Source organism: Sarcophilus harrisii, chromosome 3 (assembly GCF_902635505.1).
Source record: "Sarcophilus harrisii chromosome 3, mSarHar1.11, whole genome shotgun sequence".
Lineage (NCBI taxonomy): Eukaryota > Metazoa > Chordata > Mammalia > Dasyuromorphia > Dasyuridae > Sarcophilus > Sarcophilus harrisii.
The window spans coordinates 597,077,680-597,145,030 of record NC_045428.1 but is presented as its reverse complement, the minus strand read 5'-3'; the positions used below and the strand labels follow the sequence as shown (position 1 = coordinate 597,145,030).

At 33.7% G+C, this 67,351-nt stretch overlaps 3 protein-coding genes across 3 annotated transcripts; all 3 read right to left on the bottom strand.

Moving 5' to 3' along the window:
- Positions 1 to 14,599: 14,599 nt before the first annotated feature.
- Positions 14,600 to 15,659, bottom strand: LOC100932879 (vomeronasal type-1 receptor 1-like). The gene has a single exon (XM_003766843.4). It carries the CDS (start codon positions 15,657 to 15,659, stop codon positions 14,628 to 14,630), a length of 1,032 nt encoding a protein of 343 aa, XP_003766891.3. The 3' UTR covers positions 14,600 to 14,627.
- Positions 15,660 to 31,873: 16,214 nt separating this feature from the next.
- On the bottom strand, positions 31,874 to 32,904 carry LOC100933144 (vomeronasal type-1 receptor 3-like; the record flags this gene model as incomplete). The annotated part of the gene is given in 2 exon segments (XM_023501351.1): positions 31,874 to 32,853; positions 32,856 to 32,904. Coding segments are annotated over 2 exon segments (1,029 nt in total), but the record flags the coding sequence as incomplete, so codon positions are not given.
- A 22,428-nt stretch (positions 32,905 to 55,332) lies between these two features.
- Positions 55,333 to 56,322, bottom strand: LOC100933404 (vomeronasal type-1 receptor 4-like). Its single transcript, XM_023501352.2, has one exon. It carries the CDS (start codon positions 56,320 to 56,322, stop codon positions 55,333 to 55,335), a length of 990 nt encoding a protein of 329 aa, XP_023357120.2.
- Positions 56,323 to 67,351: the final 11,029 nt, after the last annotated feature.

Genomic DNA, 67,351 nt, shown 5'->3' with positions numbered 1-67,351 from the left:
CTATTATTTCTACAAGCTCTGGTCTTTCCAACCATCCCTTCTCCTTTTCTTCCAGGAATGACTTCAGCTCTGACTCCCACCAACTCCTTTTGAATTACCAATGGCAACAATCTTCTATCCTTATTTTCCTTTATTCTCTGTCATGATGCCATTTGATCTGACAGATCAAAGGGTAGTCTTTCTGACTAGGGACTACTTTTCATTTTTGTCCTTGTATCCTGAGTGTTTAACTCAGTTCCTTGCAAACACGAAGAACTTAGAAATGTTTGATCACCATTCTATTTAGTACAAGAAGTGATTATGTATTATTTTTCTGTCAGCTAAGCTTGAATCATAGGGTCTCTCTTTAAATTCTCACTTACTTTTACCCCTATTTCCAATCTTCTACAAATTTCTATTCTATTTCATTTGCATCATATCTCTTACCTTCTCCCTTCTCTCATCTGATACTGTCAAAACCTGGGTATTTGCCTATTGTATTGGAATAGCTGTTGATTAATTTCCTTATCAAAAGTCTCCCTGTACTCCTATTCCTCTTCCACTCAACTTTAAATACGATTATATTAAATTATAGGTCTATGTCACTTACCCACACACAGAATTCTTTAATATCCAATGTTTCCCTATTACCTATAGAATCAAATACTTTCTTTGCTTTTTAAAGTCCTTTCATACTTGATCCCTTACTATTTTTCCAGTGTCTTTATACTTTTATTCCAGCCTTTCTACTCTGTAATCCACTGAAACTGACCTCCATTCTGTTCCATGTGAATAATATTCCATCTTTCAATGTAGAGTACTTCCCTGAAATTTCCCCATGTCTTGAATGTATAATGTGAATGTATTGTGTTCTAGATTCCCTTAGTAATGGTGAAATGTGAAATAGCTAACAAGAAGTTTAGAAATAAACTATATTAAAATACTTTAACAATCTTTAGTATTAGCCTCTCAATCAATTCTATTTTATATATTTATATTGCTTTAGTTTTTTTTTTATTTGTGAAAATAAAATTGCCTATTTAATACCTGATTTGTGTTCAGAATTTTTTTCTTAATGTTTTTTGTTTTTTAATTTTAGCTAGTTGAATGTAAAACATTTGTGGTTGTACATGTACATTCATTTTTTACATATTTCTATATAAATCATGTTGGGAGAGAAAAATTAGAACAAAAGAGAAAAACCATGAGAAAAAAAAAAGAAGGAAAAAAGTGAACATAGCATGTGCTGATTAATATTCAGTCTCTATAATTCTCTCTCTGGATGCATATGATGTTTTCCATCTAAAATATATTGGGATTGCCTTGGATCACTGAATTACTGAGAAGAACCAAGACTTTCATTGTTGCTCAACATATAATCTTGTTGTTGTTATGTATGATGTTTTCCTGATTCTGCTTGTTTCACTCAGGATCAATGCATGTAAATCTTTCCAGGGTTTTCTAAAATTAACCTGTTCATTATTTTTTTAACAGAACAATAATATTCCATTACTTTTAGATATCATAACTTATTCAACCATTTCCACAATTAATGGGCATCTACTCATTTTCCAATTCTTTGCCCCCACAAAAGAACTGCTATAAACATTTTTGTACATTTGGATTTTTCCCCCTCTTTTATAACTTCTTTGGGATACAGATACGATAGTGTCACTCCTGGATCAAAGTGTATGCGTGGTTTGAGAGCTCTTTGGAAATAGTTCCAAACATTTCTTCAGAATGTTTGGATCATTTCACAACTCCATTAATATATTAGTTTCTCAGTTCTCCCACATCTCCTCCAATATTTATCATTACCTTTTCCTGTCATCTGAGCCAATCTGATAGTTGTGAGATCTCACCTCAGAGCTGTTTAAAATGTCCATTTCTCTAACCAATAGTGATTTAGAGCATTTTTTGATATGTCTACAGATGGCTTTAATTTTTTCATCTGAAAATTGTTTGTTCGTATTCTTTGACCACTTATCAATTGGGGAATGACATGTATTATAAATTTGACTTAGTTCTTTATATGTTTTAGAAATGAGGCTTTTATCAGAAACACTGAATGTAACTTGTTCCTTCCCTCCAGCTTTTGGGTTCTCTTTGTCAAATTCATGTTTGTGAATTAATACTTTTGAATTCCTTGTTCTCTTTTCCCTATTGGATATTATTTCCTATTAAATATGATCTCCCCAAAAACCATTTTTTCTTTGAGATTTGAAATAAGAGAGGGTACAGAGCCAAGATGATAGAGAGTATACAGGTCTTTGTCTGAACTCATCCTGGCTTCCCTCAGAAGCAACACCTCTGATCAAGCCTCTGAATGAGTTCTGCCATAACAGAATCTGCAACTATTTGGAGTAAAACAAATTTCTGCTAGACTATATGTTGGAAGAACATCAAGAAAAGTCTGTCTCAGACAATTCTCAGATGATGAAATTGAAACTATTTCTAGCCATATGAAAAGATGCTCCGAGTCATTATTAATCAGAGAAATGCAAATTAAGACAACCTTGAGATACCACTACACACCTGTCAGACTGGCTAGAATGATAGGGAAAGATAATGCGGAATGTTGGAAGGGATGTGGGAAAATAGGGACATTAATACATTGTTGGTGGAACTGTGAATACATCCAACCATTCTGGAGAGCAATTTGGAACTATGCCCAAAGGACTATCAAACTGTGCATACCCTTCGATCCAGCAGTGTTACTACTTGGCTTATATCCCAAAGAGAACATAAAGAAGGGAAAGGGACCAGTATGTGCACGAATGTTTCTGGCAGCCCTCTTTGTAGTGGCTAGAAACTGGAAACTGAGTGGATGCCCATCAGTTGGAGAATAGCTGAATAAATTGTGGTATATGAATATTATGGAATATTATTGTTCTGTAAGAAATGACCCACAGGATGATTTCAGAAAGGCCTGGAGAGACTTACATGAACTGATGCTGAGTGAAACGAGCAGGGCCAAGAGATCATTATATACTTCAACAACAATACTATATGATGACCAGTTCTGATGGACCTGGCCATCCTCAGCAATGAGATTAACCAAATCAGTTCCAATGGAGCAGTAATGAATTGAACCAGCTATGCCCAGTGAAAGAACTCTGGGAGATGACTAAAAACTATTACATTGAATTCCCAATCCCTATATTTTTGCCCACCTGTATTTTGGATTTCCTTCACAGGCTAATTGTACAATATTTCAGAGTCTGATTCTTTTTGTACAGCAAAATAACGGCTTGGTCATTTATACTTATTGTGTATCTAATTTATATTTTAATATATTTAATATCTACTGATCATCCTGTCATCTGGGGGAGGGGGTGGGGAGAAGGAGGGGAAAAATTGGAACAAGAGGTTTGGCAATTATCAATGCTGTAAAGTTACCCATACATATAAACTGTAAATAAAAGACTATTAAATAAAAAATAAAAATAAAAATAAACTCAAGGCAAAAAGAAAAAAAAAAAGAAAAGTCTGTCTCAATCAGGCAGGGGGTGAGGCAGCCCAACACAGGTATAGTGCAGGGAGACACAGGGAGTAGAGGCCTCTAGCACTAGAGGAATTGTTCTCCATCTCACTAGGCTCTCTTGGAAGAATTCAAAAAGGATCTTAAAAAAGAGTTAGAAAACTTTGAAAATAAAAGCAGATCTCTAATAAAAGGAAATACAGAAATTACCCGAAGAAAATCCCTCCTTAAAGAATATTTTGTTGAAATAGAAATTGTAATCAACATCTTGAAAAATTGAATATCTGAAATGAAAAAAAGTCCAATGAAAAAAACAACTCATTTAAAAGTTCAATTGGCCAAATGCAAAAGGAGATTAAAAAAGCTAATTGAAGAAAATTATTCACTAAAATTAGAATTGAACAAATGGAGTCAAATGACCTAATAAGACTTCAAAAATCAAAAACCAAAAAAGAAAGAAAGAAATAGAAGGAAATGTAAAACATCTCATCAGAAAAACAAATGACCTGGAAAATAGATTCAGAAGAGAAAATATAAAAATTATTGGACTCCATGATGAAAAAAAAAAGAGCCTAAACATATTTCAAGAAATCATCAAGAGCAGCTAGGTGGTGCAGTGGATAGATCACCAGCCCTGAAGTCAGGAGGACCTGAGTTCAAATCTGGTCTCAGACACTTAACACTTCCCAGCTGTGTGACCCCAGGCAAGTCATTTAACCCCAATTGCTTCAAGGGATAAAAAATCATCAAGGAAAACTGCCCTGATGTCTTAGAACCAGAAGGTAAAACAACTATCCAAGAAATTCACCAAACACCTCTGAAAGAAACTCCAAAATGAAAACTCCTAGAAATATTGTAACTACATTGAAGAATTATCAGATCAAGGGGACAATACTCTAAGCAGCCAGAAAGAAACAATTCAAATATTGAGGAGCCACAATTAGGATTAACAAAGACTTAGCAACTTCCACTTTAAAGGACCAAGGGGTCTGAAATATGATACCCTACAAGGCAAATGAATTCGGACAAGAATCAACTATCCCACAACATTAAGCATTTTCTTTCAGGGGGAAAGATGCAAATTAAATGAAATAAGGGATTTTCATTTATTTTTTGATGAAAAGATCAGAGCACAAGAGAAAATTTGATCTTCAAATACAGAACTCAAGGGAAGCATAACAAGCTAAAAATAGAAGAAAAAAAATCTGTTTTCTAAAGGTTACAATTGTTTACATGCCTATAGAGAAAGATGACATATTTAATTCTTGAGAACTGTATATTTGTTAGGGGTATACTTACCCCTAATTTGAATTTTCTGTGATGATATAAAAAAGAAGCTTTGGGTGGAATAGGGATTGTACTGGAAGAAGGAGAGGTAAAATGGATAAATTACATCAGGCATGAATGATAACTTATCCTTTATGCTTTTTCTGAAAAGTTGATTTATACTATTAGAATTCCTGATGTTGAACCAACTCTGTTTTCCTGGTATAAATCTTACAAACCAATAGTGCATTATTCTGATGAGATATAATTGTATTCTCTTTACTAATATACATATATATTTATGATTTTTGCTTCAATATTCTTTGTGGAATTAAGTCCATGTTGGGTGACAAAATGTAAATTCCGGATCAGCTCACTTGAGGCCTCACGATCAGCCAGAGTCAGAATAGACAAAAGTCCTTATTCTTTAGGGGAAGAAGTGAAAGAGACAAAACTGCCAAGAGTTTTGCCAAGGATCTCTCCTAGATTGTAGAGTCCAGAATCTCCATGTTTCTCCTCCTCACCCTGCAGCCAAGTGAATTCTGGCCTCTGTCATACCACCCTCTAATCCTTGGCTATGATTATCTTTACACCAAACATTGACAATGGTTAGAAGGGCCATTTATCCAAACATATGCTAATAGAGTCATTGTCTTATTTGGAATAGGTAATTAGCCTTAAGTGCTGGGTTGTCTGATTCAAGTACACCTATTGAAAGTTTCAGCCTTTTACAGTTGATTATGATGGACTTTGCTCTTCCCACCAATACATTAATCCAAGACAATTCTAATAGACTTGTAATGAGAAATGCCATACACATCCAGAGAGAGGACTATGGAGTTTGAATGCAGATTGGAGCATACTATTTTCACCTTTTCTCTATTTGCTTTTTTTCTTTTGTTATTTTCCCTTTTGTCTTGATTTTTCTCTCACAACATGACTAATATGGAAATATGTTTTAAATGGTTGTATGTGTATAACCTATATCAGATTGCTTGCTCTCTTGGGAAAGAGGTGGTAAGGGGGAAAGGGAGAAAAAATTAGAAATCAATTATCTTGCAAAAATTGTAAGAAGTTGAAAACTTCTTACAAATAATTGGGGCACACCTTTTGATCCAGCAATATATCTACTCTGACTGTACCCCAAAGAGATAATAAAAGAGAGAAAAGGATCCACATGTGCAAAAATGTTTGTGGCAATCCTATTTATAATGGCAAGGAACTGGAAATAGAGCAAATGCCCATCAATGTTGGAATAAGTTAAAGTATATGAATGTAATGGAATATTATTGCTCTTTAAGAATTGATAAGCATGCTGATTTCAGAAAATACTGGACTTACATGAACTGATGCTGAGTGAAGTGAGTAGAATCAAGAGAACATTGAATGCAGTAGCAATAAGATTGTGCGATGATCAAGTTTGATGAATTTGGTGCTTCTCAGAAATGTAATGGTTCAAAACAATTGCAATAGACATGAGGTAGAAAATGCCATTTGTGTCCAGAGAGAATTGTGGGGACTGAATATGAATCAAAGTATAGCATTTTCATCTCTTTACTATTTGTTCTTTTGTTTTTTTCTTTCTTGTGGTTTTCCCATTTGGTCTGATTTTTCTGCCCACCATGATAAATAAGGAAAATATGTTTAAATGGAATGCACATAATTTAATCTTTATTAGGTTGGTTGCTGTCTTAGAAAGGAGAGAGGCAAAAAAGGGAGGGAGAAAAATTTGGAACACAAAATCTTACAATAATGAAAGTTGAAAACTACCTTTACATGTATTTGGGGGGAAAAATAAAACAATATTTGAGAAAAAAATAAGTATAGGTTTGAAAATGTTAAAAAGAAAAAAAATAGAATTGGGAAAGGGAAAACCAGTAAAGAGACTGAGAAAAACTAAAAACAAAATACAAAGACTGAAAAAATAAAAGATAATGTGAAATATCTCATAAGAAAAACAGCTGATCTGGAGAACAAATCACATTCTAGCACACCAGAATTTGTGATCATAGGGGAGAAGTTCCCCTTCACAGTTCCAAGCAGAAAATAGTGCTTGGGGTTAATCACACATCAGGCCATAGGCCAGGAAAATAGTAAATACACCTTTTCTTAGATTATCCCATCCTCAATGAACTGAAATCTTATAAGTCCCTAGAAGTATCTCTAAAGAGAGTTGCACAAAACTCTTCAACTTTGGGATGGTGCATACTCCATCCTGGAAGCAGATATCCTGTTTTAACAAAAAGTCATGTAAAGTAACAGAAAATGAGCAAATAACAGAAAAAATATTTTTCCTATGTTACTATGATAACAAGAAAGCTCAAAACACTCACTCAGAAGATAATTAGGTCAAAGTTTCTATAGCTAAAGCCTCCAAGAAAAATATGAAGTGGTCTTAAACCATGGAAGAGTCAAAAAGGATTTTTAAAATCATGTAAAAGAGCAAAAGAAAAATTGGGACGAGTAAGAAAATCATAACAACTTGGCAAAGAAGCTACATACACATATACGCACATTCATACAAAGAGACATACATTGAAGAAAATAACAATTTAAAAATTAGACTCAAAAATTAGACTAAGCCAAATGTAAAGGAAGCATAAAATGCTAATGAGGAGAAGAATCCTTAAAAAGCCTAATTGACCAAATGGAAAGAGAGGCACAAAAATATACTGAAGGGGAAAAAATACTGCTTAAAAAGTAGAATTGGTCAAATGGGGAAAAAAATCTACTGAAGAAAACAACTAGCTTAAAAATGGAAATGGACAAATGAAAAAAAGAGGTGTAAAAATCTCACTGAAGGAAATAATTCCTTAAAACAATAGAATTGAGTAAATGGAAGCTAATGGTTTTATGAGAAATCAAGGAAAAATAAAACCAAAAGAATGAAAAATATATATTTATAGCAGCTCAATTCTGAGGGCGAAGAATTGGAAACTGAAGGGATATCCATTAATTGGGAAATGACTAAATAAATTGTAATATGTGATTATGATGAAATATTATTGGTATATAAGGAATATTGAATAGGACGGTCTCAGAAAACCTGGGAAGACTTCATGAACTGATGCAAAGTGAAATATACTTTGAATATAGTAATAGCAATATTGTAAGATGATCAGCTGTGAATGATAATAACTGTTCTCAGCAATCAATGATCCAAAACAACTCTGAAAATTTATGATGAAAAATGCTATCTGTACCCAGAGAAAGAATTGATGGTGTCTCAATGCAGATTGAAACATACTTCTTATTTATTTTTCTTGTGTTTTTTTTAATGATCTTTGTTTTCTTTTACAACATGAGTATTATGGAAATGTTTTTGCATGACTATTGAATTGATTACATTCTCAATGAGAATAGAGGAGAGAAGGAAATTTGAGAGTCTGAAATTCAAAGTTTTGAAAATAAAAATGAAAATTGCTTTTAAATGTAAGTGAGGAAAATAAAAGGATAGGAGTGGGCAGCTTCCAGAAGCTTCAGTTTGCAGAGGATCTCTTTATTAGCACTTAGGAAGAATTGTGTTGCTTTAACATACCAGATCCTACAAGCTGCAGAGGATAGGGATAATCCTAAATTTTAGAGCAGAAAAGAGTGCATGTAGTTATGATTTCTGAAAGGAGCTCTGAAAACAGTGCACAAAACCCCTGAAGTTTGGGACAGTAAACCCTTCACCCTGGAACAATGGAGGATAGAGGAAATGAGTGAACCTTATACTCATTAAAATTGGCTCAAATAGGAAATAACATATACTCTCATATTGGTTTATAAATTGTTGTGTCACAGTTCTCTTCTAATTGTCCTGACTCAGTTTCCTTACATTGGTTCTGCCTCAGTTTCCCTAAATTGTTCTGCCTCAGTTTCTCTAATTGGTCCTGCCTCAGTTTCTTTAATTGTTCTGCCTCAATCTCCTTAGCTGTAACACCCCCCCCCCCCATGGTTCATGAAGACTGATATAACTCAGGGCTATTTGATTTAAGGTTATAAATTGTCAATGTGTAAACTCAGAAAGGGGGGCTCCAGACATTGTGTCTGTAGTCAGACACTTTCTTAACTCCTAGTTTGTTAGAATTTATGGACCCCCCGCCCCCCAAACTGTCAGAGAAAGTTGATGGTTCCTGCCTGGAGATTCCAGCTCACCAGAGTTTGGACTCCACCCCCCTGCCTTTGTTTAGCTACTGTGTATAAATATGTCATTGAGAACTCCTATTGGCTGCTGGATACTGGCTGGATGCTGGCTGGATGCTGACTGGATGATGGATTCTTGGAGACAATAGTCTCATTCATCCCTGGGACCAAACCATGGACCCATTTGGTCTCTCCCTTCCAAATAAAATATTAAAAACTCTCTAATCTCTAGCTTGCCTAGTTTCTTCAGCATTACAAAATCTTATCTTACTCTGCAGAAAAATAGGATGGGAAGGGGATTTGGGAAGAGGGGAGAGTGACAGAGGAGAGGACATAGCAAAGGAGGAAATGATCAGTAGCAAAACACTTTTGAGGAGGGACAGGGTAAAAGGAGAGAAAATAGAATAAAGGGAGGGAAATACAGTTAGCAAGAGTAAATGCAAAAAGAATTTTGAAGTAAGTTTCTCTAATAAGGCCTCCTGTCTCAACCATAAAGGGAACTGAGTTAAATTTGTAAAGAAATGAGAGCCATGCCCCAATGGAAAAGTACCAAAAGATATGATCTATGTCCAAAGGGCAATACAATCATGTATATCCTTTGACCTAATAATACCGTTACTAGGCATGAATCCCAAAAGAGATTTTAAAAAATGAGAAAAAAATCTATATGCACAAAAATATTTATAGCAGCTGTCTTCTCAGGAGAAAAAAAAATTGGAAAGTGAAGGGTTGTGCATCAATTGGGAAATGCCTGGATAAACTGTGGTATATGATATTGATGGAATACTGTTGTTTTGTGGGAAATGATTGGCAGGATGCTATTGGAAAAACCTGAAAATTCTTCCATGAAGTCAAGCAAAGTGAAATGTACTATATACAAAATAAATAGCAATGTTATGTATCTCTCTCTCTCTCACTTTCTCTCTGTGTACGTGTGTGTGTGTGTCTGTCTGTCTGTCTCTATTTTTGAAGGTTTTTTTTGAAGGGGAAGATCGATGTTTTCATTCACTGACTTTTATGGAAATGTTTTGCATAACTTCACATGTACTTTCTTAATGGGAACTAGGGGTAGGAATAAGGAAGAGAATATGAAACTCAAAGTTTTAAAAAGAAATATTAAAAATTGTTTTAATTGTAACTAATAAAAAGTAAAACTCTTAAAAAAAACAAATCTCTGTAAGAATAGGCAAAAAAAAAAGAGTAATTATCCCATTCAAATGAGGTGTGAGAGGAAGAACTTATACAGAGGAATTGGTTATAGGAAGAGAGCTGCTACTTCTGGAAAGATACTCTCATTGGGAATTGAGAATGAGTTAAGTATGTACACATATATGTATACATATACATATATATAACATATATGTATATACAGAAGATATATATCTTCTAAATTCTAAATTTATAAAGATATATACCTATCTAGATCTACCTATCTAGATCTTCTAAATTCAGAAAGAAAAAAAAGAGTCAAGGGGAGAAGGTGGAGGAGAGTATAAGGAAGGAATTTTTGGAGGAAAGGAGGTTAAGTAATAGGAGACCATTGTAGGTAGAAGTAAATTGGAGATGTCAGGAGGGATAGGAATAGGGTGAGGGTTAAAAGCAAAGCAGAGGAGGGAGATAGGCTAGGAATAGAGTGAGAAGAATAGTGAGAAAAATAGGAAAGAAAAAAATAAACAAGCAGTAATTATAGCTTAGAATTGTGAATTGGGTGAATTCACCAATAAAATGGAAATATGTTAAAAATTTGAACTCAACATTCAGGACATTCTTATATAAATGAGAGGTACACACAAGCAGAAAGCAAAGATAAAGAGAAAAATTTGTTATATAAAAAAACAAAGGTAGCATTCATGATTTCAGACAATGGTAGAGCTAAAATAGATTTAATCAAAAGAAAAAAAGGGGGAAATTACACAATATATCAGTCATATAATTAATAGTCTTTTAGACTATTTAAAATAACTAGATGATAAATGATTGGAATAATGCTGTGGCTTAGGAATTATGAGATGGTGGATTTAGGAAAATATAGAACGACTTGGATTTATGAAGGATTATTCATCTTCAGAGAAATGGGATAAGTGGAAATAAGCATTGTCTAGTCTTCCATAAATGCATATATATGCATATGTATGTATATATGTGATGATAGATATTAATATACATATGTGTTTGTATTTGTGTGTATACATGTGTGTATGTATACATGTATGTATATGCATGTGTATTCACATTTAATTGTAGCCTGGGGTGGGAGGAGTAAAGAAGAAAAGTAAATTTAAAAGTACACAGAAGAGAACAATAGGAAACCTACAAGGAAGGCAAGAAAAGATGGATACCTCTGAAAACAATGTATACTATTGATTGGATTGGGTGTTTTAAATAGAAATGTGTTGCATCATATTTTAAATCCTCTCATATTCAGTTGTGCACATGGCATTTTTTTTCCTTTTTTATTTTGCATTTAAGTTTAAAATGAACAAAGAAAAAAATTTTAAAAGCAGAAAATAATTATGGAGTACTTCTTACAGTGTCTAAGGTGCCTTTTGCTTACTCCATGCCCAAGAAAATCAATAACATTACATCTTCTTTGGCACAAGCACTAGCTGGCCTGTCTGTGATTTTAGATGGAAAGAGGCTTCTAACTACCTACTTTATATAGTACAATACAAGTTCAGCTGCCCAATCAATATGAAAAGGTCCAGAGACTCCAACCAGACAGCTATATTGGAGCAGAAATATAGAATAAGCTGAATATAGAAAGTTTCTTAGAACTAAAAAATCTGTTGGATTTTTCTTAGGGGGCATTTTAAGCGACCGTTTCCTTCATTTGATGCCTGGCTATGGAGAATTAACACCTTTTGGAAACCTTTGCATCATAAAAAAAATCTCATTCTTTTTTTTTTTTGGAAATCAGCAGTAGGAATGAGATTTCAAGAACATCATGGAACTAACATCCCTACTGCCCTACAATAAAGATCATTTTCAGCTATTTTGAAGGGAAACTTATTATCACAGAAAAGAACAATCTGAACATCCAGAGATAGCAATGCTATATATACTATAGAGCCCATAGGGAGTTATTGATGTTACTTCATTCTCTCTCTAATTCAAATTTAAAATCCCAATCTTCATCTTTCTTGAGAATGTGCACTCCTTATGTTTCCAGAGAATAAGGCTTCTTTAAAGTTCTTCACCGCCTGCCTCTCTCTCCATCATTATTCACCTGGTGCAATTTTTTGTAATCCCATGAGTCAGCATCTCATTATAGGAACCTTCAGTGGTCAAAGAACTGAATTTATGTAGGCTGTAAAAGAGACTTTGTGAAGTTGATGGATCTGGGTATCCCTCCATTTCCTCTATAGATTCCTAATGGAGTTAGAGGAGATTTTAATAGTTTGTGCACACAAAATATAGAAATACTTTTCAAGTCTAGGGAAATGACTAGGATAACAATCTTGGGAAAACTTGGATAAGACCCTTCAGACTCAGTTTCCCATTCAAGAACTCTTTTCACCCAGTTAATTCTGAGTCTGGCTTTCATACACTTGGTTTCTTATTCTATTCTTCCCTAAAAACAAAAAATCTGAAGATTTATTCCGTTTTATATGTGCTAAGAAATTTTGGCCCCTTGGCCTTAGACATGAAAGACAATTTTTTAATCTAGGATGCAGTTATAGCTAACTCCCTTTCATAGAAAATCACTCTAAACAAAGAAAGTTGAATTCTGATATTTATTTTAATTCAGTGTATGTACTACAAACAGATGTTAATCCCATATTAAATAATAAACTTAAATAAAATTGATCTTTTCTTTGAAGTTGCATAGATTATTCCATATATTCTCCCAGAAAACTGATTGAATTGAAATTCTTTTTTCCAGAAAATTTAGCTGGATTACAATAAATGTTTTATTACAAGACAACAAATTTAATGCGCACTGATAAGTTGTATACAATTTAAAATTAATTCCTTTATTCACCCCATCCTAGAATTGTTTGCTACATTAGAGTATTTTAAATACTTTTAAATAAATATTTTTTATGTATTAGAAGTCATCTTATCAAAAAAAAGATGCTATTACTTATGATTTCATATAAAGGTTAGAATCTTATCAGTCTCTACTGCTAATGAAGTAAATGAATTGAAATTAATTGGAATTCTAAAAGGAAAATTAATAATTTGGGAATTCCAAAGAATTGCAAGAAAAGTAATTGAATTTTTTTTAGAAAATAATAGGAAGAAATGATCGTTTGTAATTTTAAAAGTTTTTATAATTCTGTCTTATGTGGTATTTTAAAATACTTAACTTTTGATTCTTAATTGGTATTTTAATTGCTTCAATATATCACTGTAACAATTTTTTAAATTAAAAAGTTAATTATAATTTAGATAATGAAAATTTAGAAAGTCATTCAGCTTAAATTTACTAAATATGAAATCCTGAACCAGGAGAAGTCATTTTAGAAGTTGGATCATCATGGATTTTTTAAAAGATTCTTTCTTTAGCTTGTTGTTAGCAGTCTTTACATTGAGCACAGAATTTAATTAGAGATTGTTTCAGACAACAGGGGTATTTAAAATTTAAATTCTCTGAAGTTTCAGTAAACTGTGGATTCCTAATTTAATGATTTTCTTATACCTCTATTACTGATAATATTAGAACTGTAAGGTTTGAGCTGATTTTTACTGGTTATTAAAGAAGTAAATTTTAAGAGTATTTGTTAAATTGTATTGATTTCTGTTTGACAATAGACTGTAACAAGAATTTCTAGGAATCTAGAATGGATATGGAACCAGAAAACAACTTTATTGAATTCAGATCTACCCCAAAGATGAAAGCTATTCTACAGTTTCCAAAAGAATTATTACCCAAGGAGCAGTTGGCTACAAGTGACATCTGGAATCCCAGAATAAATGTGATGTTTAAAAGGACATGGATGTTATTGATATATAAGAAGATGATGTTAGTTAATGTTTTTAACATCGAGTTACTTTGGCCTTTTGTTTTTTTTTTTTTTTTTTTAGTTGACTTGAGTCACACAGATTACCCTTCTAAATTTAGTCTATTGTTTTAAGTAATATAGTATAACTCGTGCTATGATAAATCAATCTTATGGTTCTTTTTCAACCTAGTTATTCTGTTAAAACTTGTTTTGAACTTCCACCAGAAAAAAAAAAAAAAAAAAAACTTGTGTTGGTATGCTCTATCATTTATAATGATCATGTTAAAGAAATTGTAGTATTTTATTACTTAAATTGCTTCAATTTAAACTTTAATAAATTTTACTCACAACATAATGCATTCTTTATGTCAGAACTGAGGAGAATCAAATTTCAGAAAACTTGTTATTTCTTTTTCCTCAGATATTGCTTGAAAATCACAGGTAAAACATACATTTTCTCTATTACTTAATATATAGATGCAATTCATAAAGCCTCTTGGAACAGAATGATATTCTCAACAACTCATTCAATCCTTTGACAAACAAAATTATAATGAGAAAACAACAAATATTTCAGGAATGAGGGCTCAAAATTGTTTTAGAGTGAGAAAAGGGATTCACAATAAAGAATATCAGGATAGGCTGAATATAAAATGACTGTAAATCATTTTTTAAACTTTAAAGCTCTATACAAAAGCTAGATATGATGATTACATTTATCATTAATGTTTCTCATAGTTTCTAAGCTCTATGATTTTTTGATGCTTTTGTTTGCAGACCTGCTTTTATCAGCTTTTTAAATTTATCTGTTTATAAAAGTAACATACTCAAGCAAGAGAAAGTCTTGGGATCTTTTGCCAGAGTGACTGGAAGAAATAAAGAATTTGGGAGTCAGAGATGATAAGCACAAATGGGCTGATGGCTGAATAACATGCAGCCAAAAGAATTGAAGTAGGCATCAACCACTGATAATATTTATCAAAGCAGATGTGGTAAAATGACAAAATAGAATTGATTGAGTAGAAAGAGACATAAGTACTCACCAACACCAAGATGGTATAGGTGGCTTTACTCTCAGGGAACTTTCTTGACAAAAGGCTGGATGCATGAATATACTGGACTTGTTGATGATATCTTTGCAGAAAAAATACTAGGTAGCCACTGACCATGATCATAAATCCCACACACAGAAAATCATAAATAGAATACAGAATCATAAATAAAGAGACATTGAATGATTCTGGAGCAAAATCTGAACAGAATCCCATATTCCATATCTTTGTGTTGTTACTATTTTCCATGAAGTTCTGTATATTTGTAAGCATAAAGGTATTTATTGATATGTGTAGAATCCAGCAGAAAAGGCAGATGAGGAAAATGTACTTGGAAACACAAGTCCTGAATTCTAACCATATGGAATCCGTAAAGGAACCAATAGTGATAGTCTGAAAACCACTCAGAAGACAGGTAATGCTGACAGAAAGACTGCGGGCCACTCGATGAAAGAAAACAATAAGTCTACACCCAGTACGATCCACAGTAAGTTTCAGCCCCCAACCAAATATTGTTTGAGGAACTCCCTTGGAAATAAGCACTATGGAATTGGCCAAGGCCAAGTGGAAAAAAATGGAATTTACAGGCTTTCGTTTGCTGCCAGTTAGGAAAGTGAAGGTACAATGGCAAAGAAGGAAGAAGTTTCCCAGTACACCAAATCCTGTTTGTATGAAGAAGCTAAAACCTAGAACTAAGTCAAGAAACATGTCTGTCACTGACCGAAGTGGAATTGTTTTCAGAGTCAGAAAGAATAGGAATTTTAAAAAAAGGATGAAGGAAAGTTTTCTAACATTCCTGGAGACCATTCCTGATTTAGAAATATCATAGTTGTGATGATCAACTTGATTTGTATTTCCTGGATTTTCTTTTGGTAGTGAGCCAGGGCAGATATTTAAACACTAGAAAGTATTAGGTGAATATTAGAAAGTATTAGGTGAAGTAGCAATATTTTGTCAAGGTATTGGGAGACTTTTTTCAGTCATTGAGAGTGATCAATGAAGCTGGAAAATGCAATTCTCAATTTTAATCTAAAAGTCAAGAATGGAAAGAGAGTTAATGCAATCCAATATTGAAATGGGTAAAAATTCAACAAAAACAAATGAAAAATGACAGAGCTGATACATGATTAAAGAAACTAGATCTAATATCTATATGAAGCTTAAGGGGAAAAGAATGTATTAAGTAAACATGGAAGAAAATATAAATTGAAAAATAAAATATAAATATAAATAAAATATAAATTGCCTGGTAGCACAAATGTATGTAGATAGATTTAGAGACAGAAGAATCATATTGCAACTAATAAATCATTGTTCTAAGCAAAATAAAATTGAATCTATATTTTAATTCTGAAAATGTACTATACTAATGCCTAAGTAAAGATGATTTATAAAAGAATATCAGATTATGTCAACAACACAAAGACGATATGTAAAAATATCTCAAATACTAATTTGTAAAATTGAGTAAAAGTTAACATATTAAAATCCATGAAAATAATAAGAAATTTAATGATGAGGATGTTGTTAAATGTTAAACAAACAGAATAAAGAACCAAAAGAAAATATAAGAAAAACCAACAAGACAACAATAGAAATAACACAAGTATAAAATAATAAAACAATTCAGATGAAAGAGGCGATTAAAAAAACATGAAATAAAAAGCTAATTATTTAAAAAAAAACTTTTGTTTAAACAAAAGGAAATGCAAAATGACAACATTTAGAAAGAAGAAAGGGGAGATTAGAACAAAGTTAAAACAAAAAAATCTAAAAATTATTCCATGAAATTTCATCATTTTAATGTACCTGTTTTAGAAATTCAGAATTTCAAAATGTATATAACAAAAACTAGATGGCATAAATTGACTGATCATAGGGCTCTCCTGGATTAATGATGTTCCTGGACTAATTTATGATTAAAAGCAATTACATTCACAAAATTATTAAGCTACTTGATAGAAGAATAAAGCCATATCAAAATTCCTATAAATGTATGAGTATCAAGAAAATAGAGGGAACATGGAAATTGAAAGTCAGTATGTGCTTTACCAAGTCTAACATTGAGCAAGTCACTCATCCTCTCAATATTCCAGCAATTTCGCAGAGTTTCAGAGAAGGTATTGGGATATAAGGTAGATTTCTCCCTGGGAATTCCTTATACCAAAGAAATTGAAGATAGAGATAAATACTATTACTACTATTGCTCCTCTTCTGCTGCTCATACCATTACTACTACTATTACTGCTTTATTATTTTGTTATTTTTTTTGTTGTTGTTGTTTGTGGAGGTATGATTTTTGTTGCTGCTGTTGTTGATGATGTTGCTAATGTTAACAGGGGAAAAATAATTCCAAAAGAAAATGAAAGAGTTTTTGTGAAAGCATTAATTGATTATTTTGAGCCAAATAGGAACACAAAGAGGAAGAAGTAAGGCATATTAAATTACAAAGGCATGTGGGAAATCAGTAGAGAAAGTGTATTTCCTTGAGGAGCCTCTGTAGATAAAGTACTATATTAAGGGTAAAAACAAATTGGGTTTATATCCCTGTTTTGTGACCTACTATAACTGAAAAAAAAATCGAACCAAAAGTTCGAGGCTTAATTTTCCCATTATACTCCAAATAAAAGTCTTTTCATTATTAAAATAAATAGGTTGAAATAAATGATACTGCGACTGCTTTTGGATCCAAATATAATAATGCTATAAAATCTGTAACCAAAGGAAAACAACAGCATATAGAAAGGATTTTCACCATTATTTTCCATGTTTTAAAATTAATTACTCAAAATAAAATGTAATTTTCTTAAAAGCAGACATTATTGTGGTTTTATCTTTTTATCACTTTCAGCTAGACAAATCACTTTTCCATCTCCCATTAAAAGTGACAGATTGAATTCCTCTCTGGAATAGAAAACAAAAGATAATTTTTACAAATGACAAAATTTTTACCAAAAAAATTACAAAGGAAATATATAAATATTGATATAGTTGAACTATCAAGTTAGTAAATAGAATAAGCAAGACAGAATAAAAAGTCAGGGAAAAAGATATTTGGGTATATATTTGTGTATGGTGGTGGGGGAGGTTTCCATGGGTATGGCTGCTCATTCCATTGTCTTGCTTTTTTACATTCCTGGAAAAGAGAACTGATGATTTAAAAATAAATAAATAAGCCAAGGCTGAAGTCAAGAGGACCTGAGTTCAAATCTGCCCTCAGACACTTAACACTTCCTAGTTGTGTGACCCTGGGCAAGTTACTTAACTCCAATTGCTTCAACAAAAAAATTTAAAAAAAATAAACGAAGGTATTTCAGTTTGTGAAAAAAGTAAACACTCTAAGAATTACAAGTTGAAAATTTACCTGGAACAGTAATACATGAGTCAAAAAGAGAATTCCTACAGTCTACATTGTCATAAATTTATAAAGAAGAGGGATGAGGTTCTATTTGTTTGTTTCTCTTTTTCACTGTTTGTCTTTCTCTTTTTCTGTTTCTCTGTATTTGTCTTTCTCTCCACTATCACCCCCAAATTAAGAACACATAAATAATTATATCTTTTGAAATCTTTAAACCATTTATCAGAAGAATTCTCAATAATTCCAGCTTTGCTTTGGGACAACCATGATCTTGGCTAAAGGAAGTCTGTCAAAATTATCAATCTACAATACAAACATATTGCTGAGAAAATATACTGTATGCTAAATAAAAATGAAGAAACAAAAAAGAAATACAGACCTGATCTCTTTCACTCTCCCTAGAGGTTTATGGCAGGAAACAAAATAATTAAGGTTCTAAATTTTCATGACCGGTAGAATAGGAATTTAGAAACAAAACAAAATGAAACAAATAGCAGTGAATAGATATAGTTGTTTCAAATAAGACATCTCTCCAAGTGAAGAATCTAATTCTTTGGCTGGCTATCTTCATTGAAGAAATGTTTCTTCTTTGACAAAGAAGAATTTGTCAAATTCAAATGATTCTACATACTCTTATTGCTAACTTAAGTATGACAGACAAAAGATTAAGATTTTTAATACATAATTCTGATTTATCCATCCAGGCTGGCTATAAAGTGTTTCATCATAAATTTTAATGTATTCCCAGGGCTCGGGTTACTCTTTTATTACTCATGGTCTAGTTTTTCCTCAGAGTTTTTGTCTGAAAAGGTTACCTTACTCTTAGTCTAGTGCATCTTTACTATTGACTGAAGCCACCAGGTTAGGACATCCCTGTAAAGAGAAAAATAAAAAAAAAAATTCATAAGAAAACTTATCTCCCAGTGTCAGAAAGATGTTTTTCTAGTAAATAACCACTGTTCATACACACCCACTCACAACAGGAAGATTTCTATCATTTTGTCGATCACTTTTGATAGAATTTTGTATTAAAATGTTGGAAGTAGCTTCATGCAAATAAAAATATTTTAAAGGAAAAATGATACTTATCCTGAGGATTTTTAGGCTTGAAATGAATCAAAGAAATCTGTCAGGAATAAGAAACTTTATATCATTCACCTCCAATTGTAGCCTCAGAAGAGTTGTGATCCTTTCATTTGAAAAATGTTATATAATTTTAATTTTGATTCCATAAGCAGGGGAAATCTCAGCCATTGGCTTGGTCTCTATACTGGACGTGGATAATTTCAGAAACTAAATGAGAAGGAAACAAGTTTAGTTGAGGTTACCTTGGGTTGCCATCCAACATAAAGAGACTTTCCAATCCAAGAACTTTTTATAAAAAGAAAAACTTGGGGCCCAAATCCAACCCTTTCTGGAAAAGATATACAACCAAAATGGAGTGTTATACAGAGACTAGTCAAATACTAGTGTTTTACAAGTGATGAGAAAGCATGGAGGAGGAAAGAAGCTTAGCCTGACATTTGGCATTTAGAAAGGAAAATAAATATAACTAGGAAGTACTATAATTGTTCAAGGAAAGCAAAGGGAATGTGAACTTTTAGAAGTTCTTCTATCTGTTAACAGAGGCAGTCAGTTCAAGTGATAGCAAAGTAGATAAAGACAACTTTCACTGTTTTTTCTCCTCCTGAGGATTGGGTTTAATTTCTTCTCAGGTCATTTCCCACTTTATAGCAACCAATCAAAAAGAATTACAAATACAATGTAAGAAACATTCTTTCCAGAACCTATGATTTATGGATTTTGAAATTAAAGGGCATACACAGGATGAAAGTACTTGGGATTCAAAATATACATTCAAAATGTGTATAAAGGGCTACAAGGAGCACTGGAAGCAGAAAGATTAATGAGAAACACTGAACTAGCCCACACATGCTGCACTGGGAACTTAGGCTAGGAGGAAGGTCTTCTAAAAAGACAGTGCTAGAGCAAAATCGCCAGAGCCACCTTCAAAATGCCTTCCTTACTATCAGCAGTTACAGAATTTGGAACCCACTTTGTCTCCATTTTTGTGTCCGGGAAGAGAGGTGATGACTGCCTCAAAGTCCTTGACTCAAAAAAAACCTGATGTAGGAAGACACTCACCAGGCTGGTATCTGCTACTGAGATGTAGAACCGGATTCTTCCATTCAGAGGATGGATATGGAAGGCTCAGATAGAAGTTATTTATACACTCAATATTCTTTCTGCCTCCAGAGATGTGATTTTCTTGTCAGCAGCAAGACAAGGAATATTAACTTCTAGGGATCTCAAAGGTGTTTTGCCCCAGGTACAAATCGTTATCAGTTATTTTTGATGATAAATGATAATACACCCATCAACAATTACTCATCACTTGTGAGTATGGAATAATGTTTTAACTGCATCTGGGAGTAACTTAAGAGAAATTTTTGCAGTTGTGCAAGGAGAGTTCAACAAGATACCTGAGGGATAGATTTGAAAGGCACTCTGAAGCCTAGGTGAATGCACCTTCCGGATTTTCCTTGGACTGACCTGGAAATTTAAGCCTTTCTTGAACTTTCTCTGCAAAAAACCTTCCCTCCCATTCATTTCAGCCACTGTCCTGCCATTTTAGTTACTAGCTATGATTTCATACATAGGGCCAACATAATTAAAGATGCTGAATAATCACTGGCCCACAGAAATTATCATTCTAACTTCTATGTTTTCAAGACTTCCGCCACCCATTGACACACAAAAAAACCCACCATCAACTAAGGAAAAGCTTGGATCCTAAATAAGAAGAGGCGACAGGGAATTCACTGCAACAATAGCACTCATTTTTCGCCTTGGAGAAATCTACAATGGAAATATTCTTAAAGTAAGAAGCAAAATATACTCTGAAATCTTATATTTGAATTCCACCTTGGGAACTTAATAGCTTCATGTGTCTGACCAAACCAACTAACTTGAGTCTCATTTTTCTCCTTTATAAAACTAAATAATGACAGTTGTTTGAGGTACTTCATAATGAAAACATAGTAGAAGAGTGGAAAACACAGATTTTCAAGCGAGAGTTCCTTATTCTCTTTGCTTTGCATTGCTTTGAAGTGTTTCAAATCCTTACTTTGGGATAACAGAATGCTTACCCTCTGTAGGACTTTTAGTTCTTCAACATTAAACATAACTTTCCAGTCTTTTTTAACCTCCTTTCTAGCAGACTGGCAAAGGGGACATACTCTCCTCCCTCCTGCTTCCTGATCCCTTTTATATTTTGGCTTCCTCCATTGGAATGTAAGTTTCTTACATTGTAAGGAATATAATGGCAGAAATCATTTCAGAATATTTGTGTAAGAACCTAAGACAACATATTGGCCTGGTCACAGAGTCTTTGTAAGATACATTTCCACTTTGGGAATAAAGGAAGCTAACACCAGATCAAATAATATATTTGCAAAGCATTTAATACAGTGCTTGACACCTAGTAAATACTATATAAATTATTATTATTGTAGTTATTCATGATATTGTTAGATAAGCTCTCAGATTGGAAGGCTGAGGTCTTTCATTTTCTGTATAATAAAGTATAATTTTTAATAACTCTCCAGAGAGATAAAAAGAAGAAAAAGAAGAGGTGGAAGCCATTTCATGCTAACACAGTTAACTATGACAGCCAGTATCTGAGACATCTGCAGTTCTCATCTGTAGGATCATGAGTTAAGACCTCTTGATGGAGAAGTCAAGATGTGTATGACTCTAGAAGAAGCCTGGAGAGAAAAAAAAAAGAGAGAGAAATGAGCATTAACCCTAACCCTAAATTTGCGCTGGTTATTTTGGTTTTTTATTTCCTTTTCTCTTAATCAAGATAATATATATATTTTATAAATATTCATCTATTTCAATTAGATTTTCATATTTATTAACATAAATTTGGAGAAAAGAGCTACTAATAATATTTGTAAGATTTTTATGCCCTAATACATGGTCATTTTTCATATTTGTTGTAATGGGCTGAAACTGAGTTGATGCCCTGAGGTCTGAGTACTTAAGGCTAATTACCAATTGGTCAATACTCTATTAGCATATGCTTGGAGAAAGAATGGCCCTGCCCATTACTCTGTGCAGGTTTGATCTGTTTGGCTTATAGAGAGATTGAGGCAGGATTTAGAGGATAGGGTAGGAGGAGCAAGGTAGCTCAGAGTGGAAGAAGAAAGAGGAGATTCTTATCTCCATGAGCTCTCCTCTCCCTTTGATAAAGAATAAAAATTAAGGACTTTTGCTTATCCTGACTGGCTGATTTTAAAGTATCCAGGGTGCTAATGTGGTCATCACAGGTGATGTCATGTATCTCAGAGAAAAAGATACATTCTTTTCTATACTGCCTTAATTTTTTCCTTAATTTCTTTCTTGTTTATTTAATGGTTAGATTTATCTCCTTCTGCTGAGGTCTCTACACATAGATAGATAGGTGATAGATAGATAGATAGATAGATAGATAGATGATAGATAGATAGATAGATTAAATAGATAAGAGTTTTACTATTTTTTCCTATAAATTATTTAGCTTGTCTTTTAAAATTTAGGAGCCTGTATGATTTTCACCATATGTTGCAAATTGGTATTCTACTTCATTGTCTATATCTTTTAATTCCTTTTCTCTTTTATTAGATCTATTTTTGTTTTTCTTTGTTTGAGATCATGATTGGTACCTTGATTTCTTACTTCAGCTAAAGTATAACAAATTTTGTTTAGCCATTCTCTTATACATTACACAAATATGCTTATGGTAGGATATTAAAGGGAAGCTATAAGGAATAAAGTCAGTTCAAGATAGAAGCTCGAACTTGCCTGGCCCTATTCATATTTATTTTACTCATCATTCTGTCCAGAACTCGCACCAATTACTTGCAATTGGTGCACAAACAGTGACAGAGATAAAAGCACTTTGTGAACAAGGAGATGGAAGAAGGGAAGCAATATTTGACCAAAGACTCTGGAACGTAAAAAAGAGTAAGAGAATTATCACCAGGATTATGGGGGAAAGAATTTTTTAAAGTAGGAAGCTTCTGTGTTGCTGGTAAAAGTTTTTTTTTAAATGGGTCAAATTCAATTTAAAGACAAAAGCCAATACATACAAGTCCTGGAAAAGGTAGTTAGAGAAATAGGATGCTAAATAACTGAAAGACATATTGAGGATTTTTTAAAATATGTGGAACATCATTGTCCTGGGTTCTTAGGAGAAAAAAAACCTAGATTCAGAAAGATGGGAAATAACAAGAAAACAGATGGGGATTCACCTGGGATTTTTCATTACTTTCTTGGGGATTCCCTGACCCAAACCCCAACATAGGTACCACACCAGAACTTCTAGTCCCTCTCATGTTTGGTTCTGGATTTGGGACTTTACTTTAAAAGAGAAAAAATCCCCCAAAGAGACCCCAGTGTAATAAAACAGAACCTTTCTTTCTTTTTTCTTTTTTGTGAAGTACCAAAATATAAAGGGAATACTCCCAGGACTAATCTGTTATGTCATGCTTAAATCTGTATGTAAAGCTGGAAATAGGAGATTTCTGTGTGTGTGTGTGTGTGTGTGTGTGTGTGTGCTTGTCTGCTTTGACTCTATGTTCTGTGTTAAAAATTAAAAAAAAAAAAAACTTTTGAGAGCTAAGAATTCAGCCTCTGTTGCTGGGTTGAAAAAAAATATATACTGAACTGGTAGAATTCATTCAAAATAGTAATTTTTTCAGAGTGGCTCAAGGAAAAAGCATTAGAACTTTTAGGAAAAAGGAAAAGAAGTACATTACCATTTTAAATATTCCTGCAAGTAAGGAACCTCTAAGTTTGTTATCAGAACTCAGGCTTGTAGAAACATTCCAGGAAGAATTTCACGGTAAAAACCTATATGAAGCAAAAATGGGCACTGAATTTCTTTCCTGGCTTACAAATAGAAGAGGTTTGGGTGAATCAGGAAAACAATTAAAAAGTAATTTTGCTTGAATGCTTGAATTAGGGAATCTCACAAACTAAAATATTGGTTCATTTTAAAATAATTTAAATTGGTATGGATGTTAAAATTGGAAACAATTAGTTTTGATAGATTCTGTTCTACCTGAGGTAATAAGTAATGAGTTCTTCCTGATATGATAGAACCTAGATTTATTTTGTCATCTACTACCCTGAATGTTAATAAAATATAAACTGAAAAACAAGAGTGGAAAATTGTTATGAGCCAGAACTTGAAACAAGGTGATAACTCAAGGGGAATGTTAGAATCCTAGTGTTAACTCAATGGAATTGATACAATGCTTATTGTTTAAAAATCTGTTGTTATTATCAATCTTGCTTAAATGTAATTTAGTAGACTGAACATTTCCACCTTTGCTTATGAGAATAATTGGTAATTACTGTGTATATGGAACAAGAGGCATAGGCATGGTAGCATTACCAAAACAAAGTTCTAAAATACTGAGATGGGAAGATCCTGAAGGGAACAATGACTATTTTCAATCTTAAGTTTTAGAAAAAATCATTCTTATAAATATATGGAGCAGAGACTTTCTTGAACAGATGAAATTATGTACATTTAGCCCTTCCAGTCATGTATTACATACTTTTTAAAGGTCATTATGAACAGTTTTTGTCATTTTCATGTTTCAATTAGAGGCCACCATAGCTTCTCCTTGCCATACAGTGGATTCTATCCAGTGACTGTCAGACACTCTGGATTGGGGAAAACAGGGACCTCTATCAAAGGAGAAGCTAAATGCTCTATAGCAACTAGTCTCTGAGAAGTTCAAATTAGGACATGATCTTCATGCAATAAATGATACTATGGTCACTATCAGTCCCCTTCATTTGAATTTCCTTCCCTTATCATGGTGCCCCTGATAATTATTGATCTGAAAGACTGTTAATTTACTATTCATCTTCAAAAAAATAAGCCTAGATTTGTCTTCATCATCTCTAGTATAAATCTACAGGCACCTGCTCAAAGATTTCAGTGGAAACAGTTACCTCTAGGTATGAAAAACAGTGCTACAATGTGCTAAAATTTTGTTAGTCATATGATTTCATCAGTTAGACTGAAATATCCAGAGTCTAAAATAATTCACTATATGGATGATATTTTATATAGTAGCAAAGACATAAACAATTTCTATTTCTTACTATGTGACTTAGAACAAACCCTACATTCAATTACGTTTGGTAATTGTTCCTGATAAAATTTAGAGACAACATCCTTTTTCATATCTTGGCTATCTTGTGGACTCTCAAATAATTTGACCCAGGAAACTTGAGATAAGATTCATTATAAACTCTTAATGATTTTCAAAGATTGTGAGATGATATTAATTGATTTCAATCCATGCTATAGATGTCTACACATCAACTTTCCCATTTATTCTTCACTTTACAAGGAGATACTTTATTGACCTCTACTGGAACTCCATTTTCAGAGGCAAAACATGAACTACATCTTGTAGAGAAAAATTTATCTGAGGCCCAATTAATAAGAATATTTCCTAATGAAAAGGTATAAGGGGCAATATTTGGTATCCCTATGTCCCCTACTGTAGCCCTATATCAATCACAGGGAATACTTGAATAGATTCATCTCCCTCACCAATTTCCTGTCACTTTTATGCTATATACTATAATGGTAGCATATTTAATGAATAAATTAAACAAACAATATCTCCAAATTATCACTTTTTTTTGTTAATCATACATCAACCATACACAAAAACTCAAGTAACATCATTAATATTTCAGAATGAAGAGTGGCGAGTTTTCATTTCTACTTAAAGTGGTAAAATAGATAATCATAAACCCCCTATAAAATTACTCACCTTTTGTGAAAGATATCTATGAATATTGCTAAAGATGATATGGAATTATCCTATTGATTCTACACTTACTGTATTTACTGATGACTCTAATTCAGGGAAAGTGAGATATTATATAGATAAGAAATATAATAAGGTCATACAAAATTATTTCATTTCAGCACAAAAGGCTAAAAGTTTAGCCATCATTCTCTTCCTTAAAGATGTTACAGAACCCCTCAACATTCTTTCAGATAAGCATATATATCCCAGAGAGATCTTAAAGGAGGGAAAAGGATCCATATGTGCAAAAATGTTTATGGCAGCCTTTTTTGTAGTGACAAAAAAAAAAAAAAAAACTGGAAACTAAGTGTATGCCCATAAGTTGGAGAATGGCTGAATAAGTTATGGTATAGGAATGCTATAGAATAATAGTGTTCTATAAGAAACTATCAGCAGGAGGATTTCAGAAAGGCCTGGAGAGACTTACATGAACTGACACTAAGTGACATGAGCAGATCCAAGAGATCATTGTACATGGCAACAAGATTATACAATGATCAATTCTGGTGGATGTGGCTCTTTCCAACAATGACATGATTCAAGTCAGTTGCAATAGTCTTGCTATGAAGAGAGACATCTGCACCCAGAGAGAGGACTGTGGTAGCTGAGTGTGGAACACAATAGAGCATTTTCACTCTTTCTGTTGTTGTTTGTTTGTATTTGTTTAACATGTTTATCATGGATTACCTGCCATTTAGGAGAGGAGGTGGGGAAAGGAGAAGGGAAAATTTGGTACCCAAGGTTTTGCAAGAGTCAATGATGAAAAATTACCCATGTTTCATAAATAAAAAGCTTTAGTGAAAAAAAAAAAACAGATAATAAACATACAATATATGTCTGTTCCCATTATTTAAAGAGATTTTTGGAATACTAGTTTATGCCTTTATCTTTTTAAATATGGTTAATAACAGAACATGTTTTTGCTGTAGAAAATATATAATTTGAAGTTTTTTATATTTCTAAAACTTGAGTCGTTAATTATTGGTGTTGAGTATCTTAAAGCAAAATTATTTGTGCAATGTTGAACTTAAAACCATCTGCTCAGATATCAAGATAAGCTATGAACTTTCTGGCATGAATCTCTTACTGTTATCAATGTAAGATAATAGCTAGTACTCATTAGAATATGTGATCCTTGAGAGCTAAACCCACTTTAATCTTTAATTAATGAAACTTGCCATTCAAGATGAACTTTTGTGGCATTGTAACTGATATGGTTTGGAATTATGAATCCAACCATGATTGTCTGATGGATCATCAACTCAGTAATCCACCAGAGAAATATGCCACAAGTTACCCAGAGGAATGTGATTTTGATATTACAGGTGGAGACAAGACAAGAGTTGAGAGAATAGCCTTGACCTCTGCTTAAGATGGGATGCTTCTGACTCAGTTTCCTCATTTGTTCCTTTAAATAGAAACCCACTTTATTATTTCTGAGTCTAGCTATGAAGTGGAATTGTTGCTACATGATTAGTTGTATGTGCTCTCAGACTGAGGCCTGAAAGACCAGTTTTGATGTTATTATAATAATAACCTTACTTTTATTCTCTTATGGAAAATTTTAATAATTGGAGCAAGTGGTCAATAGAAAGCATGAATAAAATTCAAGTATGTCAGAACTTGTAGTTTTCATCCTGAAAGTATGTGTTTATTATATTCTAAATAAGTAGGTAAATGAATATTTGGCTCAATCATCTATTTATTGCTGGATGCATATGTGTGTATGAATTGTTTCTTAAAGTTTTCAAAGTAATACAAAAATAATTTATAAAACTGTCTTGTTCATGTCACAATAGACATTTATTCTTCCTTTGCTTTTGCCTCATTACAAACAGGTGAGGCTGTCAAACATATTATTAATTATATTATTAATAATTAAATAATAATTAATAATAAGGCATATTTGGGCATTTGCCCATATTGATGTTACTAAACAGATCAAAACAAACAATGCCCCTGCTTATACTAGAAAAGCTTTTAATGAATTCTGTTCTACTAATCATATACAGATTTTCAAAATTTATTTATCAGAATTTTATATGACTCTACTGCTCAAGCTTTTGTAGAACATTGCAATAAAGACATAAAAATCATGCTTGATAAACATAAAGGGGGAATATACACAAGTATGCCCACAAAGAAAACTTTCAAAAACATTATATACCTTATACTTTTTGACAATGGATAAAGATGGGTGTAACCCCGCAAAAAAAACCATAAACAACAACAACAAAAAAAAACACTTTTCAGAAGAAAAAAGGCTGGCAGACCAGGTAATGTGGAAAGATCCATTAACAGGGAAAAAAAATTCCAAAACCAGAAAGGTCCCAATCCATTATTAACGTAGGGAAGAGGATTTACTTATGTCTTTCCAGAATTATACACAGGACCAATGTGGATATCTGAGAAAAATGTCACAGCATATACCATGACTGACCACCCAACTTCAGAAAATGAAATTTCAAGGAAAGTGAAGAAGACTGAATGGGGCAATGTCGAAGAAGGAGATTTCTGCATGGGAACAGTTAAAGGCTCTGTCATATCAAGAAAGTGATTTTGTCATGGCTCAAAGCCATTCCAACAGATCTGAACTCGTGTTCCTTGTAATGGTGGCTATTTTATCCATCCAGATGTGTGGGGAGATTAGAGAAAGATATTGAATATAATTCCCTTTTCTTCCTTGGTAGGACATATATGTGACATGCATGGATAACATGAATGGTGTGTAGCACCAGTACATGCTTTCTTTGTAATTAATTACACTGGTGATTGAGAAAATGTAAAAAAATGCCTCAACCTTATGTGAGGAGATCTGAATATCAATGGAATGTTACTTGTGTAAATTGTATACTCATTCAAGGATCGGGGTAACAGCTAGATAGGTCTTAATTATAGAGCAAGCTTCCTTTCCAATATTCTCCACAAATGTTTTGCATTTTTAGTTTCAATCAGAAAAAGAACATTCATCATACATAAATGCTGAAACAGTAGATAAATCAAAAAGATTTATAGGCTTGTCGATAATCAAAATTACTGCCCTTGCATTTTTAATAGTTTCAGCCACTGTTTCTGCTATAGCATTGCAGTCTCAAATTCAGATAGCTATGTTTGCTGACTGGGCTAGCCAGAAATGTTGCTCTGCCATTGCAGTTGTAAGAAAATATTGATAAAGATTTGAATAACAAATTACTTTTGTTAGAACCATCAGTATTCTTCTTAGGAGATGAGCTAGAAGTATTGAAAACAAGATATCATTGAGATGTGATTTTCAAAATTCATTGATTTGTTACACCTTTATTATACAATACCAATGACACTGGTACATCATGGGAAAAGATACATACACAACTCTTAGAAACTTGACACAATTCTAATTTTACTTTAGATATCAATATTTTACATGTAATCACTTCTGTCCATGCCTGGAATTGATCTACCAGTGACACAGTCTATAATTGATGCTTTTCACAGACCTAATCCTTTTTAAAATGGATTTCTTACACTCTTTCATGTTATACCTATTTATTGTTTTTATTTTGCTTTTGTTTTCCTTGTTTTCTTAGAATAATAACTATCCTATTAAAACCAATCATGATTGACCTGGATGAATTGTGATTACAAAAAAGGGGGAGGAGTATAAGGAGCCAGCTTTGAAAGATCATAGCAAGGAGAGACCACTTGAAAGACTTAAAGGAACTTGGCAAGGTCAGTTTCCCAGCTGATAATTGATACCTGAACTCATTCAGATTATTTACTGACAGTTAACATGACCAAATATACTTTATTTTGAGACAGGATGCTTTCAAAAATGAAAACAAATAACAGGATAGACCTTGACTAATAGAATAAGGAAATGTCACATCCTTGGTTATACTTTGTGGTTTTCTGGCATTTGTGTAAGGTGTAACGAAGAAAAATATGCCTATGGTGAGGTATAAAGGGGAAGCTGTATGCTTCATTCTGCACTCATGCCAATTGCTGGCATCTTATGGTCTTCTTGCTATTAATTTGAGCACCTCTGCATTGGTTTAGAATATAGGCATAGAAGTTCCAAGCTGTCATCAATTTCTGAGATTATAGTCATAATTGTACCCTGCACAATTACAAAAATTAGTATTGTCTTTGTCATCTGCCATTCATATTTATGTGGTTATGCAGAAGATTATCATCCTTGGAAATATCTCAAAATGTTATAAGAATAATGAAGCAATGAGGCAAAAGTTTGTGGGAACAAAATATAAATCTATTAATTAGTTCAAGTTCAAAACTTTGTTGTCTTTTGAAAAGAGTTTCAGTGTCATAAGTTTTCCTATAGGAGAGTTAGTTAGGGAATATCTTACATTATCTCAAATAAAGAATCGTTTTTGCTTAGGTTTATTATTTAATATGGGGCAAACACATTTCTAGAGCCTGTCCTATTAATAATAGGAGAATTAATTCATTAATTCATTAATAATAAGACAATTCTTTGAATGAAATTTGACATTAATTACTCAAATTGTTTGCTCATTCCATCCCAGGGTTTTTTTTTTTTTTTATGCTACTGGAATACAATTTATACTTTTTAAATAAATTCATTTCTATATTAGAGTCATAAGAAGTGTTATTACCTATGTTTTCATAAGTTTAACACCTTTTAAGGGAAAAATTGAATTAGATTAATTGTAGTTCTAAAAGAAAAAAATAGAATTAATTGAAAAACTTAGAGTTCTAAATCATTGGAAGAAAAATTGAGTAAGTAGTTGTAGAAATAAGAGTAAATGACTATATATACAAACTAAACTGTTTCAGAGTTCAGCCACTTCTAGTATTTAAAAATATTTGGCTTTTGATTTTTCAGTTCATAATTAAATTATTACTTCAATATATCACTGTAAAATTTGCTAACTTGCATCACGGAAAGTTAATTATAATTGAGTCAATAAAAATTTAGACGTTCTTAGCTGTATTTTGGTAAACATTAAATCTTGAAGTAAAATGATTTTTTTACAAGGAGATTCTAAAATTCTTCCTTTAACTTGTTTTTAGCAGTTTTCATCACATCCACAGAAGTAGCAAAGGATATTTAAAAACAAGTTCTCTGAAGTTTCAAGTGAATTATGAGTTTCTAGATTAATGATCTTCTTATAGCTCTTATTGATAATATCAGAATCAGACAGATAATAAGAGAATCAGATTTTTTCATAATGTTTCGACTGAGTTTACTTGGTATTGAAATTTAAGAGGCTGTACTAAATTAAAATCTGTTTTATAATAAACTATATAGCAAGAGTCTAAGAATATAAAAACATGTGGAATCAGAGGGGAAAAAAACTCTAGTTATAACATATTGTACCTTTTATGCCAGTCCTAGAGAGATAAGATTCACAAAACTTTCTCTCTTTTCTCCAAATATCATTGCTTAACTGTCTTTGTAACCATAGGTAAAACACAATTTGTCCCTTACTTAATATATAGAAGAAATTGGTAGACATTTTCCAACTTTCCCTCCACTGTCAGTACAAACTGTTTTTCTCAATATCCATTAAATTCTGTGACAAAAATAATTTCAAAAGGAGAAGAATGTTAAATAAACATTTCCAGGAGTAGAGTTCAAAATAGGAGTGAAATAGGGCATGAAATATGGAAGTTCATGATTAAAGGACACCAAAAAAATAAAATGTAGACATGATGATCATGATGATGATTACTGTTATAATTAATGTTCCTTCTAATTTCTAAGCCATATGATTCTTTGATTTTATTCTATACTGATCTACTTTTATGATTTCTTAACTGCATTCACTCTTAAAAGTAGAAATAGAATGTTGGGTAAGGAACCATCTAGGAAAAGGAGAATCTTGGGATCTTTTATTTCCCCAAATGGAGTAAAAAAGATGGAGAATGTGGGAATCTGAACTGATAAGCACAAATGGGCTAATGGCTGAGAAACATGCGGACAAGAAGGCTGATATAGGAATCAACCACTCATAATATTTATCCCCAAAAAAGAGAAAAAATGACAAAATAGCATTGGCTAAGTAGAAGGAGACATAGGTGCTCACCAACACCAAAATAGTGTAGGTGGCTTTAGTCTCAATAGATCTTCTTGACAAATGGCTGGAACTGTGAATATGCTGGACTTGTTGATGGTGTTTTTGCAGGAGTAGCACCAGATAGCCACTTGCTATGGCCATAAATCCCACACAAAGGAAATCAGAAACAGAGAACAAAATTACAAATACAGAGACTTTAAATGATGTTGGAGAAAAGTGTGAACAAAATCCTATATTCCATATCCTCGTGTTATTACTTTGTTCTGTATACTTCTGCATATTTCCAAATGTATAGACATTTATTAGAATGTGTAGGATCCAGCATAAAAGGCAGGAAGGGACAATATAATTTGAGACTTGAGCTTTGAGCTTTGACCAAATGGAAAAGGTGAAGGGACTGATGGTGATAATCTGAAAACCACTCAGAAAGCAAGTGATAGTGAGAGAAACGTTACGGACAATTCGATGGAGGAAATGAATCAGCTTACACTCAACATGATCCAGGAAATCTTTCAGCCCCAAACCAGCCATTGTCTGAGGAACTCCCTTGGAAATAAGCACGATGGAGTTGGCCAAGGCCAAGTGGAAAAAAATGGAGTCTATAGATCGCAGCCTGTTGCCATTAAGCAAAGTGATGGTATAATGGCAAAGGAGAAAGAAATTACCCAGTATACCTGCTCCTGTCTGGATGAAGAAGACAATACCTAGAACTAAATCAAGAAAATAATTTTCCCATTGACTGAAGTAGAACTGTTCTCAGAGACAAAGAGAGATGAAGAAAGCAAAAAAGGAAGGAAAGAAGGATGGAAGGAAGGAAGGAAGGAAGGAAGGAAGGAAGGAAGGAAGGAAGGAAGGAAGGAAGGGATAGAAAGAAAAAAACAGAGGGAGAGGGAAGAAGGGATTTTTTTCTAATATTATTCTAGGAAACAATTTTCTATTGAGAAATTAAAACAAGTCTTGATCAATTTGATTGCATTTTCTAAATTTTCTTTTGGTGGTGAGCAGAATCAGATATTTAAATACTAAAATGTAATAAAGGCAAAGCACCACTATTTACCCATACAAAGAGAAAGTGAGGAAAAGATGGAAATATCAAAGAAAGAGAAGGAGGAGAGAGAAAGACAAGAGAAAGAGAGACAGACAGAAAGACACAGGGACAGAGACAGAGAGATAGAGAAAAAGACAGAAATACACAGAGATAGACAGATCTGGGGGTATAGTTGTCTGTTAATTTCATTGTCTTAGTTGTTTACACTTCTAGGAAGGAAAATTGCTATATAAAAATACACTAATATTTCTATAGAAAACATAGTAAAAACACAGAATTATAATTTGAAAATTCACATTAAACAGATATTACTTGAGTCAATATATCTGATAGTTTTTACTGTCATAAATTTCTAAAGAAGGTGAAAGAATGCCCATCTCTGCCTTCTCTCTATTAGTTTCTGCCTCTCTCTTTTCTGTTTCTGTCTCTATGTCTCTGTGGATGAATCTATCTGTCTCTGTCTCTCAAGTTTCTTTGTCTCTCTGTCTCTCCACTAAGTGGTGTGTCTCTGTATCTCTCTCTCTGTCTACACACACACACACACACACACACACACACACACACACAGCTCAGAATTGGGAATAAAGATACAATCATAGGAAATAATTGAATCATTCATCTAAAGAGTTTTCATTCTTTTCAGCCTTTGCATTTGGAAGATCAGAATAAAAGTAAAAGTGATGAGGGGAGCCCCAAAACTCTCACTCTTTCAGACTTTGGAGGGAAAGCTTGGGAAACTTCCTCAGAGAAGCTCTCCCCTGAGAGACCTGCCCCAGGGAATCAAGATAAAGTGGTTTCATTTCATTATCTGGGTGGGACTAGTTGAGTCTAGAACTTAGCTACTTAGCCCAAGCAGGAGATCAAGATTTCTATCCAACTCTATTGAGTTGGAGATTGATCCAGAGTCACTCAATCAATTCCAAGATTCTCTATTCTGATTCCATCCCAAACTGCTCCCATTCCCCACCAAGAGCTGCCCATAAAAAAAGTTTCCTTCAGTCCAATCCCTTGCAGAGAACCTAACATGCCATGCCAAGGAACCTCTCTCTACTTGGCATAGCTGTTATCCTCTACCTGCTGAAAGACATTCTCTTTTTCAGCGTTAACCTCTCTTTGTCTCTCTCATACTTCCCAAAAGGACTATACCCCTCTTTACCTGTCTATTGGGATTTCTCTGCTAAAGGATTTCTCTGCTAGAAACTTTCTCTCTCTCTCTCTCTGCCAGGACTCCTCTGCTAGATATTTACTTCTCTGTCTGGACCTACCACTAAGGAAGTCAGCCAGCAAAAGCTAACTTCTTAGTTCTAATAATAAGCTTCTTTTGCCAGTGTAACTTTTGGGGTTTGTAAATTTATTTACAAAGGACCCGTGCCAACCAGAAAGGGGTTCCCACAACTCCCTGCCCTGTGCTGAACCTTATCAAAAGAATTCTGTCAAAATTATCAATCCATAATACAAACAGAAGTTGCTGATAGTTTATAATCTAGGTAAGAAGAAATATCCTTGATACCTTTTATGCTCACTAGAAACTCAAGGGAGAAAACCTTTTAATTTTAAATTCTCATGTCCCAGGATAAAATAAATTTACACAAAAACAAAACAAATGATAAACAAACAAAAACAAACAAACAACAAAAAAAGAAATAACTATGAACAGAGAGACAGTTGCTTCAAATAAAAGATCTCTCCAAATGAACAATCCATGTCTTTGGCTGGCCATCTTCATTTACAAAATCCTGTTTAGCTATCTCAATTTATCTAATTCAAAAGGCTCTATGTATTTGTATTGCTAAATGAAATCATTGTTTGCCTCATTTCTTACCTACCCTTAATCACTGAATGGTCCTTATTTCAACAGGGTCTTCAGCAGTGACTGAGCTATGTTTTGCCCTGGGCCCTGTTAGCTCTAGAGGAGAAAGAGAGGCTGGTGACTTTGTAGAACTCTCTCACTTAGGTCAAATTCACTTGAAAGTCACAGCACCACCTCCATGACGTCATGATTCATTTAGAGAATGAAGGGCAAGGAGGAAGAACAAAGTCATGTAATAACAGGAGAAAAAAAAAAGATTAAAAATTTTATAAGTAATTCTAATTAATCTATCCAGGCAGGTTATAAAATGTTTCACCATAAATTTCAATGTACTCCATGTATTCTTTGATTGTTCATGATGTAGAATCTCCTTCAAAAAAGATTACGCTAATCTTTGTCTAATCTATCCTGGATTCAGACTGGAACTGCAGAAGGTGAGTAAGACCTTAGCAAAAGACGCAATGTCTAGATGGGCCTTAGGGAGAACTGTTGGATAAAGAGAGGAGGAATTATTGTTAAAAAAAAAAAAAAAAAAAAAAAAATTGCATGTAAAGCTCTTCCCTGGGGCAAGCAGCAAGTAGCATCGATTATATCTACTTATTGATTTTCATCAGGTTCATTGTTCATCAAATGAACAAAAAATTCAATCCAGGCCTACCACAATAAAGGCCTACTTAGGATAACAAAAAGCCTGGTCTTTTGTTGTCCTAAGTAGGCCTTTATTGTGGTAGGCCTGGATTGAATTTTTTGTTCATTTTCATTCATTAGCAAATCCTAGAGTCTATATGCAATCAGAATTATGATGTCAACCCCAAGGCAATTTCCCTCCTATAAAAGAATATACCTGTACCTCAAGCCCCTGCTAACTTTTTAGGTGATTAGCCTACATTATTGAGTTGAGGATTCATTCATTAGGAACCTATGACTTATGACAGTAAATTCATTAGAACTTATTATACCTAATGGTGTCTTCCCCTTTATTGATGGGGAGTTCTAGTGGAGAATTTAGCCAGTCAATACCTAAAACTCTCCTTTAGAATTTAGGTCCTCTAGTCAATGGCACAATAATATAATCTTTGCCTTTTGATTTAGGGAACATCTAGAGTTACATATTCTTCTTAGAAACCTCATGACATCATCTCCAAATCTCAATTTATTTGGGGGGTCAAAACCCAGCTCTCCAATATTTGATGTATTGTAAAATTGGAGTTTCTGAAAATCCAGTATATATTTGAAACTATCTGATCAGACCTACCAGTACAGATGTATTTGAAAGGAGAAAAAATAATAAGTTCCAAAGAAGAATTCATGTGCAGGCTTTCTCCCAGAAACATGGAAGACATTCTTCCAATTAAAAAAACAAATCATTGTTCTCACCTCATTTAGGAAGATTTCTATAACTTTGTCTTATTCATTTTGAGGACATTTTAGTCTAAAAAATTTGAAATAGAATCATTCAAGCAAAGAGATTTTAAAGGGAAATTAAAACTACTGCAAAGGACAAAAGGGCTTGAATTGAAGTGAGAAAGTCTGGTTGGGATAAGAAAAGTTACCTAGGTGGTCCATCTCTGATGGGCTGGTTGCATTTTCACTCTTATGTGGTCTCAGAGAAATTGCGGTCATCTTATTTCCCAACTGTTGGGGAAATTTTAATCTTGGTTCCAGGAAAAAGTTGGGGCAATCTTATCACCAGCTGGATCTGCCAACTGCAAGTGAAAAAGTTCTGAAAAAGGGAAGAATAAACTTATTTGAAAATACCTTAGGTACCACTCACTGGAAAAGGAATGTCCAATTCAAGCATTAGTTTGTTTTTTTTTTTTCTTTAGGTACAATGTTTCTCCAATATCCAGCTGATGGAATACAACTAGGGGAAATGTGGCAGTAGCCCTTAGGTCACCTGGCCTTGGAGTGCTGTATTTCCACAAACAATGCTGGTTGTCAGATAACAATCTCTTGGTCAGTAATAACAAAATTTCAGAGATAATGAGGTGAACACCAAATCACTTTTCAAGTCTACCTCTAAGCCATAAAATTAGCCTGTCAATGACATGAAGCACCTGATCCCTGTAGCTTTTTCTTTTATATTTATCTTCTTGCTCCTGGTTCTTTGTTAAATTCTTTTGGAACTTAGCCTGGTTCAATTGGCATTCTAATTACAATAAATTTTGCCCCTTGACTTGGAGATGAGTTCAAGTCTGCAAATTCTATTGAAATATCTTGCAAAACTGGTTTATGACTCCTCAACATTTAATGGGATGTATAGGGAAAGTCTGGCCTCCCCTGGCTTCATCCACTCCTTGTAAAGTTAAGTACCCATTCTTTTCTTCCTTAAATCCTATAGTTGAGACACCCCAAGCAAATTGTAGAAGGCTTGTATGGGTGGTCTTGAGTGGAACTCAACACACTCAGCAAATTTTCCTTGACTGGGACACCCAGACTCAGAAATTTTGCAATTGTTGGCAAAGTTCTGAGGGGAACCTTTGTCACCTTTCCACCTTCTCTGGGGTTTCAGAGGAGACGAGTGCTGTAAAATGGCTTTTGGCAAAGACATTTCATGGCTTTAGGCAAAGATGGGTCAGTCCTCTTCCATGTCATTTTTGTCTGTCTGTCTCTGTGCAGAATGCCAGTGTCATGGTTGTTCTGTGAGCTAGATTTTGTTACCTAGAAAGATTTAAAATGCAAGCAGCAAGAAAAAACTTCTATTCTGTAATTAGAAAGCTAGCAAAGATTTCTTTAAAAAGGGGGGAAAAGCCTAACTTTTTTCTGGTCAAACTGGGGGCTACAGATTTAAAGTAAGTAAATTAAAATTATAGAACTGCTAATCTAACATTTTAGCAGATTCTCAAGGTTTTCAGAGCAATGATTAAGGAGTTTGGCAATTAGTCATTTGAAGATTGAAAGAAAAATTCCCAAAACAATAGATATAATTCCAGGAATTTACCCCATTCTGAAAGAAAAGAAAAAACAAACTAGGTAAATAGGAACTTTTTGCTAACCCTTCCTCTACTCCTATTTTGTCTGGATTTTCCTTCTGCACTATTGGGAAAGTACTCCAGACAGCATTAAGGGACCCTCTCCACAACCCCGATCACTCAACATGGTCCACTCCCCAGAGTTTTGAGTGCATCTCAATTGTGGGGATTGCTAACAAGATTGATTTTGCCCATGATCCTCTTTTAACCCTTGTCATTTAAGAAAAGAGGATTCTAAAGAACTGTAGGGAAATTCAAATTCTGCTTCATCTGTAGACACTAGGGAAGCAGCAATAGTCATGGGATCCCACACAACCTTGCCCAAACACTTCCCCAATGCAGCTTGGATGGAGAATGGGGATGGAGTGGGGGTCAGGCCTCATGGTCAGCATCCTCTAAAACCTGAAACTACCATCAAAGTGAGATCCTGGCACCAGTTACCCCAGCCTTCAGCAAGTTCTGTTCAGCAACTGCCGGGGAAGGATCTGGGTGCCCCTGGCAGCACCCAGCATGGCACTGTGAGGTGAGAAAGCCAGTTAGCCTGTGCATTTGGTAAGTCCACCATTTTGTGTTTCAGTCATAGAAATGTATTAACTTCGTAATTCATGGTCAATTATTTTATCTCTGCCCAGTTTTATGATTTCTAAAGAGAAATAATAATGATTCATTCTGTAAAGATCACATGATTACAAAAGTGCTTAGTATAAAACAAATGCTATATGAATGTTAACTGCTTTATTAGATATAATTGCTTCATATTTGATAACTTTATGGAGTTTTAAATGTGACCAACATACAATGCCAAAGTTGAGATAAATAATTTGTGTGTGTATGTAAAGTAAATTAAGAAAATTCAACCCCAGGACTAGGAGCATAGTGCATAGAGGAAAGACAGTCTCTTTCTACTTCTTCCCTTTTTTCTCCTTCTCTGACTGTAGCAGAGAACTACATAGAAGAAGGGGTGAGAGAGAAAAAAAAGAAAATATATTCAGCTGAATGAAATTTGCTAATCATGATAGTAAAAGCAGTTTTAAAGGAACTCTAATCAAAGCTAGAAGAAATAATTAGACAGGTCTGTCCAGCCTGCCCAGTTTGTGCCCAAATAGATCCCTAAAGGGCTTTTAAACTCCTCCACCCCCTGATTCTGAAGCCCATCTAGAGGAGGGGTATATATTTAGGGGAGGATTGGCAGATGGATTTTACACATATGCTACCTTGCAGAGCTTCAAACTGCTTTGGGTTTTTGTTGACCCCTTTACTAATTGGGTAAAAGCCTTCTCTATAAGACTGAGAAGGCTCAGAATTTTTGCCACAGGAGATCATACCTCATTTTGGCTGCTCAGCACTTTACTGAGTGAAGCTCTAAACCTGAGGCACTTTAAGATTAAGCATCATCTCCACTCTGTCATCCATTCTACCCAATGCTTAATGCCTTTGAAACATTATGGAGCTTGCATTGTAGGCCATCTGAGCAGTCCTTTTATTGTGTATAAGGCCACTGTTTTATTGACTGGCCCTACTCCTTTGAGGAGACAAAATCAGGGATTTTGAGAAAAATGTTCTCTGGTGTTTATTCTAGGAAAAGCTGTCTGTTTGTGAGGCATTCATGAGAGTCTCATCACCCTTCCACTCCCCACTCCCCCCCCCCAAGTTTTCCTCTGGATAGGGTTCCTTCTTACTAACTCCATACTAATTCCACTTTTAATTAATCTTTTTTCCTCTCATTTTTGATCACTACACTTTTAATCTACTTGTGAAATTTGTCCTCCAGACTCCAAGCCACAAACGTCCAACTACTTGTCCATTCTGAATATCATCTGATACCTGATTCTGACACTCAGCATTGCCCTGGATGCTGCTGCTGCCACCTACAAGACACATGTCTCCCCTCCTCAGTCTGGACCCTACTGGTCATGATCTCTATGCTCCTTATCAGCCTGAAGCAGCTTCAAAAGATGAGATCTCCATCCCTTTGTCCCAAATGCATTTGGGTCTTAAGGTGGGAATGATGGGATACAGCATCTAGGGGAAATACAGCAATAGCCCTGAGACCAATGGGCCTTGGCAGTCCCTAGTTCCACAAACAGAGATGACTGCCAGACATCAATCTGTTGGTAAGTAATAAAATGTTCTGAGATAATAATGAGATGAAAACCAAACCACTCTTCACGTTCATCTCTAAGACCACTCTACAATTAGCATATCAGTGACATGAAACACCTGAGTTCTCTTTTTCCTATAAAATTTATCTTGGTCCTAGTTCTTTGCTAAATTATTTTGGAACTTAACCTGCTTCAATTGGTGTTACAATTGCAATAAACTTTACTCCTTGACTTGGAAATGGTTTTAAGCAAATTCTTTTGAGTCACTTTGACATACTGGTCTGTGACCCTCTAAATTTTTGGGGTCTCCTCCTGAACCTCAACACAGCCCTTTCTTAAAAGGTTTCATGTCCAAAAAGCAACATTCCATATATATTGCAATCCAGTGGCAACAGCAGTTGTAAAAGACATACAAAAATGGGACTCCCTAATACTTATGCTAGCACAAAGAATAGGGAGGACTTCTGGTGGGATATACACCATTTAAGAAGTCAGAATTCTGTCTCAGCCTTTATATCTGGTGGTGGTTCCTGAAGACTCTCTGAGAGGAAGAAAGGGGACATTAGGAAGAGTCAAGAAGTGGGTGATCAAGACTTCAACACCACACTATTGGCAAGATGGAAATTGTAATTATGAAAGTTTGTCAGCCTTGCATGTATTGATGAATGGATTTTTGTGAAATTGTGATTAGGGAGGAATTTTATTCATTGTTTAAAGGAGCTTTGGTACATAGAGAATTCCCAGTGCACCAGAAGGCCAAGGAATGAACAAATGAGAAGTAACTTCAATTTGCTAGGACCCTAGTCAAAGGCCAGTCCTAATGTCTGATGTCCCTCTCTTTGTGACATGAGAGTGGAAAAAAATCCTGGATTGGAGATAGGGAAAAAATGATCTTTCTTAGCATAGGACAAAGAGTTCATCCACACTCCTCATTTGTAGAGAATTTTATTTTTATTTTTAAACATGAAGCATGCAAAGCTTATTCCATAAGTATACTTTCAGAAAAAGGATTGCTCTAAAGCAAAGCAATTTTTAAAAATCTAAATTATACAAATCGCCAATGAGAAGTTTCTTATACGCTAAAATAATTTTTAAAAGAAAATCACTAGAAATGCAAGATGGCAATATGAGTATATGATAGGTTTGAACCTAAATTCCAAGGAAAAAAGAAAGATAAAATTCAGCCCCTCTTTTAAAGAAGTTCAAGTTTATTGAGGGAGAAAATATGAAAAGACACATTTAGTAAAAGAATAATTAGATACAGAAATAAGAAAAAAAATAGATATATCAAAGAGAGAGAAAGCTTAGGTATTGAGTCAATCAGCAAAGGCTTCTTAACAAAAGATGGGAATTTAACTATATCTTGGGTGTAAGAAATGATTATTAATAGCCAATTTGTGAAAACATTCAGAGCTCTCCCTTTTGTGAGCAATGAATTGGGGTTTTGTTTCCATAGAGTTATGAAAATTAATTAGGGTAATACCAAGAAGGAAACAAATTAGAAAATTGAAACCTAAGAAATGGATGTAGAAAGCTAGGATATAGAACAAGGAAACAAAAATAAAAAGATTCAGATTTACAAATGATTATAATTAGAGGTAAAGAACCACTTACCTATAGTGAGAAGATAGAAGTAATGATTTGATTTGAGGAGAGGACTTAGATTTCACTTTTCTCTAATCTAATGGGATTATTTCTCATACTTCTTTCTAAAGTCCTTTAAAAGTTCACTACTTCTTCAGAAAGAGGTTATTGATAATGAGATTAACTCTCTTCACTCCCAGTCAATCTACACCCAATTTTACAATGAATTTCATCTAAAATAGGGAAGCCCAACCTGTTCTGCTCAGGCTCAGAGGAATTTTTGGAATTGATAGCCTAAATCTATGGGTAATATGGTATAGAAATACTTTTCCTAAACAAGAGATACTCAACCTTTCATTTTAATATTAGCTACCTCCAATCACATTAACTAGTTGGATTTGAGTGCTAATTTGATAGTCTACCTACTTTTTTGAAGAGCATGTAAACATATATACCTTTCAAATAACCAACCTTTTATTAGTAACCAACTAACCTTATTAACAAATGATATAATAAATATCCAGAAACTATGACTCTTGAACCTTTTTAAGATTAAGAGCTAGGATAAATAATAGAAGAAAAAGGAGAATATCAAATACAGGAGAAAGACAAAGGTTTTAAAGATTCTTCAAAGCAGGAAAATCAGAGGCAATAGATATCAATCAGAGCAGCTCAGGAGAAGAGACAAACTTAAAAGAAAAAAGGAGAGGGAAAGGAAGAAGGAGGAAGAGGAGACAAAGAGCAAGGACTTGAGGGTGAAGTAAAACAAAAGTTTCATTCTGATGAGAAAGATATAATTCTCAGAATCTAGAGAAGACATAAATAGCAACTGTAAAAGCCCAAAATGTTAGAAAAGTAAAATCAGGAGAATGGGATTTAAAAAAAAGTGCTCCTCACAATATGTTAATTAAAAATCCAAGTTCCTCTCAAGCCAGGGACAACTGGTATAGGCTGTTGAAAAATCACTTGTGAGAGTCATGAGGAAGTCATGGAGGAGGGGAGCGAATATCAAAAAAGACAGGAACACAATAAGATTCCAAAGGAAAATTCCAAGGCCTGTTCCACAGCCTTTTCAAGGTGTCTTTCTTGTCCCCAAAAAGACAGGGCCTGAACAACACTCTAAACTCTCTAATTTTCTTCTGGAAAAAAAGTTTCTGCTTCTAAGGCCCTAGATGTAGAACTGAGATAGAAGAAGACACTCACCTGATTGTTCTGGGCTTCTAGGATGGAGGAAAGGACTGAAACAAACAGATTATGTCACTTTGTACTTGTGTGTGCATATGTGATGGCTCAGGCAGATCCCATTTATAAGGACTGAATTATTCATCTTCAGAGGTGTGATTATCATGTCATGGGCAGCACCACTGACATTAGTCTGCCAAGGGAAAAAGGCACGTGTCTAAAAAAGTAAACTGTTGTCCCAGCTGAAAATGTCTTCAAGAATTCCCACTGACTGACAATTCCCCACACTTAACTACTAATGCATAATGACAAAGATCAAGTCATTAGTGAAACTCCAAGAGGAGAGGAACCTTCTTGAGTTCCAGGAGAGCAGAGATGTAGCTGTTAAAGAAGCTGTTAGAGGCTAAGGAAGGAGAACTGACACTTTATTCTGGGCACTTCTCTTAATAATGAATATGTCACAACAATATAAATAGTTTAAAAAAAATGAAAAAGTAAAAATCTACATGTGGATACTTAACATTTCTTAAGTAAGAACTGAACCATAGAATCAATAATAACATATATAAATGAACAAATAAATCAGATAGAAGACACAGAAAAATGGCAAAGATAAAAACATGAGTGTAGCCGCATGTTTGAAAGGTTATAGAAAGGCAGTACTATTAATACATTTTATAAAGTTATAAATTAGTAATAATTACAATAATGTAAGATTAGCTATAATATAACAGCTAGCATCTATATAGAGAATATAATATCTCAGATTGCATGCTAAACAATTTATAATATTATCTCCTTTGATTCTAAAAAACATACTGGAATGTAAAAAAAAAAAAATTCTCATTCCCATTTTAGAGTTGAGGAAACCAAACTCAGGGTAAATAATTTGTCAAGGATATAGACTTGGTGAGGATTCAGATCCAGCAAGATTTTGCTTTTGAAAGATTCTCAAACAAACTTGTGCAGCCTGGAAACATGGTCTTTATATCACTAGAAGACAGAGGGCGAAAACTTGATGCAGAAGTGGCTGTGGGTGAAAGCCCAGGACATGTCCATTGATCTGCCATTGAAGTGCAGCCTTGATCACAGTAGCACTAGAGGTGAAAAAGACATGCTGAGAGATTTCAGGGACAGCAACACATCAGTTTCTGGGGTTTTTAAACTTTCTTTTAGATTCTTTGTGTTTTAGACCTTGGAACAATTAAAGTTACTTTATCTTTGGAGAATAATCTCTGTTTTGTAGTGATATGAGAGCTCATAGGAATCAGATAAAATATGTAGTCAGCCATTTTGTTAGAATGGAGAACTTTTAAGCATTTCTCCTGCAAAGACTATAACTGTGTAGAAATTTTGGGGGGAAAAATACAAGACCAGAATGAAACCTATGAATATAAAATTCTGCCATTAACCTGATATATATAATCCTAATAAAGAGAGAGGGGGAAAAGAATTCTCAGCTTCAAAATCTTCAAAAAGGATTTAGGTATAAAGACACATCACAAAACAAGAAAATTGATCAGTTGGTTGCATTCTAAGGCTTTTTAAAAGGAAAAAAAGAAAAGTAGGCTAGATGGTGGAGTACAGTAGTGGAAAAAGAAGAGAATTTGGAACTTGTTATTCCACATAATTGGGATTCGGTCAAAGAAAGAATATATAAAGATAGAGAAAAGGGGATGGGGGTGGAATATGAATGGAGAAACCTCACTTTTATCTGAATTGAACAAACATATCAAGAATTTGGTACAGAATTATTTCATTCTCCAGGGGCAAAAAAGCAAGGATATTGTGCATTTATATATTCACAACAGAACAAAAGAAGAGAATGGCCTATGATATCATGAATCTCCATTTTATACTACCTGCTTATATATAGTTATAAATTAAAAAATACAAAACTTCCTAATAAAGGAAGGGAGGACAAAATAGGGAAAAGAGAGAAAAGCAAGATGAGACAAGAGAAATGCAAAAAAAGGGGGGAAATGAAAGGCAAGGCAAAGCAAGTTTAGAATCTAAGACTAAACCATTTGTGGAATAAGAACAGAATGGAATATTCTTGCACCTGAAAAAGTGACAAAAGTAATTATGTCAGAAAGTCCTAGAAAAAAAATGAACTGAAGTAAAGTGAGAATAAGAAGATTTTATTCAATGACAAATATTTTATATAAAAAAACCTTTGAAAAATATAGCAGTGTTGATGAGTTTAATGATCAATCTTATTTCCAGAGGTCCTCTAATGAAGAAATTATCCCCCATTTGACGAAGAAATGATAGAAATCTGGTACAGAAAGATTTGTGCAATTTTTCACATAGTCATTGTGTGAATTAATTTTGTTTGGCTGCACTTATTTAATATAAATTATTTTTCATCTTAGTTTTAATGAGCATGAGCAGGTTACCAATAATGATAACAAAAATCTGGCTTCTAGAAACACTTTTAATGCACAGAGGAAAGTAGAAGGAAGGTCAGACAGAAACACAAACCGTACAATTAAAGGCAATATTGGAAATGTATATGTATATATACATGTTCATACATATATATACTCCTAATTAGGCACATGGTATGTATATGTGCAAATATTATACATGTATGTATAAATCTGTATCATGTATTTTTCTAATTTTATATAAACAAATTATGTCACTTTGTACTTGTGTGCATATGTAATGGCACAGACAGATCCCAGTTACAAGGACTTAATTGTACAAGCAATTCCTTCAATTTATATTGCATATATTTGTATAGATAGAGTCAATATCCATATCCAATAGGGGAATGGGTGTATATACATTGCATTTTAGGGAGCAAAGGAGCTCATTGGTAAATCGTTTTACTGCAGAAGCAAATGGTTATAGGAATCTGTAGGGTCCTATGATGTTTGGTCCTTTTTGGAATTGTATGTAACCTAACACTTAGCGTTGGATAAGTGTTAGCAATGCTACTGCTAGGAGAATGGGGATAATATAGAATAGAAGGTTTTGTGTGGTGTGTGTGTGTGTGTGTGTGTGTGTATACACACACATACATACACATATGTTCACATATATACTAAATATATTATATATATTCATATGTGTGCATAAATATATAAAGTAAGTAGTATGAAAGGAGATTCATGATGCCATATGCCATTGTCTTCTTGTGTTCTGTTGTGAATATATAGATACTCATTGTTTTTCTTTTGGGGTTAATAGTAGAGATGACCATTGTTACTATACTTGATAATGTAACGAGTAAAAGAAATGGTAATAGAATTATTACCAAGGACACACACACACACACATCAGTAAGTTTATACACATGTCTACACATGTATTAAAGACAGGTGATGGCATAGATAGAATTCAGGCACAAGCCTGAAGTAAGGAAAATTTCAATTCAAATTCAACCTCAATACTTACTAGTAGTGTGACTCTGGACTAGACATATAACTTCTTTTTAGTTCGGTTTCCTCAAACAACAGTAACCATAGTACCTTCTTCCTGGGGCTGAGGTTATGTGTAGAATGCTTAAGTGATGAGGATTATATAAATATTAGGTATCATCATTATCATAAATGCACATGCATACAAATATATGCAAGTATATATGTATATGTATATGTGTGTATATATATTTATTAATGTATACATACAACTACATGGATTTCTATGTCTAGATGTGTATAAGAATATACCTAAGAAATATAACAAAGCATTGAGTCCACTCTAAGCTTCTTTTGAATGTATGAGAAAGTCACAATCATGACCTTCTATCCATAAAACTGACATTTATATTATGCTAGATGTGCATAGAGTATATACTAAAGAGCAGCAAATACAGCTAAATTTTTCACCATTTTCTACTGTCTGAAAATATTATCTTAAGGTATAGATGATTTAGAACCTTGGACATCTGGATTGCCTGACTCTTTCACCCCAGGAGGAGAGCTCAAATTTTAAAAGTAATGTGCCAAAAAAAAATAAAATAAAAAAATATATAAGTAATGTGCCCCATGTTGGGTGCCAAAATGTAATATTCTCTCTAAAAATGTAATGTTCTCTGTTGAGTTTTCTTGGGGTCTCTGGAGGCAGCCTTTGTTTCAGTTCAGTAATCATCACAAGTACAGCCAGGTGTTAAAGTCCAAATCCTTTATTGTCTCTTTCAAACTCTTGTCTCCTTTCCTGGGGCCCAGTTAGCTTTCTTAGAGGCTTATCTCTCTCTTTGGTTCCAAGAGCTTAAGCTCCTGCCACCAGTCCTTTGCCTTCTCTTAATGTATCTAAATCTCCCTAGCTAAGGCTTCTAGCTTATATACTCTACATTGAGTACAAACCAATCATTATGTCATTAGGAAACCATTATTAATTATAGGATTAAATCAATGCTAAACTACATTTAACCATTGTCTCCTCAATTCCACTTAGTATCTTGTTTCAAGTTCTGGCCCATAACATCTTCTTTAATATTAAATCAATCATACTGAACCAGGCGAAATTAGATAACTATTATCTCTATCAATTCCACTGACTTAGTACCTTGTAAGAATCCTTTGTTTCAGGTTCAGAATTCTGGCCCATAATATCAAACTGACTATCGAAAATTATTATGTTGACAAATGTCTTAACAGAAATACAGAAGAGGAAAACAAGGTTAAAATGTCTACATTCAAAGCTTCAAAGTAAAATGTGGATTGGTTTTAAGCCCCAAAAGAAATCCTGGAAGAGCTCATTTCCCCCCAACAAAAAATCAAATTAAAAAGATAGAAGAAAAAAAATGAAAAAAAAATTACAGTGAGGCAAGAAAATTATGGGAAAAAAAGGAAGAGCTTGATAAAAAGTACAAAACAAGTTGAGGGAGACGTATAAAACTTAACCCTAAAAAAATCATGCTTTAAAAAGTAGAATTGACCAAATGAAAGGAACTAAGAAAGCTGAAGAGGAGAATTCTTGGAAGATGGAGGAGTTGGTCAGAAAATTTCAAGCTCTATAGATTTCCCCCACAGGCAAAATAAAATTACACCTCAGGGTGACCATAGATCAGTGAAGAAGAGTTCTCCTGTGACAAGCCACAACCATCTGAAGAAAGACCCCAGGACCAAGTTTTAATTGGTATAAAGTATAAAATCTTTATCTCCCCAGAAATAGGAATCTCTGGGTCTAGTTGGGTGCAGAGGTAGCCTCAGCATGAACCACAGGAACTTTTCCTCTTGTGGGGAATCAGGAGTCTGAGTTTGGGAAGACTGAGGGACCCTCTCCTGATAAAGAGAACCAGGCACAGCTGTGCAGCAGAGATGCATCCCTGATTGAGAAGAAACCAAAATATTCAGTGAGGGCAGAAGCAGTGAGTCAGTGACGCTGCTAGTTGCAGGTACTTATAGGAGGGTGGAGTACTTGGCTTGGGGTTCTACATCAGAGAGGAGAGCAGAAGTGAACACAGAGGCATCATTCACCAACTCCATGATTAGAGGTGCTTTTATTAAGTTCTCATAAACAAGTTCTCATAAAAAAAAGAAAGAAAGAAAGATCAGGCAAAGGAGAAAGAACCAAACTATAGAAACTTACTATGGGAATAAGTAAAACTGGGGTTCATCTCTAGAGGAGGACAGAGAAGTAAAAAATGTTCCTACTTCAAAGAGTAATGTTAAATAGCTACCTGCTCAGAAAGAATTTATAGAATTCAAAAAAATTAAAAAGAAAAAAACTGTGCAAGAAAAACAAGACTATGAAGAGAAAATTAACTAATTAGAAAGGGAGATCCAGAATCTCAAAAAAAAAAAATTATTGTTTGAAAACTCGAATTGAGCAAGGGGAAGCCAGTGAAGCTATAAGACCAAGAAATAACAAAACAAAATATAACTAATGGAAAATTTGTCCAGAATTTGAAACATAAGAAAAACAACAGATGGAGGGGAGGTAATGGGAGGCAGAGTCAAGATTTCAGAGAGTGAGAGCCAGCTGTAAGTCTGTTGGAAGGTTGAAGCAAAGTAAAACTCCTTGGAGGACTTCAGGAGGCTTAGCAAGGCCAGTTTCCCAGCTGGTAACTTCTATCTCAGCTCCTTCATATTATTTACTGACAGTTAACATGATCTAAGTGTATTCTTGAAACTGGATGTTTTTAAAAATGAAAATAAATAACAGGATTGATCTTGGCTCATAGAACAAGGAAATATCATAGCCTTAGTCATATTTTCTGTAGTTTTCTGATATTTCTGTAATGTATAAAAAAGAAAAAAATATATGCTTATGGTGGGGTATAAAAGGGAAGCTGAAAGAAATAAAGTCAGTTCAAGCTTTAAGCTTGAACTTACCTGGCTCCACTCACTTATTTCACTCACTACTTCATCCAGCACTTATACCAGTTGCTGGTAGGAGAATAGACAAGAATTTGCCTGAGCTTTTCCTGGTTTCCCTTGGAATCAGCACTAAATTAAACCTCTAAATGCGTTTTAGAGTAACAGAACCCACAAATATTTGGAGTATAACACATTACCAGTAAAAGATATCTTGGAAAGACTTTAGAAGATGGGCAGGAGGGGATGCAGTCCAGTACAGATGCAGTACAGGAAGGACCAGGGTAGAAGCTCTTAAGCACAATACAACAATGTTGGCTACTCTGTCCTGGTTCAGAACTCAGTGCATCAGCCGAGAAGCTGTGAGAGCCCCAATGCAACCATAGAAGGCAAATAGTGAGCTCCTGAACCCTAGCAAAACAGGTAGGGCTTGGTCATGTTCACCCAACATATGAGAAAGCTTACTGCATAAGCCTCAGCACAGCATAAAACCCTAGCTACCATGTAGAGGAGGTTTGGGAAAATCTCCTCAGTGCCCTAGGATCAGACTTCAACCTATAAAAATGAGCAAAAAAAAAAAAAGCAAAAAGAGCTCTGATCTAAGGTAGCTATTATGGAGCCAGGGAAGAATATTCTTGGATACATTTGTGTTATTTATGTAAGATCTTTTTGATTTAAGGAAAATGAAATTATCTATTTTATACCTAATTTTGCTCACTCTCTTGCTTATTCATACATTGTTTACCTCTCCATAAGTCTGATAAATAATATGTTCCAAGCTCTCCTATTTTGTTCTAAAATATCCTTTTATCAGAATTTCAAGGAATTAATGGAAAAAATGCAAACTAAGGTGGTTTGGATGTACTAGACCTAAGTATATTATAAAGCAGTGGTCATCAAAATCATTTGGTATTGGCTAAGAAATAGAGTAGTGGATCTATGGAATAGGTCTAATTCACAAGACACAATAGGCAATGATTGTAGTAATCTAGGGTTTGATAAACCCAAAGACCACAGCTTCTGGGATAAGAACTTACTATCTGATGATTAGAAAATAGTATGGTCAATTAGGCATTGATGATCCTAGCATGCCATACCAAGATAAGGTCGAAATGAGTTCATGATATAGACATAAAGGACAATATTGTAAGCAAATTAGAATAATTTACCTTTCAGATCTGTGGAGAAGAAGGAAGGAATTAATGTCCAAAGAAGAATTAGAGAACATTTTGATATCCAAAATTGGTCATTTTGATTGTATTAAATTAAAAAGGGGTTGTACAAACAAAAATAATGCAGACAATATTAGAAGGGAAACAAAAAACTGGGGAAAATGTTTTACATGCAAGGGTTCTGATAAAGGTCTTATTTCTAAAATATATAGAGAACTGATTCAAATATATAAGAATACAAGCTATTCTCCAATTCATAAATGTTCAAAGGATACAAAGAATTTTCAAGATGAAGAAATTAAAGCCATTTCTAGTCATATGAAAAAGTGATCTAGATCACTATCGATCAGAGAACTGAAAATTAAGACAACTCTAAGGTACAATTTCACACGTCTCAGATTGAGTAATATGATAGAAAAAGATAACGATGACTGTTGGAGGGAACAGGGGGAAACTGAGATACTAATATGTTGTTGATGGAGTTATGAACTGATCCAACCATTCTGGAGACCAATTTGGAACTGCGCCCAAAGGACTAGCAAATCATGCATACTTTTTAATCTAGTAATATCTCTACTGGGCTTGTATCCCAAAGAGATCATAAAAAAATTGGAAAAGGACCCACAAGTGCAAAAATGTTTGTAGCAGCCCTTTTTGTAGTGACAAGGAACAGAATTTGAGTGGAGGCTCATCAGCTAAGGAATGAATGGATAAATTATGGTATATGAATGTAATTATCATCAGAGACTTACATGAATTGATGCTAAGTGAATTGAATAGAACCAAAAGAACATTGCACACAGTAATAACAATGAGGCGATTCAGGCCAATTTCAATAGACTTGTGATGGAAAGCCCTCTGCGTCCAGAGAAAGTTTTATGGAAATATGAATGACAACATATTTTTACCTTTTTTGATGTTATTGTTTTGTGCTTGCTTGTTTTTCCTCTCACTTTTTTCCTTTTTGATCTGAGTTTTCTTGTACAACATAATAAATGTGAAAATATGTTTAGAAGAATTTCCCACATATATTCCCCAGATTTGTTGTCTGGGGAAGGGAGATTGGGGGGAGAGAAAAATTTGGAACACAAGATTTTGCATGGGTCAGTGTTGAAAACTATCTTTAAATGCATTTTGAAAAGTACAATTTATTATTGTTATTATTAATTTATTATTTATTATTAAATTATTATTAATTAATTTTATTATTAAATTATTGTTTATTATTAAAATTTGAGAGAATTATTAAAATTATTATTGAAATTATTTTTAAAAGAGAGAAAAAAATGATAAGGAGGTAGATTTCAGTAAAACCTAAAAAGAATTATGTGAACTAATGTTGAGTGAAGTGAGTAGAATGAGAAAGTGTACACCGCAACAGCAACATTGTGCTATGATTGAGTAGGATAGACTTAGCCCTTTTCAGCAATGCAATGTTCCAAGATAATTACAAAGCACTCATGAGGGCAAAGGCAGAATATTTTCAGAAAATGATCTATGGAGTTGGAATGCAGATCAATATATACTTACTTTACTTTTTATTGTTGAGTTTGGTTTTGTTGAATTTGTTTTCTTTCTCCTGCTTTTTTCTTTTGTTCTGACTTTTCTTTCAGAAATTGACTGATGTGAAAATATATTGAACATAATTCTGCATGTATAACCTATATAAGATTATTTGCTTTCTTGGGGAGAGGGTACAAAAGGGAAGAAAGGAGAAAAATATTGAAGTCAAAATCTATTAATAATGAAGAGTAAAAATGATCTTTCCATGGAATTGAAAAATAAACTACTATTAAGTGGGGAAAAAAACAAAAAGAAAACAAAAAGAAAGTTTAAAAAAATTGATTTCTACTAAGAATCACAAATTTTCAGAACTCAATGAGTCATTAGTATAGGGGTAAATGGAGGAAGAGCATTAGGATCATTATGCAGGTAAGCCAGCCTTTAGTTATTTGTCCACTAGTAATTATTGAATGAGGCATTCTTTAAATCTTCCCATTCTTAAAATTATTTATTTCACTATTTTTAGGGACAATGTGCTTTTAATAGTTATTTGTGGGAGTCAAGGGAATAATTTATTCCAGATTATCACTCTGTCACTTTCCTAGGATTATCCCTGCAATTTCTAAGTTAAACAAAATATAATTTTAAAAGAAAATAATGTTTGATAGCTAGGAATAATCTAAAAATTCTGTAAACTATACTTCATTTATACTATTGGCCTTAGTAAAGTGCTAAATGAGCAAGTGTAACCCATTTTAATTCTTCCTTCCAAGCATTTACCATCCCTGTCTTTCCCCTGTTTCCCAATCCCATGATTCTCTAGATGTCCTACTAAAACTCAAAAGTAAATAAAGCAAAGATGATTTTATATGATTAACTTTTTTCCCCTGTGCTTCTTATTTTCATATTATTTATTGTCAGGATGTCTGTTCTGAAACCATCCCTCTCTTTTCATTTCTATCTTTTGGTTATTAGGAAATATCCTGTTTCCCAGAGCTAAGGCCCAGCAAGCTAGTTGTGTCATAAATTTCTATAATAACAATCCTTTTCACTCACTTTCTGGATAAACTGTGTTGTGGGGAATTCATAGAATTGTTTTCACACTGGCCCCAGATGGTCCCTGAGCTTGAACATGCACCTGCATGAAACCCAATATTGGTCATGAAGTCCCACTGTGATTTAAACTTGCCTCATTCTTGCTGTCTCTTTGCTACATCTATAAATTGCTTCATTAACTGGCTATTAGTATATGTATCAAGGCTTAGTCCTATTGCTTTCAGTCTGTTCAGTCCTAGAGCACACCCCAGCATTTGTGTACAGTTTCCCTTCTTCAAAGCAATAAAGAAGACTTTTTGCCTGGAACTTTTGCAGGCTCTTAGAGTTTATTTTATTTTATTTTTCAGAGTTAGCAGTTGATGCATAATATTCATGAGCTCTTTGAAGATTTGAGTTGGTATAATTTCTTCTGGCTCTTTGCTCATTTATTTTCAGAGTCTGACATTATATACTCCCTATAATAATACTATTTCTTTTTTTTTAACTAAAAAATGATCTTTTCTTCTCTTCCCCATTAAAAAAACAAACAAAAACGTAAATACATTGGATTGCTTGCTGTCTAGGGGAGGTGGTGCAGAGGAGAAAAAATTGGAACAGAAGGTTTTGCAAGGTTGAATGTTTAAAACTATCAATCCGTGTATTTTGAAAATCAAAAGCTATTATTTAAAAATAAAAAATGCAAAAATTAAGCATAGTAATTAATACAAAAATATTATGCAATACCCAATTATATGTGTGTGTGCATGCAGTGAAAGAGACAAAGACACAGCAAGAAAGAAAGAGAGAGAGAAACAAAGAATGGTGAATAAATACAATAAAAGTAGAATGAGATAGTCTGAGCAATGAGTATATGAACACTGATATGTATATATATGTGTGTGTGTGTGTGTGTGTGTGTATATATAAAACTGTTAAAAAAAAAAAAGTGAGTACCTTTTGCAACCTCAGCAAAGCCAGTGACACCAGAGAGAATGGAATATCACAAACAAAAAAGAAGAGTTTTTGATAGGCTTGGGGAAAAGATGATAGGTTGTAGAGTTTGGGCAGAAACATTATGATTGGCTAAACTGAGAAAGGTGATTGACATTCAGGTGAAATCTAACCATATCCCTAACAGTTAAGGAATGTTAATTGCTTTATGGGGTCCATGTGTATTTTGTAGTTTTGCTAGGGGATCATAACTAATAGATTTGCTCTCTCCTAGGAAGAGATAAAAATTCCTAACTATACACAAGCAGGAAAGGAAATGTATTTTGGGCATGGGAATTTTGCGGGGCTAAACAAGTAGATATCCAACAGGAATCCTAGAATAGTGGAACGAGAGATAACAAGGTTTCTTTTAAAACTAAATTACCTTTCAACTAACTGAACTGGATTTCTGAGTTCAGACCTATCTAGATTCCTGAGCTTAATCCAAGCCATGTGGATGTAGAGCCAGTCATAAAATTAATGTGCCATAAAATCAGTTATATTGTAGAATCAATATAGTGGAAATCAATAGAGAAGAAATTTTAAATTTTGATCTTTTCATAGTAAGTCTAGATAAACACGTACATCTTGATATAAATATATCTTTGTAATGTATACATGTATTATTTATATATGTTACCTGGATAAGTATATCAGCATATATTTTAGAATTTTGCATTTGGAGTCTACCAGTATACTGTCAGTCAAAAACTGGACAACATGATTCTTGCTATTCTGCAAGATGAGGCTGAAATTGTAACTGATTAAAGTGTGATTTTAAGGAAAATTGAAGATGTAAGAGTAAAACTAAATTATTTTATTTTTAATAAAATAAAGCCTTTTTTGCTTGCAAAAATAACTTTGTAAGATATTACAACAAATATTATTATTATTACAAATTGAGACTCAGGCAATTTCAACCCTAAAAAAATCCTACGGTACTTCTAAATAAGAGAGAAAATAAACTTCAAGCCTTTCTAATTCAAAAATAAGTACCTTACCTTCTATGTCACATTGCCTCACAAAATATTTAGACGAGTTTTCAAGAGAGCTCAAGATGGGGAGAAAATGATAGAACATGATTACAATTATGGGTTAATGCAGAGGCGTCAACCACACTGCCAGGGGCCACATTGTCATACATGACATGTCTTATTTTGACTCATACTAGACTAAATTTAAGTGGGAAATATTTAGCAAATTTAGTAAAAATACAATTAAATTCATATAATTTTTACTTTTTAAAACAAAGACATATGTAACTCACAGGAACTTGGATGTATGGATGGTCTTTACTTCTGTTTGAATCTAATGTCCTTGTCTAATAGAATAAAAGTGGATTTATAATCAGTAGACAGGTATTCAAGAATTGACTAATACACTTATAATCTGTGTTATAAAGTTCAGGACATACAGTCTGTGATAGAATAATATGTTCTAAAAGAGGAAAGTGTTTGAATGCATGAGGTTTTTTTCCTAGTATTAGGTGCCACAATTCTTAGAATCCAGTGTTCTTGCTCCTTTCCTACCAGCTTCTGAAATCTGATAGGGCAGAACTCTGGGAGGGGGTATAAATGGATTTAATGTGGCAAAGGAGATAGAAAAGTGTTCTATGCCACAAAGCATCCCAATATTTGAGGATTTGGGAGTCACAGAAGATCAGCACAAAAGGGCTAATGGCTGGGAACCATGCTGCCATGAGGTCTGAAATGGCCAGGATCCATTGATTAGATTTGTCACTTTTAAAGAGATAAAATGACAAACCAGAATTAATAGAATAAAAGGAGGCATATATGCTCACTAGTAGGAGAATACCACGAGTGGCTCTTTTCTCAGGGAAAGTTCTGGGAGAGAGATGTGAACTATGAATATGTTGGACTTGCTGATGGTGTCTGTGTAGGAGAAGCACTAAAAAGGCATTAGCCCAGATCATGAATCCCACACATATAATATCAGGAATAGAAAAGACAATTGCAAAAAGTGAGACATTAAAAGAGATAGGAGAGAATATTGAACAGTATCCCAGATACCACGTCCTTGTGTCATTAGTCATATATCTTGCTTTATGCATAGTTCCAAGCAAAGTAAAATTTACCAGCAGGGAGAAGCACCAGCAGCAGAAGCAAGAAGGGACAATATACTTTGGGGCTTGAGTTTTGAGTTCTGCCCACTTGGAGTTACTGGGACTGATAGTGATTAACTGAAAACCACTTAAAAGGCAGGTGATGTTGAGGGAAACGCTCCGGGCTATATTATAAAGATAAACAATTAGTTTACATTCCAAAGGACCCAAGAAATTTTTGACACCCAAACAGACAATCATTAGAGGGATTCCCTTGGAGAGAAGCACTTTTGAGTTGGCCAAGGCTAAGTGGGCAAAAAGGCACTCTATGGTCCTCAGCTTGTGACCAATAAGGAAAGTGAAGGTGAAAAGACTCAGAAGGAAAAAATTGCCAAGAACCCCAACTGCCATCTGAATAAGGAAGACACTGCCCAGTACCAAATCACTATGCATTCTTTTCTTCAAATACTGAAGAAACTGTGGATCCTTTTAGGGAAGCAAAGAATAACTTGTAGGTTTGGTTGAATTTTGATATAATTGTACTTAAACCGCTGAGTTTAAACCAGAGGTTGTATTTTCTGTGTTTTTCCTTGGTTTCAAGGATATGAAAGTTAGCATATTATTTTGAAATAACATAGATAAGACACCAGGAGTCCATCTTGCATTCCAAATCCTTTTTTTATTCTTTGGTGCTTTTCACCTTGATGCTAGAAGAACAAATTCACAAGTTCAATTCCAAAATGTAATATTGTAGAAATGTTTTCATGATGCATTATTAAAAGGTGAAAAATTTGAATAAAATAATTAATTAGAGCTTAAATGAGAAATTACTACACAAAGTCAACACAATGCGCTTCTCTCAATGTCAGATGCATCTTGCTTTAAATCACATGACAATAGTAGCTATTTTACAATATTTTGATGGGGATTAAATGAGAAAATATGACAACTGGTTGGCAAGCTTTAAAATGCTATAAATTATACTATTAATAAGAATCTATCAACTTAATCTTTAAAAAATGATGAAATCTATCACCTGGCATGTGAATGTGTATCTGTGTATGTGTGTGTAAATATTTTATGATATTTTTAAAATTTCAATAAAAATGTATGAAAAATGTTTTTAATTTTAGGTTTAAAATAGTTTTGAAATTATAAAATTTATCCAACCAAATAAAATAATTTTAAACAGAGGAAAGGTTCTTGTCTGTCCCCAGAATATTAATAGCTGATTAATTTTAATTAAATCCCAAAGTAACCAAAATACATCAATTTAATAATCTATACATTTTGGTATATTAGTTCAAAAGAATATCACAGTTCTATTGAAAAAAAAATACAAACATGAAGAACAAATTAGTTAATAGACAAGCATTTGTTAAATGCAAATTACATGCCAGGTGCTAGGGATGCAAATTAAAAAAAAAAGATAATACTTGCCCTCAATTAAGTTAACATCTATTAAGAATAGAAGAATATTCCAAAAGCGATGTACAGAGGAATAGTGACAGTATACATATTTTCCACATTTTAAAATGATGAAAATTTTAAAAAGACTTAGAATGACAGAAGATATGGAAAAGCAATAATGGAAATAATAATGCATTGACAAGAACATCAGTAATAATAACAATAACAATAATAACAGCTAGCATTCACATAGTATCTGCCATTTTCCAATCACTGGGCTAAGTGATTCACAAAAAGAATCTCTTATCAAATAGTAATATCAAGGAAATGCAAAGCTTATACATACATAACTTTCTATTATTTTTTCTATATGATACTCATTTTTATTGAGATGAAGAATAATTCTGGGTTCCCTTCATCTTTGGGAGTTGAACACAACTTCTAGTTGACTGCACTTCTCTGAGCAATCTTCAGATAAGGTTCTTTCTTTGGTTATGGCAAGTCATAGAATAAAGAAAATACAAAATGTCCCTCATCATTGTCCAATAACTTCTGTTTCTATGATGAGAACAAAAAAAAAGATGAACAATGGAGCCAAATGTTCTAAAATCTGGAAAGGTTTTAGAAAACCAGGAAGTATAAATTTATGCCCTATTACTCTAAATGTGGGACACTTATGAAATAATGAGTAGAGGGGTCAATACTGATAAAAATGAATTGTATCAATCTTGACTTTCTTGCTACAAATTAATCAGAATACAAAAAAAAAAAAAAAAAGGAAATTGGAGCTAGATGAAAGACTGAACCAAAGGTTTTCTATGAAGGTATAAATTAAGTAGGTAACAAAATGTTTCCTGGGATAATATATCATGATATATGTTATAATTTTGCATTATGGTACTCATAATATGTATTAACAGCAAGACCGGCATGATAAATAATAGAAACTTGTATCCCAATTGTGAGGATAATCTTATTGATTTAGAAGTAGAATGCATCTTAGAAACAATTTTGTCAGTGAGTCATTCAATTAATACTTTTCTCAGCACTTAGTGTGTAAGAGACACTTTGCTAAGAGTTGGGAATGTGAAGAAAAGCAAAAAGCAATTCTTGCTCTCAAGGAGCTAAAAGTCTAATAAGGAGGATGCAAACAATTATATGCTAAAAAAAAAAAAATCTTCCTTTAGGATGAACGGGAGACATTCAACAAAGGGAAGAGACCAAAATTAAGGGAGATCAGGAAAGACATCAGATAATTCTGGTACATTTCTATCTGATAGTGGGATTTTATTGGGAATTTGAAGGAATTGAGTGAAGGAATAAGGCACAAATGAGAAGAAAAAAATAACTCCAGGAATGGGGATCATATGGTAAAAATGCCCAGAGTCAGGAAATTGAATGTCTGTCTTGTTTGAGAAAGTGTCAGGTGGCCAATACGGCAGAATCATAGAATACCTGTAAAAGGATGCACCATAACGTGCAAGGAAACTGGAATAGCAAGAAAGGGAAAATAAAATGGACTTGGAATGAAAAAGAGGAGACTTTATATTTGATCCAGATGATCTTAGGAAATATCTGGAGTTTATTTTGCAGGAGAGAGACATGGTTAGACTTGTGCTTTAGGAAGTAAACATTACTAACAGATTGGAAGATGAACTAGAGCAGAGAAAGACCAAGTAGACACATTATTATATTGATCCAAGTGTAAGGTGATTAGTGTTGGCAGTATTAGAAGGAAAGGGGTTTGTAGAGAAGAGATGTTATAAAAGCAAAGCCTGTCGGTCTCTTCTGGACTGCAACTTGGATATGGGGGCTGAGAGACTATTGCTACTGAGAGAAATGATTATTTTTCTATTATATTAATAATGCATTATTAAATTAGAATGGAGGTTTTTCCTTTATATTTCATCATTTAGGGACCAATTCTTACAGATCTTTCAGTCAATCTCTGAGGGATATTGCTGATAGAAGAGATTACTTAAATCCTCAGGATATATGCTCCTCAATTTTGTGCATGATCCCACCTAATTAAAAGAGCTTACTTTTAGAAAAAGCATTTGATAAAATCCAACATCCATTCCTAATAAAAACACTTGAGCGTATAGGAATAAATGGACTTTTTCTTAAAAGAGTCAGGAGCACATATTTAAAACCATCAGTAAGCATCATATGCAATGGCGAAAAACTGGAATCTTTCCTAGTAAGATCTGGAGTGAAGCAAGGTTGCCCACTGTCACCATTACTATTCAATATTGTATTAGAAACACTAGCCTCGGCAATAAGAGTCGAGAAAGAGATTAAAGGAATCAGAATAGGCAGTGAGGAAACCAAACTATCACTCTTTGCAGATGATATGATGGTATACTTAGAGAACCCTAGAGATTCTATAAAAAGCTCTTAGAAATAATCCATAACTTTAGCAAAGATGCAGGTTATAAAATAAATGCCCATAAATCCTCAGAATTTTATATATCACCAACAAAATCCAACAGCAAGAGATACAAAGAAAAATTCCATTCAGAATAACTGTCGACAGCATAAAATATTTGGGAATCTATCTACCAAAGGAAAGTCAGGAATTATATGAGCTAAATTACAAAAAACTTTCCACACAAATAAAGTCAGACTTAAACAATTGAAAATATCAATGCTCCTGGATAGGTCGAGCAAATATAATAAAGATGACAATATCTCCTAAACTAATCTATTTATTTAGTGCTATACCAATCAGACTTCCAAGAAAATATTTTAATGATCTAGAAAAATAACAACAAAATTCATATGGAATAATAAAAGGTCAAGAATCTCAAAAGAATTAATGAAAAAAAAATCAAATGAAGGTGGCCTAGCTGTACCTGACCTAAAACTATATTATAAAGCAGCAGTCACCAAAACCATTTGGTATTGGCTAAGAAATAGATTAGTTGATCAGTGGAACAGGTTAGGTTCACAAGACAGAATAGTCAACTATAGCAATTTAGTGTTTGACAAACCCAAAGATCCTCACTTTTGGGATAAGAATTCATTATTTGACAAAAACTGCTGGGATAACTGGAAATTAGTATGGCAGAAATTAGCCATGGACCCACACTTAACACTGTATACCAAGATAAGATCAAAATGGGTCCATGATTTAGACATAAAGAACGAGATTATAAACAAATTGGAGGAACATAGGATAGTTTATCTCTCAGACTTGTGGAATAGGGAAGAAATTTGTGACTAAAGACGAACTAGAGACCATTATTGATCACAAAATAGAAAATTTTGATTACATCAAATTAAAACCTTCTGTACAAACAAAACTAATGTAAACAAGATTAGAAGGGAAGCAACAAACTGGGAAAACATCTTCACAGTTAAAGGTTCTGATAAAGGCCTCATTTCCAAAATATATATAGAGAGCTGACTCTAATTTATAAGAAACCAAGCCATTCTCCAATTGATAAATGGTCAAAGGATATGAACAGACAATTTTCAGATGATGAAATTAAAATCATTACCACTCATATGGAAGAGTGTTCCAAATCATTATTAATCAGAGAAATGCAAATTAAGACAACTCTGAGATACCACTACACACCTGTCAGATTGGCTAAGATGACAGGAAAAAAATAATGATGAGTGTTGAGGGGATGTGGGAAAACTGGGACACTGATACATTGTTGGTGGAGCTGTGAATGAATCCAACCATTCTGAGAGCAATCTGAATTATGCCCAAAAAGTTATCAAACTGTGCATACCCTTTGACCCAGCAGTGTTTCTACTGGGCTTATACACCAAGGAGATACTAAAGAAGGGAAAGGGACCTGTATGTGCCAAAATGTTTGTGGCAGCCCTGTTTGTAGTGGCTAGAAGCTGGAAACTGAGTGGCTGCCCATCAATTGAGAATGGTTGGGTAAATTGTGTATATGAATGTTATGGAATATTATTGTTCTGTAAGAAATGACCAGCAGGATGAATACAGAGAAGCTTGAGAGAATTACATGAACTGATGCTAATGAAATGAGCAGAACCAAGAGATCATTATATACGTCAACAACGATACTGTATGAAGATGTAATTTGATGAAAGGGATTTCTGACAAAGAGACCTAATTTAGTTTCAATTGATCAATGATGGACAGAAGCAGCTACACCAAAGGAAAAAAAAAACACTGGGAAATGAATGAAACTGTTTGCATTTTTGTTTTTCTTCCTGGCTATTTCTACCTTCTGAATCCAATTCTCCTGCAACAAGAAAACTGTTTGATCTGCACACATACATTGTATCTAGGATATACTAGGACATATTCAACATATATAGGACTGTTTGCCATCTAGGGAGGGGTGGAGGGGGAGGGAAAAATCGGAACAGAAGTGAGTGCAAGGGATAATGTTGTAAAAAAAAAAAAATTACCCAGGCATGGATTCTGTCAATAAAAAGTTAATATAATTAAAAAAAAAAGAGCTTACTTTTATTTAAAGTATAAACACTAGGTGTCTTTTTGCAGCAGGGAAATGATCTTCTATCCTTGAAATTGTCCATTACAATTTAAGGTGGCCTACTTAGGAAGGGGAAAAAAAGTTTTCTGGATAGAGATGGATTTCTTTTTTCCAGATTTCTGGAGACAGCTGAGATTCGTGGATAAATATAAGGAGGAGGAGCTGAAAATTTTTAGCTTACTTCATTAATATGTCCCCCCCTTATTAACTGTTAACTAATCTGGATTGATATTTATCACCTGTCACTGAAATAGCGCCTTTTTCAAACTTTGTAAGCCATTCTGGGATCTTTATAATTTTGTCTTTGGTTACTAAGAGAAATCACTGACCAGTAATCTATTTTTTTTGTCAGTCTAATCAATAAATTAATTATTAATTACCCAGAAACGCTGTCTTCAGAGTTTTTCATTCATAACAGTACAGAGCATGCAACCTAATTTTGAACTTGAGTAACTAGAAAAATGCTAGTATCCTCAAAAATAATATGGAAGTTTGGAAGGGGAAATTGAGGAAAAAAAATAGGTCCAGTTTAACAGTCAAATTTAAAAAGTCAACTGGGCATTCTCTCCCACAGGCAAGTGGAAAATGAGACAGAGGAAAGAGGAGTTAGGGTTAGAAAGTATCTTTAAAAATGTCACAACAGATGGTAAGAACATGTACTGATGAATTACCAAGGAAATAATTAAAGGGAAAAAGAGGGGTTATGAAACATAGAATAGGAAAGGTTTCGGATGGTCTGAAAAAGATTCACAAAGGACACTGAGAACAATATGGTAGGTAGGAAAAATACAGGAAGCTATATCAAAAAACATAAAAAGATTATCAAGGAGAAAGTTATAAACATGTCAAAAAGTTTCAATACCCATATTGAGAAAAGTCCATCCAATAAGCCATAGAAATTTGGGCATTCCTTCTGCCCAAAGGCACAAAGAAACTCATTTTTGTAATATAGACTTTACTCAAATCAGTCTACTAATGTTCCCAGACAAGGACCCCGATTAATGAAGAGGAAGCAATTAGAAAGAAACCCTTGTTAATGCAAAGAACTCAATCCAACCTAGGATTCCAACCCCGTTTCATCCAAAAACTGAATTTTGTTTTGCACCCGAGTCCTTCTCTGAAAAAGGGAGAAATGTCCTTAAGTAAAAAGAAAAAGCGGGAAAGAACTAGGATTCCTTTCCCTGAATTAGCCAAGATTTTGAGGCTCATGACAGAAATTAATAAATATTACAGGGTCTAACACTGGGACTGGAGAACTAAAAGTCCTTTCTGTCCCCTCTTATTGTATTCCTTAACCCAGCTTAAGAACAAAAAAGGATGAGGAGAAAAAACCTTAAACAACAAGGAAGTAAGAGGAAAGAAAGAAAAACTCAGAAGATCCCAATGGGAACAGGGATTTCAAAAAAGGGAAAAAGAAAGTTAGAAAAAAAATTCTATATATGCATATAAAAACATATATTCCAATATATATTAATATCATTTATTAATATATAATTAATTAATATATAATAATTATAAAGGTGAAGGAAAAAACTTTACCCGAAGAAAGAAAATTTCAAATAATATGAATATTGAAAAAGATAGAAAAAGAAAATAAAAAGAAAAAATACCAGATAAGTGACATCAGGAGAAGGGATTTGGAAAAATGTCCTTCAAACATGTACTGAATAAATATTTTGGAGCCTCAAGGCAGGGCAACAGTTAAGAATTTAAAAACCTTACCATGATAGGTTTAATCCTGGGTAGAAATCTCAGGAAATTCAGAATACACAAAATAGCAACAAAGTTCCAACCTTTCACAGTCCTTTAAAGTCCTTTTCATATTCCTAGGCAAAATCCCTGAACAACATTTTTGTCTTTGAACAGATTCTCCCTTTTTAGATCCTAGATATGAAACAAATATGAAGATACCACCTGATTATTCTTGCTTCTGATAATGCTGCCCCCCAGAATGTTCCCTTTGCAATGTGTGGGTTCCGTGTTATGTGGAGACCATAACAAATCCCCTATTATAACTACTGGATTGTCTGAACCCCTCTGCCTGGGAGCTGTGATTTAAACAATTCTGGGGTTCCAATGACATTGCCTCCCAAGGGAAAAAGGATGTTCTAAAAGATGAACTTCTGTCCCAAATGAAAATGTCTTTGGTTCCCACTGAGTAATAAATCCCCATACAATTCTAATGAATCTGATAATGGCCAAATTATCAATTAACAGAGAAACTTTTGGGTTCCATGAATTAGAGGGCACTTTTAAAGAAGTTATTATTCAGGGATAGAAAACAAACCCTTTTATAGGTACTTCCATTAATAACTGATTGTCCGAGGGATCCCCAGGATTCACGACATTTTTAGATTCAAGTTTCCACCTCTTAAAGTTTCTTTAAATATGAATTCTACTTAAATATTATTCCTAAAGAAAAATTATTTTTTCCTCCATTTTACATTTTTTTTTTCTACAATACCACCAAGAAATTACTTTATTTCAAAAAAAATTACACAACCTCAATTAGGGACCCAATTTCTTATTATCGATGTCCTCATTTTTGAAAAAACATAATTCAATCAAAAAATAATGAAATTTTGGTCCCTTATTAAAATCTTATCTTTTATTAATGTGGTAATCATATTTGTTGTTTATTTTTGTTGATTTTTTCCATGAAATTATTTTCCAAGTCCCTTTTAGTGTCCGCCTCATTTCCTGAATTGTTCTCCTCAATTCCAATTTCCCTCAAACCTCAACACCACCCTTCCTCTTAATCATCAGAAAATTTTAAGAAAAATCTTATACTTAGAAATCAAGGCCCTCCCCATTATGTATCATTTTTACCCTATAAAAAACCTTTTCCAATTCAATGATTCAGACAAATGCTTGGTTTAAGATCTGTTGGTAGTAAATCTCCCCTTTAAAAAAAACATTAAAAAACTTCTAATTTTATTTCCCGTTTCTTACACAAGTCAAAATGTTATCTGCAGGGAAGCAAGAATACAAATCTCTAATGACCTTCTTCCATCCTTCTCTAAGAAGACTTTGATTTCCTTCTTACAGTGAAACAAGAGTTTGGAAGCTAAAAGTTGGCCACTCTGCTTTATTCAGAGATAAGGCATACTGGTTTGGAATTAAATCTATCTTCTTCCTAAAAGATTATTGTAATGGGCTGAGGCTTGAGTTGATGCACTGAGGTCCCAAGCAAGTGAGGCTAAATAGTAATTGGACTATACCCTATTAATATACATGATTGGGTAAAGAATGGCCCCCACCCACTCTCTGTGCAAATCCTGATGTGTTGTACAGGAAATGACGATTTTGGTGGGTAGAGGCAGAGAGAGAGACAGGAAGAGAAGCTGGGAGAGATTGGCCTGGGTTCCATGCTTGTAGCTGCTGGTCGTGTGGCTGTTGGTCTAGCTAGCTTCTTAACTCAGCTGCACACATTGCTATTGCCGGTTCCCTTCCACCTCCGATCTTTCTTCACTGATAATAAAGACTGACGATCTTCCCCTAACCTAAATTCCTGACTCCGGCTGATTTTAAAATACGTGGTCTTCACAGATTATTAGTTTAGGGGAAACAATTTTTAGATTTAAGTTGTTCTCCTAAATGTTATCCCTCATCAAAGAAAAACTGCCCAAGTTACTTATCAGTTTGAAATCCCTTCCTACCAGATATGTTTCATAATGAATATGAATAATAAACAGCAAAGAAATGCATATATCCCAATCGATACCAAAAGAAAAATCAGAGAAAGGATCTATTGCCTACAGAATAGCAGACAATGCAGAATAGATTGTCTCATTGGGAGTGAGAGGAAAGGGAGTCTTCTTAGCTCTTTTTTCTGGGAATGTAGTTTTTCAGTGCAATAAGTTTAAAATGCACTTTTCTCCAGCTTATAAGTAGATACTTTTACAATTAAAGAGTGTATCAGACAGTCAACTGTAGAGTCAGGAAGATTCATCATCCTAAATTCAAATCTGACCTCAGACAGTTACTTGTTGTGTGATCCTAGGCAAATCACTTAACCTTTTTTTGCTTCATTTTCCTCAACTGTAGAATAATCAGGAAAAGGAAGTGGCAAACCACCTCCATTTCATTGCCATGCAAAAGTCAAATGGGATCACAAAATTGAACACAACTGAAATGACTGAAGAACTGAAACATAAGTGAAGTCTTTATGTGTGTATGTGTGGGAGAACACTGTCAAAGATCAATAAAGCCTATGGAAAATAAAACATATTTTCAAATGTGTAACAAAATATATAGAGTTCAAGAGAAATACATTATATCAAAATACAATTATGAGTTAATTAAAGTTACATATGGGTATCTGTGTGTCTATGTTTATATATGGATCCCACATTAAGAAGCCTAAAGCAAAAATAATGAGATTATAGGAAAAGAATTGTGGATTAGAAAGAACACTGTTTCAAATTTAATATATCATTAGAAAACCTGTATGTAATAGAAGTTCACACTTTCATATACAATCCTACGTTAAAATTTCTATGTTCCATTCTCAAGTTCATAAAAAGACCCAAATATTTTTGAAAGAATAAAGACAGATTTTTTTAAATGCAAAGAGTGAATACACTATTAATGAAGATTAAATCAGAGCAATTAAAGAGGGTTATTTGCTGCAATTATGTGCCAATACATTTAACAATTTATGTGAAATGGAAGAATATGTACAAGAATAAAAATTACCTAGATTAAAAGGAAAGGAAATAAAATACTTAAATAAACCAATTTTTGAAAACCAATTGAACAGACTTGAGTTTCCTAAGGAAAAATAATGATGATCAGACTAATGTAGAAATGAATAGTACTAAACATTTAAAAATAAATTAATTCAATATGAAATAATTTAAATAAATTATTTGGAATAATAAGCAAAGAAGAAGTTCTACCAAATTCCTGTTGTTAAACAGATATGCTATTGATAATTAAACCAGGAAAAACAAAAAAAAATTGAAAAGAAAAATTATAGACTAATTTCAGTACTGAATGTGTATGGAAAAATCATAAACAAAATCCTACCTAGGAAACTACAACAAAATGTTACAAAATTTTTACATTGTAATTAGGTGGGATTTATACCAAGAAGAAGGGATGGTTTCACATAAGGAAAACTTTTAACATAATTGATTATATAAATAACAATAATAAGAAAAATTGCCTCAATAAATGCAGGAAAAAAATTATTAAAATATAACACTCATGGGGCAGCTAGGTAGTGCAGTGGATAGAGCACCAGCCCTGAAGTCCTCAGAAGGACCTGAGTTCAAATCTGAACATGATACTTAATACCTGCTAGCTGATGTAATGGGCTGAAGTTTGAGTTGATGCACTGAGGTCCCAAGCACGTGAGGCTAAATAGTAATTGGACCATACTCTATTAATAGATATGCTTGGAGAAAGAATGGCCCCGCCCACTCTTTGTGCAAGTCCTGATGTGTTGTATAGGAAATGACAGTTTTGATGGGTGGAGGCAGAGGGGTGGAAAAAGAAGTGGAAAGAGACTGCTGACTGGTTCCTGACAAAGCTGCTCACATCGCTAATCCCCCTTCACATCCAAAAAAAAAAAAAAAAAAAAA

Coding starts and splice junctions, on each gene's coding strand:
- LOC100932879 (XM_003766843.4), bottom strand. CDS start 15,659: ATGGTCTCCAGGAATGTTAGAAAACTTTCCTTCATCCTTTTTTTAAAA.
- LOC100933404 (XM_023501352.2), bottom strand. CDS start 56,322: ATGCATAGTGATTTGGTACTGGGCAGTGTCTTCCTTATTCAGATGGCA.